Below are 72,089 nucleotides of genomic sequence, written 5' to 3' on the forward strand. Positions count from 1 at the left end.
ATCAGTCCCTTGGCCATTTTAGTCATTAAAATGGCAGCATCTGCATACAGCAGGCCAGGCAGCGGCCGGTCCTTAACCTGAGGGCAGTCTATTTCCTCATCCATTAAAACCTGATCAAGTCTTTTTATTTATAAAGTAAATAGAAAGAGGGTAAAAATACACCCTAGCCGGACACCTTGCAGGGGTTTAAAACTCTCTGGAGAGCAGGAATGTGAAGAGTATCTGACTGCAGCCTCAGTGTTTACATGAAGGTTCATCAGAAAAAAAACTATATTCTGATCAACACCCATATCCACAATGATTCTTTAAAATCTATTGCGGTCAACCCAATCAAAGTCTGAAGTTAAAATTCATAACAGCTAACTAGATAAAGCCTTTAAGGGCCACTGTATATTGATTCAACTTTAGATAAAGAATTAGGCATTGATCAACTGTTGATCTTTCTGGTCGAAAACGAATACTGAAGGTCAGACAGTATGTTAAACTCCTCAGTCCAATGCGTAAATCTATCTAGCAGAACACCCTGTAGCACCTTGATGATTGAATCAAGCAGGGAAATTGGTTTATAGCATAGGAGGCTAACCCTATCCCCTATTTTTAAAGACTGGAATAATGACAGCAGTGGACCAAGAAGAAGGGGACCTTAATTTACCACTGCATTCAAGACATTATTCAAGATGGCACCCAAGTATCCACATCACGCAGGTATAAATCAGACTGGATTCCACTGGGACTTGGGGTTTTACTTCTCGACAAACCCATAATGCTCTTCTTAACTTCTTCCCAGGAAAAAAACAAGTGGGAAACCCCTTCTACATGCAGGGTTATCTCACTTCTCACTGCAGGGGAGCGACCACTGACCCTCGGGTAGGTCGCTCCCCTGCTCACGCAGCGCCTCCAGTCCCTGACTGCCTTCCTCTCCTGTGAGTGTGCTCCCCCCTTCTTGCCCGTGTACCCCGAGTGCTCGTGCTTGTGCTGGTGCTGACTAAAAATCCCTTTTCTCTCCTTGTATCCCGTGCGTGTGCCCCCGAGTGACTGAAATTCCCTTTTCTCTCCTTGTATCCCGTGCGTGTGCCCCAGAGTGACTGAAATTCCCTTTTCTCTCCTTGTATCCTGTGCGTGTGCCCCCGAGTGCCGTGCGCCGTCCTCCCCTCTCAGCCCCTCCTTTTTAGTAGATTTTAGTAGGCTCTTGTTCCCTTTTCGCCGTCTTGCCGCTTTTTCCCTCCGCTCCTACCGCGCTTTTCCCGCCGTTTTTTGCCGCTCTTTTTTGCCGCTCTTTTTTCCTGCTTCCAGCTCCCCTGCCCGCCCACCTCCCGCCTCCCAGCTGACCCCGCCTCCCCACCTACCCCTTAAATGGCGGCCGCTGCGAGGCAGAGGTAGCGACCACTGACCCTCGGGTAGGTCGCTCCCCTGCTCACGCAGCGCCTCCAGTCCCTGACTGCCTTCCTCTCCTGTGAGTGTGCTCCCCCCTTCTTGCCCGTGTACCCCGAGTGCTTGTGCTTGTGCTGGTGCTGACTAAAAATCCCTTTTCTCTCCTTGTATCCCGTGCGTGTGCCCCCGAGTGACTGAAATTCCCTTTTCTCTCCTTGTATCCCGTGCGTGTGCCCCCGAGTGACTGAAATTCCCTTTTCTCTCCTTGTATCCCGTGCGTGTGCCCCCGAGTGCCGTGCGCCGTCCTCCCCTCTCAGCCCCTCCTTTTTAGTAGATTTTAGTAGGCTCTTGTTCCATTTTCGCCGTCTTGCCGCTTTTTCCCGCCGCTCCTACCGCGCTTTTCCCGCCGTTTTTTGCCGCTCTTTTTTGCCGCTCTTTTTTCCTGCTTCCAGCTCCCCTGCCCGCCCACCTCCCGCCTCCCAGCTGACCCCGCCTCCCCACCTACCCCTTAAATGGCGGCCGCTGCGAGGCAGAGGTAGCGACCACTGACCCTTGGGTATGTCGCTCCCCTGCTCACGCAGCGCCTCCAGTCCCTGACTGCCTTCCTCTCCTGTGAGTGTGCTCCCCCCTTCTTGCCCGTGTACCCCGAGTGCTTGTGCTTGTGCTGGTGCTGACTAAAAATCCCTTTTCTCTCCTTGTATCCTGTGCGTGTGCCCCCGAGTGACTGAAATTCCCTTTTCTCTCCTTGTATCCCGTGCGTGTGCCCCCGAGTGACTGAAATTCTCTTTTCTCTCCTTGTATCCCGTGCGTGTGCCCCCGAGTGCCGTGCGCCGTCCTCCCCTCTCAGCCCCTCCTTTTTAGTAGATTTTAGTAGGCTCTTGTTCCATTTTCGCCGTCTTGCCGCTTTTTCCCGCCGCTCCTACCGCGCTTTTCCCGCCGTTTTTTGCCGCTCTTTTTTGCCGCTCTTTTTTCCTGCTTCCAGCTCCCCTGCCCGCCCACCTCCCGCCTCCCAGCTGACCCCGCCTCCCCACCTACCCCTTAAATGGCGGCCGCTGCGAGGCAGAGGTAGCGACCACTGACCCTCGGGTAGGTCGCTCCCCTGCTCACGCAGCGCCTCCAGTCCCTGACTGCCTTCCTCTCCTGTGAGTGTGCTCCCCCCTTCTTGCCCGTGTACCCCGAGTGCTTGTGCTTGTGCTGGTGCTGACTAAAAATCCCTTTTCTCTCCTTGTATCCCGTGCGTGTGCCCCCGAGTGACTGAAATTCCCTTTTCTCTCCTTGTATCCCGTGCGTGTGCCCCCGAATGACTGAAATTCCCTTTTCTCTCCTTGTATCCCGTGCGTGTGCCCCCGAGTGCCGTCCTCCCCTCTCAGCCCCTCCTTTTTAGTAGATTTTAGTAGGCTCTTGTTCCCTTTTCGCCGTCTTGCCGCTTTTTCCCGCCGCTCCTACCGAGCTTTTCCCGCTGTTTTTTGCCGCTCTTTTTTGCCGCTCTTTTTTCCTGCTTCCAGCTCCCCTGCCCGCCCACCTCCCGCCTCCCAGCTGACCCCGCCTCCCCACCTACCCACCTACCCCTTAAATGGCGGCCGCGCCGCTGGCGCGCCGAAGGCGCGCCTAAGGCAAGCCCGTCTGCGCCCGTCCGCGCCTGGACAGCGCCCAGCGCCCGAACCCCTGCCCCCCGCGCCCCCGCTTGACCTATGACTCCACCACCCTCTCCAACCTCAACCCCGGCCGCGCGCCGGGCTGCTACCGCGCCACCCCGAAACGAACCCACGGACCCTTCACCTGCAGCAACTGCCGCTTCACCTGCCTACGGACCCACACCGCCACCACCAAGAACGACGCCCCCGGAAGCAACCTCGAATGCATCCTGGTCAACACCCGCTCCGTCCACAGGCACGCCATCGAACTGTGGAACCTCATCAACTCAACGAACCCAGACATCGCCTTCCTCACCGAGACCTGGAGGAACCCCTCCTCGGCACCCGACATCGCCATAGCCATCCCCGACGGCTACAAAATCATCCGGAGAGACCGCTTCAACCGCACCGGAGGAGGCATCGCCATCGCACACAAAAGCTCCATCAGCATCTCGACCCACACCGACAACTCACTTCCAGACGCCGAACACCTCCACTTCGCGATCCACATCGACCCCAAGACAACCCTAAGAGGCACCCTCATGTACAGACCACCAGGACCCTGCACCAAGTTCAGCGAAGACATCGCAGACTTCGTCAACCCCCACGCACTCTCATCCACCGACTACATCCTCCTAGGAGACCTCAACTTTCACCTGGAGAACCACACCGACAACAACACCACCGCCGTTCTAGACAACCTCGCCAACCTGGGACTGAAACAACTGGTCAACACCCCCACCCACTACGCCGGACACACTCTCGACCCCATCTTCTCCTCAAGCAAACACATCACCTTCAGCCACACCACCGAACTCACATGGTCGGACCACAGCTGCGTCCACTTCAGCTTCAAGAAAACCACCGTGCATCACCACACCCGGCAACCACCAAAAAGACACTGGAACCGAATCACCACAGAACAACTCGCAGCAACGCTCTCCCTGAACCAACCCACCAGCACCAGCAACCCCAACGAGGCCGCCAACAACCTCACCAACTGGATCTCCGACTGCGCCAACCTCCTGGCCCCTCTGAAGACCCAAACCAACACCAACAACCACAAGAAAAACTCCTGGTTCACCACCGAACTCAAAAACTCCAAGAAAGAATGCCGCCTTCGCGAGAAGACATGGCGCCTCAACCCGACAGAGGAAAACCTGACAGCTCTCAAGGACACCACCCGCCAACACCACCAACGCCTCCGCACCGCACGAAAAACAGCCTACCAGAACAGACTTGACAACAACGCCCACAACAGCAAGGAACTATTTGGCATCGTCAAAGAGCTCTCCAACCCGGACGCAGAAACCAACCCCATCCCTCCCTCACAGGACCTCTGCGACTCCCTCGCGACCTTCTTCCACCGTAAGATCGCCGACATCTACAACAGCTTCACGACTACCAACATGAACCCGCCCCCGGAAGCCGCAAACGACATCTCCACCATCCTCGCCTGGAACCCTACCACCACCGAGGAAACCACCCGCGTCATGAACTCGATCCACTCGGGATCACCCTCCGACCCCTGTCCTCACCACATTTACAACAAGGCCGACAACATCATCGCACCCCACCTCCGAGACGTCATCAACGCCTCCCTCACCACCGCTACCTTCCCTGAAAGCTGGAAACACGCAGAACTCAACGCCCTCTTAAAGAAACCTACAGCAGTCCCCACCGAACTCAAAAACTTCCAGCCTATCTCCCTCCTACCGTTCCCCGCCAAAGTGATTGAGAAAATCGTCAACGCTCAACTCACCGCCGCCCTGGAAACCTCCGACTCCCTCGACTCCACTCAGTTCGGATTCAGGGCCAACAACAGCACCGAAACCGCCCTCATCGCAGCCACGGACGACATCCGAGCCCTGACCGACAAGGGTGAAACTGTGGCCCTCATTCTCCTGGATCTCTCTGCAGCCTTCGACACGGTCTGCCACCGCACCCTGATAGACCGCCTCTGCAGCGCCGGCATCAGAGGCAAGGCCCTGGAATGGGTCATCTCCTTCCTCTCCGGAAGGACCCAGAGAGTCCGCCTCCCCCCCTTCAGATCCGCAGCCACGGAGATCATCTGCGGCGTACCCCAAGGATCCTCCCTCAGCCCCACCCTATTCAACGTCTACATGACCCCCCTGGCAAACATCGCACGCAAACACGGACTCGACATCATATCCTACGCCGACGACACCCAGCTCATCTTATCCCTCACCAACAACCCCACATCATCAAGGACCAGACTGCACGACGGCATGAAGGAAGTAGCGACCTGGATGACAGACAGCCGACTGAAACTGAACACAGATAAAACGGAGGTCCTCATCCTCGGCCCTACCCCCTCCACATGGGACGACTCCTGGTGGCCCCCCGCCCTAGGCAGCACTCCCCAACCGACCAACCACGCAGGCAACCTCGGCTTCATCCTGGACTCCTCCCTCTCGATGACCAGACAGGTCAACTCGGTGACCTCAGCGTGCTTCAACACCCTCCGCATGCTCCGCAAGATCTTCCGCTGGATCCCCATCGACACCAGGAAGACCGTCACCCACGCCCTCGTCACCAGCCGCCTGGACTACGGGAACACTCTGTACGCCGGCATCACCACCAAGCTGCAGAGGAAACTTCAACGGATCCAGAACGCCGCAGCACGACTCATCCTGGACATACCTCGCCACCACCACATCTCCAGACACCTGAGAAAACTCCATTGGCTCCCCGTCAACAAGAGGATCACCTTCAGACTCCTCACCCACGCACACAAAGCCCTCTACAACCTCGGACCCAAACTCATCAACTCCCGCGTCTCCTTCTACACTCCTCCGCGCACTCTGCGCTCCACCGGTCAGTCCTTGGCAGCCGTTCCCCGCATCCGCAAAACCACTGCCGGAGGAAAATCCTTCTCTTTTCTGGCAGCGAAGACCTGGAACTCCCTGCCCAGTCACCTTCGCGCCATACCCGAACACCTCCCCTTCAGAAGGCAGCTCAAGACCTGGCTCTTCGAGCACTGACCCCCTCCCCACCAGCGCCTTGAGACCCTTATGGGTGAGTAGCGCGCTTTATAAATGTGATTGATTGATTGATTGATTGATTGACTGTTTCGTAGCCACTATTATAGACCTCACTAAAGTGGAGATCCATCCACCTGTCTCATTATGATACACCATAGCAGGGGTATTGGCTTGTGTAAAAGAGGGAGATTAATGATACCCCAGGACTTTTCACTATTCCGCAAACTTCTTAGGTCGAGCAGATTATCTGATCTCATTTTACCACTGGGTGTTCTCAGGTTTATAATTACAATGTCACAGAGATACCAAAATAGCGACTCTTGGAGTTATCTGAAGAGCACACTTCAGTTGTCTAAGCATGGATGAGCATCCCTTATCAAATCAACTCATTCCTGTGTTAGCCCTAGAGCTCCCAGAGTGAGGGATGGATGCTTTAACTATGTATGCAGTTTTTAAAAAAGCAGCTAAGGTCATGCTAGGGCAGGCTAACCCACTGAACAAATAGCAAGCTCTTGCAGGCGTTCAATAAGAAGAGCTAGATGGAGATGGTTGGGGGGGAACTTCAACCAGCGTAACTGTCTACCCTGACTGGTAGATTTAACATAACCACTAAGGGGCATATCTATACTCCGTTTGCGCCGAAATTGCATCGGTTTTTTTGACGCAATTTCGACGCAAAACTAACTCCATATTTATACTTTGGCGTTAGACGCGTCTAGCGCCAAAGTCCATGGAGTTAGCGTCATTTTTTAGCGTGGACACCTACTTTGCGTTAATTATATGCAAGGTAGGTGTTCCCGTCTAAAAAATCGACTCCGAGTCATGTGCGTGGGATTTATACTCCCGGGCAAAAATCACGCCCGGAAGTGGGCGGGTCAAAAAAACCTGCATTAGCGCCGGATTTTAGCGCCTGGGTCAGGGCAGGCGTTAAGGGACCTGTGGGCTCAGAATGAGCCCAGAGGTGCCCTCCCCTGCCCCCAGGGACACCCCCTGCCACCCTTGCCCACCCCAGGAGGACACCCAAGGATGGAGGGACCCACCCCAGGGACATTAAGGTAAGTTCAGGTAAGTATTTTTTTTTAATTTTTTTGTGGCATAGGGGGGCCTGATTTGTGCCCTCCTACATGCCACTATGCCCAATGACCATGCCCAGGGGACAGAAGTCCCCTGGGCATGGCCATTGGGCAAGGGGGCATGACTCCTGTCTTTGCTAAGACAGGAGTCATTTCAATGGGGGTTGGGCGTCGTAAAAAAAATGGCGCAAATCGGGTTGAGGCGATTTTTTTGCCTCAGCCTGACTTGCACCATTTGTGGACGCCCATACGCCATTTTCCCCCTACGCCGGCGCTGCCTGGTGTACGTCGTTTTTTTTAACGCACACCAGACGGCGCCGGCGGCTAACGCCGGCTAACGTCATTCAATAAATACGGCGCCCGCATGACGCTTCAGAATGGCGTTAGCCGGCGCTAATTTTTTTGGCGCAAAACTGCGTTAGCGCAGTTTTGCGTCAAAAAGTATAAATACGGCCCCTAGCCCTCCACTCCTCTGCTTGGTCACCTTGTGCCAGTTGAATGATATACAATTAGGATTATGGTCACTATGGGGGCTATGATCTAAAGCAACCTCCAAGATATGGGTAAAGGTAAGGGGCGAGACAAAATTAAAATCAAGCACGATCTCTATCTGTGAAGATCAGGACCAACTCAAATCATGTTTAATGCACAACTTTGTCCACTGTAAAGTCCAAGCTGTACTTACTAAGAAGCACGTTTAAGAAATTCTCCTGCGGGCTATAATCAAAGAGCAATCCTCTAGCAGGAGTCAATGGTGAGGTTTATAGGGGGTCCTCACATAGACAATTAAAGTTGCCTGCTAATATAACACCATGGCATTCCTGCCTAGTGCCATCAAGGGACCAGCAGGCATTGGCCACATGCTGTGGCACCACCTCCTCGGCATCGCAGCAGATGGCTTTTGACAACGGCGGTGTCAGGAGTGGATTCCTGAGTGGTGTCTTAAAAGTTTCTGCATCTCTCTCATGTCTTCTGGAGCTAAGGCAGCACAAATAGCTTTAAGGAACCTGGAAGTCTTGAAACACTAGCACGAGTGGCAGGGAGCTCAGAGGAGACCTTGCCCTGGTGAAATGACGATCCTGCTTGGGCGTTCAGAGATGAGTGTTGCGGGCCATGAGGACTCAGGACGGCTGCATTGTGAACTGTTCTGTTAGTGTCAGATGCCTTCATTTTCAAGTCCTGCTGGTTGTTGGATCTGGTAAAAGTTGAACAAGGACTTGAAGATTGAAGACATTGTCCCACTGAGACTTGTAAAAAATTTAAAATAAATGGGGTTTTATCTTGGGTGTAGGAAAGTACCATCTTTCTTGGCATGTTACCCCTATTTTTACCTGTATGTCAGTATGTTTTTGACTGTCTCACTGGGATCCTTCTGGTCAGGACCCCAGTGCTCATAGCTTATGGCCTAATGTGTGTGTGTCTGTGTAGTGCTTGACTGTATCACTGAGGCTCTACTAATCAAAACCTCAGTGCTTATGCTCTTTCTGCTTTTAAATTTGTCACTGTAGGCTAGTGACTTCATTTACCTATTTCAATTGGCACACTGGACCCCCTTATAAGTCCCTAGTATATGGTACCTAAGTACCCAGGGCATTGGGGTTCCAGGAGATCCATATGGGCTGCAGCATTTCTTTTGCCACCCATAGGGAGCTCAGACAAACCCTTGCACAGGCCTGCCATTGCAGCCTGGGTGAAATAACGCACACGTTATTTCACAGCCATTTTCACTGCACTTAAGTAGATTATAAGTCACCTACATGTCTAACCTTCAGTTGCTGAAGGTTAGGTGCAAAGTTACTAAGTGTGAGGGCACCTTTGCACTAGCCAAGGTGCCCCCACATGGTTCAGGGCTATTTCCCAGGACTTTGTGAGTGCGGGGACGTCATTACACGTTTGCACTACATATAGGTCAATACCTATATGTAGTTTCACAATGGAAATTCCGAATCTGGCCATCTAACATGTCTAAGATCATGGAATTGTCCCCCCATTCCAAATGTGGTATTGGGCTGCCAATTCCATGCATCCTGGGTGCTCCACCATGGTCCCACAGAACTGCCAAACAAGCTCTCTGAGGCTTGCATTGCAGCTATAGCTGCTGCCACCTCACAGATAGGGTTCTGCCTTCTTAGGGTCTGAGCAGCTCAGTCCCAGGAAGGCAGAACAAAGCATTTCCTCTGAGGACAGTTTGTTACACCCTCTCCCTTTGGAAATAGGTGTTACATGCTGGGGAGGGGTATCCTTTCCCAGCCTCTGGAAATGCTTTGAAGGACACAGATGGTGCTCTCCTTGCTTAAGGTTCAGGGACCCCATGACCCCTGCTCTGGTATGAAACTGGACAAAGGAAAGGGGAGTGACCAGTCCCCTGTCCATCACCACCCTAGGGGTGGTGCCCAGAGCTCCTCCAGTGTGTTCCAGACTTCAGCCATCTTGCTTTGCAAGGTGTGGGGGTACTCAGGAGGGCTCTGAGTGGCCAGTGCCTGCAGGTGATGTCATAGACCCCTCCTGATAGGTCCATACCTGATAAGGTAGCCAATCCCCCTCTCAGGGCTATTTAGGGTTCCTCCTGTGAGTTCTCTTCAGGTTCTGCTTGCAAGTTTCCTTCATGACTCCTCTGCAACAACTTCAGCATCCTCTGACCTCGGATCAACTGCAGCCTCCTCCAAGAAATGTTGTAACTGCAACAAAGTATCCATAAGAGATACTTTTATTCTGCAACCTCAGCTCCAAGTCAGCAACTGCAACAGTTTCCACAGTGTGCACGCCATGGGGACGCCCTGCCTTCATCCTGCACCAGAAGGACTGAAAAAATATCCCTTGGAGTGACAGAGTCACTCCCCTGCTCCAAGCAGGCACCTTCCAAGACGACGCCCGGTACCCTTGGACTCCTCTCACAGTGACGAGCATGCTCCTAAGGACACAGAGGGTGGACATCATCAACGTAGACTGTCCTGAGGTCCTGATGACTCAATTTGAAGGAGGTAAGACCTTGCCTTCCCTGAGAGCGACTGTACCCCTGTGTACTGCATCTTCTTCACCTCCTGAGGCCTCTGTGCACTATTTACAGCCTGGCCCAGGTCCCCAGCACTCCATCCTGCGACGCTCAACTCACCGAGTTGTTCTCCGGCGGTGTAGGACCTTCTTTTGTTGTGCTGCATGTAGGAGGCTGGCCTGGTTTGTAGTGGGTACCTTGGGTACTTACACCTTACACCAGGTCCAGTTATCCCTTGTTAGTGAATGTAGTAGTGTTCTAGCAGCTTAGGCTGATAGAGGTAGCTATAGCAGAGCAGCTTAGGATGAACTAGGAGACAAGCAAAGCTCATGCAATACCACTTATAGTTACACAGTACTTCTGCACAAGTAAAGACACTATTAAGTGTTACCAAAAATAAAGGTATTTATTTGGGTGACACAGTACCAAAATATCTTAGAGACAATACTCCTTCTGGAGGTAAGTATTATACACAATTTATACAGTAGACACCCAAATTAGACAAGTAAATAGTCATATAACAATGCAAACAGTAGGAAATCTTATAGAATGCTATAAAAAAGTGGATTGTGAATCACAAATTCCCCCCTAGACAAGTGTAGTGTGTGCAGAATTGCTGGGAGAGTAAGAATACAGTAAAGGTAAGTACATTACCTCACCCCAGAGCCCAGAAAAGCAGGAGTAAAGTACTGCAAGTTTCCTTAGGACACAATACACCTTGTTTTTTGGATTTCGCAGCAGCCAACCAAGTCTGCAAAGAACAACTGCTAGATTATTGGATCTGAAGACCTGCAAAGGAAGGGGCCCAAGTCCATAAATCGAAAGAAGTTTGAGTATTATAATTTCTTTATGGAAATGTTTATTAGCAAAACCAGTGGCCCGGCCTTTTATATATATATGGAGAATAGCTTATATGTAAAAACCCTAGCAATTCATTGAAGAAAACAACAATTAAAGTGACAGTATTTGTTAGATATGCAAACAAAAAGTCACTGAAAAAACTAACAGAAAGGAACATTATACTTGGGTGAAAACAACAGTTAAAACACACCTTGTTAAACAAACAAAACAACTGAAATTTACCAGTTAAAGGTATTTCAAACAACTATAACTCTTACCCTAAACTAACTATAACTTATGCCCACACCTCGAATTGCTGATTACCTTCCATATTAAATCACTCATGACATGTTGGGTATCATGTGTGAGTAGGCTCAGTTGAATGGTTAATGGATCGCAGAATATGGAATAGTAACAAAAGCAACGAAAGTAGTCAGTGTTGGAGAAATGTGATAGATGCTGAGTTGGGAGTGTAATTTTTGGGCTGGCTGGGACAGAAATAATGGAGGAAATTGTAGGTGAGTGGATACAAGGCACTGCTCCTTTTCTACTACCAATTGAATGGTAGAGATTGTCAACCATTCCATGTTAATATAATAATTTATTTTCAAAATGGAGATACAATGCTCTGAAAGGATCTCAAACACAATGAAGGAGTGGAAGACAATGGCAAGGAAATATGATATTGGTATCCTGCCATGCTGTTTTTTCATGCCATCATGGAACCATGTATTAGATCCTGTTGGAGTCCTTGATGATCATCTGTGTTCCTGTAATACTGACTGATCAATGAAACCAATATAATGTAAATACTTTGGACTGTGCTCTTTACATTATGAACAACCTTCTGCTAGCATGAGAGAAGTAAAAGAGGGGTGAGGGTAGGTTACGAAAAAAGAGAGAGGGAGAAACTATAAAAGCTACAGTCAGGAGGAAGTCAGCAGTGGAAGCTGAGGGAATATAAATTAAAACACACTAAGCAGGTATGCATAGTTAAAGTGGATACTAAGGTAGATAGGGTGAAGTTAGAAAGCATAGAAAATACCTCAGGGGACTGCAACAGCACTCCCCACATCTTTGTGGTGGTAGGGGGCCCAGAGTTAGGGATCGCAGGACCCCAATGTGGAAATCAAGTACAGGGGTCCGGATCCCCATTCCCTCTTAGAATTTAGAAGGGGGGCCCAAGCACGCTCCCCTCTTTGCATTTCTCTTTTACAATAAAAGGTCCTGTGATCCCTAACTCTGGGTCCCCTACCACCACAAAGATGTGGAGAGTGCCGTTGCATCCCCAGAGGATGGAGCCAGGGATCCACAATCCCCAAATCCGGACTTCAACAGCAGAAGGAGGAAAGTAGAGTGCTGACACACTCCATTAATTGTTGCAGGCCTTCTTCCCTCCCTGTGTCCATGTCCACGGGGAGTGGGTAGCTTCCGCACCAGCTTACACCCAGGCATTAGTAAGAAAAGAGAGAACTCCAGCCCCTGCAACCACATAGAGTAGTGTGAGCCACATGGCAGCCAGCAAGAGGCAGCCAAGTTTGGGCTCCCTGGGCTGCCCCTGACAAAGGAACATGCAAGGTTGCTCTGGTAAAAGCGAGCACTCACTATGAAAAAAAAGAAAAAAAGAATTGCATTCTGCACGCCATGAGACCATGCAGCTTCAGTAAAGAAAATGGCTGGAGCCACCTAATTGTCATGCACCCTCCCAAGGGAGCACCCTATAATGTACTGTGGGGCTTAAGATAGCCTAAGTCATTTCTACTACTTGTGGTGACCCCAGGGCGGCGTTGCCACCTTCAACAACATAAAGAAGAAGGCAGAGAAGCTGCATAAATGCAGCAAAGTCTCCCAGAAGGCCTGATCCTAAGTTTACAGGGTCCCAAAAAGAAAGAGTAACCCAGTATTTTCTTCAAATGTTCAAGCACTCCAAAGCTGGAGCATATGCTTCTCTAAGGGCTAAGTTTATGTTCGCAGTTATTGTTGCTTGAAAGTGTCTAAAAGAATGTATGTATTTTACAGCACCCTCTATGGGTGAAATCTATGGTTGTATGTATACGGTGGCTGGACATTCTTGGCAGAATCGGCAGGACTCGGGTAGTCTCTAGGCTATGGTCCTGTGAACATCTAAATTGGATGAGTGGACCACCAAGGCTGCAGAGTGGTTTTACAACAGAAAACCGAAAGCGGGACCATAAATGCCAAGATCTAAATCAGCCCAGAGTTATTTTTGCTTATTGCATTTACTCCAAAAATTTGGATCTGGTTTGTTGATGTTGAACCTTTGATTTAACCTATATACTTATCTGAATTCAGAATAGTTTGCATGTCCCTTAAGAGGACGAGATGATTATGCCACATCATCAGAGGTATTTCCACCAACTTTATGCATATCAGTAATTTACTGCGCAGTATTGAGTGGTATGTGTGTAATAAATGTACTTTTGCATTTTTTCCAAAAATAAAAGCACAGACTGGGCAATGATTAATTGAGTGCTATTATTGCATGCCAGTGGATGGAGATTACTAATCCACGCCACCTCACTTGAGTAAACCTTAAACTACTTTGCTTTCCTACCCTGAGAGAGTCAATCACTACAATGAGGTGTTTAGTTCCAGTGGAAGGCAAATTTGGAGTCATTGTTTGTGCTGGCCACACGACTAATGGCTTGTTTACTTACATCTTATCTAGCAAACAGTTTTCTACAGTTGACATAGCTCCTTCACTCACTGCATACAGTTTTCCTATTTTTTCACTCTGAAAGCTATAGAAAAAGACAGACTCCCTTCATGTTCTTCACTGTACAGAGATGGGCTAGAAATATGTGTAAGCGGGGTGAGGGAACATTGCCTGCCACCATAACAAAAAAGAATGGTGAAAGAAAGCAACAGACAGGAGGATTGAAGAAATATGGAAAATACAAGGAACTACAAAGGGATAGCGAACATTAAAACAAGATCAGGGGAGGTTGGAAATTGGAAAAGAAAGAAGGCCATAGAACAAACTCTGTGGGAATAGTTCAAATTAAGAAAAAAATTATGAACATGCCATGTCAGCACCAGCAAGAATGGCTTCTGAGTCCAGGCATCTTCTCCAGCCCCATCACCCAGCTTGGCCCAGGATGTGCTGCTGCTACTAGTGGCAGCCTTCCTTCACTTGGCCTGTTTGGCTCTCTTCAGTTATCCTGAAAGTAGGAAAGATAAAAAGAACAATGCATAGTAGTAATCTCAAAAAAGGGCATTCTGGCATTGTATTTTCTGCCTAACCAATCTTACTCCTCCCTTCAAGTTCCACCGTAAAGTTAATTCTCTGTCCTGCACATTGTCTGCTTCCTCCAATGATATGTTTGCTCCCCTCTCTTTATACATTTCTGATATTGATGGATAAAAACAGTCTCCCTCCATGTGTTGCACCTTACAGAGATGGAGACTGCATTAGCAACATAGGGCCTGATTATGACCTTGGCAGATGGGATACTCCGTCACAAATGTGATGGATATCCCACCAGCCGTATTACAAGTTCCAATACATCCTACGGAAATTGTAAAATGGCAGGCAGGATATCTGTCATGTTTCTGATGGAGTATCCCATCCACCAAGGTTGTAATCAGGGCAATAATGTCACAGAGGATGCCGACAGTCCTGATATCAGGCTATCCTAGTAACATCCCTTAAGTTAGCTCAAGCACACACATGGCCCACTCCAGAACAGAATCCCAGCAGTATGGTTCACTTGATGTTCGCTCCTACCCCTTCCAATCCTTTAGTCCTATTCCAACCATGTCAGGCTGGTCACATGCCCTATTACTCTGTGCACTACATGCACAGGTGGAGAAGTGTGGCTCAATGGTTAGAGCGGCAGACCCTGAGGCAGAGATCTGGCTCAAGACCAGGGTTCAAGTCCCGCTTCGGCAGGTCTTGGGCTCAATTCCCCTTGACCAGATAATTCTCGCCTCGGTGCCTAATCTAATTCATGGGTCCCACTCTGCAACTCTGGGCAATAGCTTGCTTAATCTCCACAACGGCCCCAACAGCGCTTGGATGCCTGGGGGTGCTCAGGAGTGGGCGCCTCACAGGGAAAAAGCCAGGAGGGGTTCCATAGCGGTATGAGTACAGCGCCTTGAGACCCTAACGGGTGAGTAGTGCGCTATACAAGTGCTAATTTTTTACAGTTCACTTCGGAACCAAAGGTGTACAAAAAAGCCTACTTTTCCTCTCCTTTGAAAAGAAGACAGTGGATGCAGGCACTTTTGGATCCACAGAAAGTTCATTAATGTATGTGAATTGCATATATCAACATTACAAAAATGCCATGTTCACTGTAAACATGATAAATCATATAAATATAAGCCCTTTTTGCATGCGAGGTCAAGTGCGTCCACAATCTTTGTTGCAAAGAAGTAGTCAAATATATAAATTGCAATGATAGACAGATAGATATGTAAAAAATATAATGTATTTTTGGTTATGTTTTTTATGATATAATGAGATATAATAACTCCATACCAAATATTCACAAACATATGTGCCCATCGATATATATATATATGTATATATATATATAAATAAATACATTTTTGGAATATATCTATATTTTCAAAAATGTCCATTTAATTTAATATATACCAGAGTGTGCATTAATGTATTTATGTGTGTCTGTTGGGCAAGTAGGTACCTAAAATTAATATTAAGACATAAGGTCCAGTCAAGGTCTCAATAAATTACTTCTTGCTTAACCCTTGAGAGCTTGGCCCACGAGCAGTTAAGCTTTACATAGGAGATGTGGTATAAAGCATTTGATATCAGCAAAACAGTAGATAAGTGAAACACAACACAGAATAAAAATGCAACACCAATTTATAAAAATAGTAAATAGTTTTATCTTTAAAACAACACTGACATGAACACAATTCAATGTAGGGAACTGGAGATATGCATTTATAACTATTTAATGTGAAAATGTGCTTTCTAGTGTCTAAATGGAAAAAGCACCTAAAGCGGACATCTTGTCGCGCTTGACCGTGACGAAGTCAAAGTTTGAGGCCGACTACGATGGAGCCCAAGTCGGATACAATGAGCAGGATGCCTCAGTGAAAATGTTACCTTCAGAATTAGAGCCTCATTACTAGACCTGGGCATAGAACTCCGCTCCACTAGCAGAGTTTGCAGAATTAAGGCACTTTGCGCTATGTGGAGTAGCATGGAGTTCTCGAATTCTGCACTCCGATGTGAAGCAGAGTTTGTTCGCAATCAGAAGATTGGGTTAGGCGTTCTCTTGCGAGCGCTACGATACTCCTGAGCCACTAGCGAGCACCCGCAAGACAATGCTTTCTCTCGCTTTGCTTCCAGCTGTGCTGTCAGTCGAAACAGGTCACTCGCAAGAACAAACTCACTTCTGGAGTAGATTTTTTACTTCAGAGCCACTAAAAAATACTTTTTGACTATATTTTCTTCTCCAATGGCCCCTACAATTTGTTTTTCAGATTAAGAAGCCATTTTGTCTTCAAACAGGAACAAAGTGTCAGAGACTCCAAATTTCGGTTCCTGTCCAACAGGCTCCTCCCAGTGCTTTGTCCATGCCCTTGTCACTTTCAACTTGCATTTTGATGTGGAAAGATCATTCGCTTTGTCTCCTGGATATACCTTTGGATTTAAGAACTTTTTTTTTTTAAATCCCACAAGTACGTTCTAGAAACTATTTTGAGTAAGGGTGTTGCTGTTTGTTTGTTTGGGCATGCACTAGTAATTCTTTATACTTATATTTGTTTTTAAAAATGTATATTGGTGGGTGACCCGGAGTTTAAGAATGGGCCTAGTTATTATTTATTTTGCATTTCACTGATTTTTCACCTTTTGTTAAGGAAAATTGTTGTACAGCTCAGTAACCTTTCCACATGTTTGTAACATTTGCAATATTATTTTAGCATGTGGGCTAGATTTCCAAAGGGCCATTAAGCCAGTCGGCGCAGACCAGAACTAGCATTCATCAGTGCATGAAATAAATATTTCGGTGGTATATGTTTTTAAAACTTAATTTAGGGCTGGGATGGCATTAGATTACATTTAAAATGTTTGCTATCCTTTGCTTTTCTTTTTTTGTTGTTGCAAAAAGTGTATATATACATTGGATTAAATTTAAAATGTTGCCTATTGTTTGCATTTTATTTCAAAATCTGTATATTTTGTGGGGTAATAATATTTAATGGCATAGGAGAATGTTGTTTGACCATGTAGCTGACAGCCATTTTGTGCAAGCCACCAGTGTCCCTTTCCCATAGGCTTGCATGTTTTCTTCATTGTTCTCATTGCTCCTTGTTGTTGTTGTTTGACCATGTGGCTGACAGCCATTTGGTGCCTACAGCCAGTGTCCCTTGCCATAGGCTTGTATGTGTTCTTTGTTCTCCATTCTTCCTCCTTGCTGTTGTTGTTTGACCATGTGGCTGGCTGGAAGCCATTTTGTCCATCCAGCCAGCGTCCTTTGCCAAAGGCTTGCATGTGCTATTTGTTTTCCATGCCTCCTTGCTTGTTGTTGTTTTTGTTTGACCATGTGGCTGGCTGGCACCATTTTGTCCATCCAGCCAGTGTCCCTTGCCATAGGTTTGCATGTGTTCTCTGTTCTCCATGCTTCCTCCTTGCTCCTTGATGCTGTTTTGTGACCATGTGGCTGGCTGGCAGCCATTTTGTGCCTACACTGTGCAGTCAGTCTATCTTTGACATAGGCTTACATACAAACGACATTAATTATTGATCATTTGTTTTTTAAGTTTCTATTTTTATTTTCTAGTGTATTTTTTACTTAATATTTTTTAATTGTAACTTTTTATGCCATTCTTATATCATGTTTTTATTTTTTATTAAAATTTTTATAGTTTACATTTTTTATAATTGTTTTATTTTTTATTTTAATTTACATTTTTTAATTTATTTTTTATTTTAATGTTTATATTTTATTTTTATTTTTTAATCTATGTTTTACCTTTTTTATTTGGATTTTTAATTTAAAATGTTGTATTTCTTTTTTCTTTTTATATTTTTTTTAGAATTTTTAATTATTCTTTTCGTTTTGATTTAATCTGCATTTTGCCTTGATCCATCCATCTGATTCATTCCATTAATTCGTCCACCCATCCACCAAAGAAGCACAGCTGCACTACAGCATTCAGTTTCCTAGGTGTAATTCTATTTTCTCCAGGATTCCCTGGCTGTGGAGCATGGCAGACAACAGCATAATTAATTTTGTTAATAATTATTTTATTCTCTTTGGAACACCTTGCACTATAGGTTATTGAAAGGATTATTCCATTTACCTATGCACCTCTCTCTGGCTACCCCAGTTGACTCATAAAATAGATTGATATAAAGCAAGGAGCTAGATCTGCCTGTTGTACTGTCTGATTTAAAATGCCATTTTCTTATGGTGTGGTATGTTGTTTGCCTTCAGAATGTTTGATTAAATACTAGGTATATTACATAAGTAACCAACTGCACTGATTACATTTCTCTGTATTATTTTCAACCTGCTGCAACAAAGCCACATTTCTTTATGTACATATTTTTCTTGCATGGTTGTTTTTAGATGTACAAGAGAAGGGACCCCATATCACCTGCAGTACTGCCAAAGAGAAGGCCTTTAAGTTACTTTGGTTCCCAGGCACCAAACTCTTTTGCTTGTGTATCTTAGTGCCACCGTCAATCTAGAGCTTAAGATGGCACCAAAGAAAGTTGCCCCCAAGAAACTGGCCAGAGAGAAGAAGCAGCTTTCCACCAATGATGTGCCAAAAACAACCTTTTTTGGGAAACGTGTGCCTGCCACACTGGCTTCTGTGGAGGAACCTGGGTGTACTCCTGCATCAACAGCACCACCCCAACCCAAGACCATGTCTGTCATTAAGGCAGCCACTCCATTCATGGCAACACTGACAAGCAGTGATGTTGAATTGGATTTGTCCCTTTCACAAAGTAGTACCCAATTGTTTCAGGAAACAGAGAAAAATGGACAGCAGCTGAAGGCAGATCTTCCTGAAGTTGTTGCAGAAGAGAAGGTGGAGCTTTCTGTGGAGCAAGAACCTCTTCTTCTAGAATCAAGGGCTCCCAGGTCTCCAGCAAGAAAAAGGAAGGGCACTACTCCATCATCTTCTCTAAGCACCAATTCTGATGATGATGATAGTGACATGCAGTGGACCCCTGCAGACTTCGGGAGACGCCAGGAGAGGTAAGGGAAAGAAAAGTTCCCGAAAGCCTTAGAATCATGGAATCATGCTTCATCCTTGCTCCTTGTTGCTGTTGTTTGACTGTGTGGCTGGCTGGCAGCCACTTTGTGCATACACTGTGCAGCCAGAGTGCTGTTGACAAGTGCTTCCATACAAACATTGTTAATTATTGATTATTTGTTTTTTAAGTTTCTATTTTTATTTTTTTCTATTTTATTTTTTAAATTTTTATTTTAATTTAGATTTTTTATGCCATTATAATATCTTTCTTTTAAAATATTTTTTATATTTTCGTTTTTTACAAATATTTTATTTTTTATTTTTTATTTAATTTAAAATTTTTATATTTTTTATTTTTTTAATTTTTGCTAACTTTTTTATTTGATATTTAATCTTAATATTTTAAGAGATTTTTGTTTTTATTTTTAAATGTATTATTTTTTTAAATAACTTTTAATCTTTCTTTTCATTTTTTTTATTTATATATTTTGCCTTGATACATCCAACTGATGAATTTCATTCCTCCATCCATGCATCCACCAAAGAGGCACAGCTGCACTCAAGCATTCAAGGGCATATTTATGAAACATTACGCCCAACTGCACTAGCGCAGTTGTGTGTACTTTTTTTTAACGTGAGCTAGAGACATTCCTTAGCGCCATCCTTGCGCCATATTTATGAAATGATGTAGGATGGTGCTAAGGAATGGTTAGCGTGAAAAAAAGGTGCTAACAGCCGTGACATGCCGCAAGAAAACTTTACACTAATGCTACAAAACATGTCGCAAAAGAGTTAGCGCCATTTTTACACCACATTAGGTCCAAAATAAAACGTACAAGCAGGAAGGAGTGCAATTGCAAGAGAGGATGGAATCATCAGGCCAGGAGAGATCCCAGGGAAACCACAAACACTCAAGTGCCAGCCAGGAGGGCCGCAGGACAGCACAGGTGACCAGGAACCACCAGTAAAGCAGGGTAGGTTGTAGGGGGGATATCTGGAACTCCAATAATGGCAGAAGGGAGAGGAACATAGGACACACTCAATGCATGCTAAAGGATTGCATCGGGACACATAGGCCCTGAATCAAGATGCACCATCCTAACCTAAGCCACACATGTACTGATGCCTTGGTTATGCAATGCACTCCAACATATACACAACGTCAACATAGGCCTCTCAGTATGGCTATACTCCACCATGTAAATAAGCATCACATTGCCTGGTAGGCATATGCAAATAGTGTGGCTGTGCCATTACAACACCCACTGTATATAGTCAAAGCCCCTGTCCCAACACAACGTAGACATCAGAGACTAGGAAGGAAGTCAATACCACCCCGGGGTGGTGTCAGGGTGGGGTCGCTGGACAAAATGCTTCCCTTCCTCAATGTTGCATTGCCTTTTCTCATGTGTGCTGCATCTTGCAGCACACATTGAAATGCCATCTCAGCAAAAATAGCTTGTACATGTGCAGGAAGGGACACCTCCCTCCACAAGAACAAATCTTCACTTCAAGGCAGGCACCTTGTCACCATTCCGCAACAATACCTGTGTTGGTGCAGGGAAGCATAAATCTGTGCAGGTTCAGGGGGGATTGCAGGACTGTACTGTATTCAAGTAAATATGGCACATCACTGTGTATCTAAACTGCTGCAGTGTACTGCAACACATCTAGAAGCTGCCCTGAGCCATACCAAATGAGAAACAAATCTGCCCTAAAGCTTGCAACCTGTGGAACACAAACCAAACTGGGTGAACCCACAACAACTTACACACAGCCATATGCGTCATATGGGAATAGCAACAAGATAAAACACAATCTCACCATTTGACAAGATAGAGGGCTAGGTTAAACAGAAAATGATGGTGCATGCTGTTGTGCAAAATTAGGCAGCATCATGCACCATCATCTACAAAATGCAGGGATGCATCATATACATAAGAATACACCGCACCCCTGTGTACCCACCTGCGCAAGTGGAGATCAGATGTTGTCTACCAATGCAGCCACCCTTGCACCATAGTGCCAGGATGGCTGTGTTGAGGGGGAGAATGTTTCCCGCACAACAACAAACTTAAAGTGTGATTTGCTCTTACTCAGTGTGCAGCAGAATACAGCACACATAGTCAACACCCATTGCACTCCCCTTCCAGGCAAAGTGCTGGGTGTGAAGGGGCCATATATAAAAGGTGGCATCAAGGCACAAACAGTGGCTTCATGCCACCTAGTACATAGGGGGCAGGGCATTTTGCCACCTGAGCCTCATCAAAGTTACACTCAGGTGGCACTTGGGACACCTAAATATACCTCAAAATACCTAGGGGCATAGTTATGAGCATCAAGCCCCACCCGAGCATCACTTTTTGTGATCCTCCGGTGGCGCAATGCCCTATGCCTTATTTACAAGGTGGCGTTAAGCCCCAAGTAAATACGGCCCCTTCATACACAGCCCTTTGCGTGGAAGGGGCTTGCAATGGTTTGTTGCTGTGGGCATGCCACAGCAAAATCCCATTGCTTTTTTACTCTGCCTCAGATTTCCGAGTTTTAAGCAACCTGAGGAGGCACTAAAATCTAATGCCATGCCAGGGGTGGTGTTAACAAGGTGCAACAAGGAGGTATACTTTTATTCTTCCTCGTTATTTGTTTTTTCTATCTGTGTTGCATTCTGCAGCATGCATAGAAGGAGCAAAATGTCAGACATGATTGTCAATGTATGGGAAGGTGTCCCTTCCCTGCAATTAAAATGTCATCTAAAAGTTATGCTTTGGCACTACTGTGTGTGCTGCATTTTGCAGCACACATAGAAGTTCCAAATCACCAGTATTGATTGTGTATGTGCAGGAAGGGACACCTTCCCACACATAAACAATCAAACTTTCAACGCAGTCATCCTTGCATGATGGTGCAAGGATGCCAGTGTTGGCGCAAGGCAGTTCAATTTAGAGGTAGCACAGGGGACAACACAGGGATGCGCTGTATATGAATAAATATGGCGCATCCCTACATTGTGAAAATGATGCAGCGGGGCACTGCCACTTTCAGCGCAGCATTCATTGTGCTCTGTCATTTTCTGTTACTAGTGATCTTTACCCATGTGTGATGCACAATGCTACACATAAATAAAACCACAATTTTGGGTCAGTGACATGTCCCTGAGCCTCCAGTAGCAAATACATGATGTCCAATGTCATCAGCCAATGCAATTGAATATTGATTTTATACTATCTCATTGCAGAGGATGATTGCTTACCTCCTGCCGACCTGCCTGTCCTGAAAGATTTCTGATGGCATGTATGACCAGCTGCCAACCATCAATGTACAGACTCTCCAGGATGTCATAGGACCACTCCATACACCACCTTCAGTTGCAGGGAGGACACACACTATTGAGGGGTTTCCACATGAACTACCCAGCCACCAACATACGCCACCAGCCAGTACTCACACAGCCCTGGACTGGAGGGAGATTCCGACCAGGGAACTACAACCAGACGCTGACTGCCTCGTTGAAGATGCTGAACCAGATCACAGGCCTTTGCTCAGGTATGAGGGCTGATGTCTCCCCAGTGATTCGGAAAGGCAAGCTAGAAGCTTAACATGCTGTGCTCTCAATAGAACAAGCAGAGGGAGAGTAGAAACTGTTAGGCACTATGATAGCTTTGTTCTTATGTTTTACTGGCCAACCAGGTGTGGGTGGGGATGGAGACCATAGCAGGCAGCCTAGAGGGAGTGCAAACATGATTCAGTCCAAATAAAGACAACTCATCTGCCATCAGAGGCACCTACACCCTGCTATGTGGACTCCAGCAGTCTGTGGCAGACATAGCTGCTGTCATGAAGCAGAGGCTTCAACAAATGCCCTCCCTAACTGCCAGCAGCATGCAGGATACCCTGGAGTCCATACAGCGGAAAGTGGCCTCCCTCAGGGAAAACATGGCTGCCTACCACCGTGATGTTGAAGCAGTTCCTCCTTGCTGAAGCGATGCCTCATGTGTTGCCTCAAACAGCAGTTGCAGGGTCCTTTGACTCCACATCTCTTTCCCTGAAGTGTGTGTGCCCCCCTGTACCTCTATAACAGCATCAGCCATGGCACAGGAGGCACCACACACATCAGAAGATGAAGATGTGGAATGAATAACATTCACAAGGAAAAGCACCTGAGCACCAGTCTGTGCCACATGGACAGTTTCTCCCATGTTCTGGGCTTAAGATCACGTCAGTGTTGTGACAGTAAGAAATGTGCCCTCTTCACCTAACCACTGTTAAACTGTCTGGTATGCGCTGTCATTGTCTCTTTCATACCAACTGGCAATTTTTTAAACCCCTCACTAATGCACACTACTCCTAACCATGTCTCATGACATGTCCCTAAACCCTGGACTTCGATTGTGCCACATATGGCTAACGTTTAATCATGAGGTCTGTGAAAGGGATATTGTATAGAAATCACAATTACAATTGCAGCTGTAAATAAAGCTTCTTTTATACATGTAGCATTTCTATGTTTACTGTGCTCCATCTACTCAGCTAAAAGACTGCATTGTATCAATCCATGTCGATGTTTACAGGATATCAGTACATGAGTGCAGGACTGTCAGACACTAAGCCACACACTAGGATCCTAACATGAGAAAGCTGAATGATGATGTTGACTGCTACAACCAACCTAATTTATATGTTATTTGATTTTTAACAGATATCCTTTGAAGTAGACATATGGCATTTATGGATCTGAACCAAATCAATGGCAATTTACCCAGATGGGAGTACCAGTACAACATATTTGTGTGGAACAGGAAAAGCTAACCTTATCAGTGATAGCGACCCGTCAATGTTGTAGGATACAGTTCCAAATTTGCCTGTTGTCAGATCTAACACACTTACCAACAATGAAATTGCAGGACCCCACCAATGACAGGTAAAGGACCATATTTACCTGTCTAAGATAAAGTATATGTACACATTGTGACTGGCTGGAACACTGGATGGCAAATGTATGCACTAGTAGACAGTATGTAGCAGCCATTCTGACAGCTCCTTGGTCATAGGGGATGCACATGGGAAAACTGGGAAATCAAGACTGTAAGCATCCCTAGGTTACTCCCCAACTTGACCAGTGCACTCAGGAGAACCCCCAGATACTCAATCAAATCACACAATTATCAGGCTAAGATTAACAGGATTTATTTTAAACCCATAAACCAAAAGAATACCTAAAACCTACCCTATGCTAAAGTAACCTACACTAACTATACTTAATGAACAACTACACCTAACTAACCCATCCTAAATGTATCTTACACATGTAACACCACACTCTAAACGTTGCCCCCAACCCCCTTAAGAGACAAGATACAAGTAGGACAACATATGACTACATATGACAACACATGTACTAACCTAACCTATGGCCCAAACAAATATATCTTTTTTTGGATTTTTTTTCATTTTTATATTTTTTCTTAATTTTTGTATACACAAATACCCCAACATGACCCCCCCATCCAACCCCCCAACAATATAAAACTGTGGGAAAACCTAACCCCACTATACTTAACATAACCTATGCCTTCCTTACACTAACATAAAATTACCCATCTAAAACTCAATCTAAGACTATGTAAACAGTAAAAAGGAGGGGGAAGAACTGGGAGGTTGTACAACACAAAAAGTTCACTTCCTGCTTTTCATCATCTTCTTCTTGATATATCGCAACATCCTCTGGTACTCTGCTGATTCCTCTTCCAATTTTTTAAGTCTGGGTAGGATCTTGCCCATGTATCTTTTCATGCTGTGTTTGAACTGGCTTGGGACAACTGCAGTAGGTGGCTGAACTGGTATGGAGGGCCAAGGTCCGGGTGTGGCTCCATGCACCCCTGATGACTTTCCACCAGTGTCCTTGTGTAGCTGCTGTGGAGATCCACCATGTGCAAATGCATGCCATTCCCCAGATGCTTTCTCGCTGCGGAACCTCTTTATCATTCTGAGGTATCCGGTCTCAACCTCCATTATGTGGCGGTACCATTTGGTCCTCTTGTGGAAAGCTCGCCTCTGGTCTTTTGTCATATTGCCAGCTGCAATATATGAGGAGAAGCAAGCATCAGTATCATCTTTAGGAGGAGGTTGTACAGACATATTATGTACAGTGCAATTGCAGATAACACATACAGTTTAACACACATTGCTCAACAATAACTTGCTCCTCATTTATGAATATTTCCTACCAGCCATCAACAGTATCATGTACATCACTGGGATGATGGCAATCCATTGTTAACCAACCGGGCTCAGAGCTGATTGAACAAAATTGTTTATGAGCAACATTTGTGTCATCTTACTTGTGAGGATCACGTGCCCCAACAAGTCTGGATTTCCTGTGTCCACGTGCATGCAATCCATCACCTCGACACTCCTGGTGAAACATCAAGGCTTGCCCAGCCATCATAAAAATAAGGTGGGGACCATATGATAGGTGGTCTGGTAACTTCCCTCCTGCTATTCTAAGGTTTGGTAAATCAACATTCATGTGTCCTGGTGTAAGACCTGGCCTGAGTATACATTACAAGGGGAAACACCATTGCCCAAGATGTACCCACATGTACAACTGATGCAATGTTCCCAGAAAGTTTGGCCAAAGCCTAAGCTGCACATCAAAGTGGTCAACACGTTACAGAACTGAAGCCCCCTACCCTGTGCTATGTTGAGCTACATGTGTTAAATGGCACACACATGGTGGCTGCATGGGTGCCCTTAGGCCCACAGTGAGTTTGGCACTGCACTGGGTGCTGCAACAGTATCCTGATACAATGTACATCATTTGCACATGCATGTCAGACATCATCAAAGTACCAGGAACGCACAAAGCATTCACATCATATGCACATGTGATGTGACCTACATCACTAACAAATATCTTGGTGGCAGGACCATGTTGTGAAAACTGCGGTGATCTGGAATGGGAAGAATCATAGGCTTTTCCCACAACCATCTGGAGCTGAGTTGTCTACTAATTCTGTACACTACTGACTGTTGTGCAGCACAATATGGCTCCTTGGAGTACTACCGACTCATTATATCTGAAGGGTACTGAGGCACCTGTGGTGTATGTTTCTCCTAAATACATTCCCTAGAGATCTCTGCAGATAACCCACACCTGTACCGTCTTGTCAGTAAGTGTGAGCTATGTTTGGCACACAGTAGTGACAATGGCATGCTATGTACATAACAGCTGCCCTGAGACCTGTTATGGTAGACATCAATGAGTACAAGCAAGCCATTCTCATTGCACAACATTCCACAATACATGATGCCACCATCCATTCTCCAATGATATCTTATCATTGGTCAGGCAAACCCATATCTAATGGCATTCCACACTTTATACCTGCTCACACACCCTGGATTAGCACACAAGATGAACAAGATAACACTTACTGGATGCATCGGGGTCGTCAAATTGGGCAACCTCTCCTATAGTGTCCACCTGCAAGACATGAATGGAAAACATCGCGTAGTGTCATTTGTACATGTCAGTTAATGGACAACATTGTTCACTGTCAACTTGTTAGGCTGTTTGAGCAAGTCATCCTAGTGGTAGATCAGAGCAACTGACAAGCATTTATGATCAGTCAATCACACAAGTCTCAGATAATGTAGACCCACAGAACTACAAACCATCACTGTCCCTGACACTCCTGTGGTCCTTCTCACTGCACGATTTATACACGGCATTGTCATGCAGGTATCTGTTACCTCTACACCTCCATGACCATATGGAACTGCTTGACACTGTATATAGCATCTGAGGGGCATGTAATGGTTGTTGTAGCGGTTGTCCCATTGTGACACCCACAGCGTTTGAACCTGCCTCAGATGTTGTAGTCATCTACCTCATTGATACAGCAAACTGACAAACTACTGCCCAGGGGTTGTATGGGTATTCCAGGGTGTTGAGGAATGCCATGATACATCCTTCAGTGAAGTAGGTAATATGTGTGTGTCATCACAAGGCACACACAAAATCAATAATGGGAGTTTACTTATGTGAAGATAGTTGTACCTACCTTAAATGTTTGAAATCATGGATATATTGCCAATAGTATGTGGCCAGCTGTAGGAGGCTGGCCTGGTTTGTAGTGGGAACCAAAGGTACTTACACCATATACCAGGTCCAGTTATCCCTTATTAGTGCAAGGTGGTCAATGTCTAGAAGCCAGGCTCTCAAGGGGTAGTGTGGATGTGAAGCTAAGGCCTAACTAGGAGACATGCAAGGCTCATGTAATACCATTATAGTCACACAGTACTCACACATATGAAAGAAAATGCTCAGTGTGAAAAAAATAAAGGAGCTTTATTTTGGTGACACAATGCCAAAAATACCATAGAGAATATGCTCCCTTAGGAGGTAAGTAATACACAAATTCTAAACACTAGTATGCAGAAATGTGCATGCAAACAGTTAGAAAACAGTACAATTAGTGAAAATCACAATAGTTAGAAAAGGGCCTAGGAAGAACACAAACCATATACTAACAAAGTGGCATGCGGAAGTTTGTTTCCCACTTAGGCAAGTGTAGTGTGTAGAGGGGCACTGGGAGTATTAGAAAACACCAAAGGTAAGTAATATAACCCACCCAGAGCCCAGGAATGCAGGAGTAAAGAACAGTAACCTTCCTAGAACACACAAGAACATGAGAAAGAAGATTATGCAAAAACGAGAAGACACAATGGATTCCTGGACCTAGAAACCTTTGGAAGAAGGGAACCAAGTCCAAGAAGCACTGAAGAATCCAGTAGAAACAGGAGCCACTGCTAACCCGGATGAAGGTGCAAAAGAAGAACCACAGGTGAAGAAAGACAGTCAGTACTGCACCCAAGAAGATGGATGCGGGTTCCTGGTTGGTGCAGATGATGTCCCACACCAGATGGATGATTTCAGTCTGGTTTGTGTCACTGGATTCCGCCAACAAGCCTTGGCACACGCAAAGCTTGCAGTTAGCGGAAAGTTGTGCTGCCTGGGGAAAGGAGAGACCTGGTGGACTGTACCCAGAAGAGGGGGTGAGAGGGGGCTCTCATAAACTCAGAGAACCCTCAGAAGACCAGGAACCATGCACAAAGGTCCCACAGCACGGGAGACAAAGAAGGTGCAAAAGGAGGTCCATGCAGCACTACACAAAGGGATCCCACACCACTGGAGAACCACGTAGGAAGCTGTGCATTGCAGAAAGGAGTGCTGGGGGCCGGAGCTGCATGGTGCATGAAGAAGTTCATGGAAGGATACCAACCAGCCTCGGCAACTGCAAAACATGTGGTGGACAGGGGTACTGTCTTGCATGTGGAGGCAAGCTCTTACCTCCACCAAAGTTGGACAGTTGGATGTCTTGAACATCAGGACCACTTCAGTCTATCACCCGTGATGCTGGATCCAGGCACTTCATCAGGAAAGGGGACCCAAGCCACTGGTCGTTGCTGCAGAGGGGTGCCTGCTGAAGCAGGGAAGTGACTCCTTCACTTGAAAGGAGATTCCTTCATTCTTCTGAAGCAGGCTGAAGACTAACTGTCCTGTGAGGATGCATGACTGGGAAACATTTGCAGTTGCTGGCAAGAGCTGAAGGTGCAATGTTGCAGAATTCGTCTTTTCTTCTTTAGTGCAGTTTGTAGGGTTCCTGGAGGGTTCAGATGCAGTTTTGTCAGCACGAAGGTGAAGTAAAGGATGCAGAGAATTCCTGCTGGAGTCTTGCAATCTGAGACTGAAGAACCACCCAAGAGAGAGATCCTAAATAGCCCTGAAATGGAGATTGCTCAGCTACACAGGTAAGCACCTATTAGGGGAAGGCTCAGATGTCACTTGCTGGCACTGGCCACTCAGATGCTCCCACAGTTCCCTGCCACCTTGGAATCTGAGATGGCAAAACCCAGGGACACTCTGGAAGAGCGCTGAGCACCACCCCTGGGGTGGTGATGGACAGGGGTGTTGTCACTCCCCTTTCCTTTGTCCAGTTTCACGCCGGGAGCAGGGGCCATCTGTGCCCATCAAAGCATTTCCAGAGGCTCTGGTAGGCTACCCCTCCCATGCCTGTAACACCTTTTTCAAAGGGGAGAGGGTGTAACACCCCTCTGACAAAGGAAATCCTTTGTTCTGCCTTCCCTGGCTTGAACTGCTCAAGCAACAGGAGGGCAGAAACTTGTCTGTGAGGTGGCAGCAACTGGTGCTGTCTGGAAACCTCAGAAGGCTGTAATGGCATTACTGGAGGTCCTCTTAGGAGCCCCCAGAGTGCCTGGAATCATACAAGCAATGCTTGCAAAAGCCTTGGGGTATGATTCCAACATGTTTTATACCAAACATGGCCTTATTCGAAGTTACCATTGCAAAGCTGGACATAGGTGGTGACCTTTGTTCAGTGCACACATAACATGGCATCCCTGCACTCACGAGGTCCGGGAAAACGGTCCTGGACATTGTGGGGGCACCTCTGCTAGTGCATGGGTCCCCTCACACACAGGTACTCTGCACCCAGCCTTCAGGGCTACAAGGCCGGCAATAAGGGTGACTTATAAGTGACCTGGTGCAGTGTAAATGGCAGTGAAAGGGTGCATGCACCAATTCACACAGGCTGCAATGGATGCATGGGACCAGTATGCCAATTGTGGATGAAATACTGGGTTACCAGTATGCAGTGACAAAATTTAGAGGAGAGCAAGCATAATCACTGGGGTCTTAGTTAGAAGGATCCCAGTAAACACAGTTAAACACACTAACATCAGGCAAAAAATGGGGGTGACATGCGAAAAAGAGGGTACCTTCCTACACCAGCCATTGTTGCCATGGTATCTCATTATTTGTCCAAGGAGGGATAAGAACATGGGCATAGAAATCTGCCTCAACACGGACACACTTGCTCTGTGGTCCAAGGATGCATTTGTTGGTGCAGGATACTGAGTGATGTGCCAGTGATGGAGCAGGTGCAGGGCAGCTCCATACTGTCAGTGAGAAGCGGCAGGCCTGTGGAACTGACTTTGCACGTGTGTGGTAATAGACATAGTATTGGGTGTGTGTGATACACAATAAACTTGAACAAGGAAGTGCTTGTAGTCTGGACCCAGTGCATGGGCAAGCTCCCTTACATGGCCTTGGCCAATGACACAAAGGGGCTGATAGAACAATAGTGGTGCAGCACCAATTGCATCTATACAGTCCATGTGGCCTTCAGTGCACCCCTTACCCCCGCCATGTGTGTGTCTAATGAGAATTAAGGCACAGCATGATGCAGGTAGGGTCCAACAGCATCTGTTTCTGTGTAGGTAAATTATGTACTCAGCATGAGTTTCAACAGATCACCACTTCTGCTGAGTACCAGGGGGCCCATCTCATACATTTATATGCCCCCATTATATGATCTCAGCAGCCATTCAGAGTGCATGAAAAAATTGAGATAATGCATTTCTCATTTTTCTCAGTGGCTTATCCATTTGCCTCCCAAATAGGTTTTGGGAAACCCTTCCATACATGATGCATGGTGCAGGCCTTATTTGGTGATGCTCATTACAAGGTTGCCCTATGCCTGCACGACAACACTTTGTAATGGTAGTGCAGGGAAAATGGTACATCTGCCCTGGATCAGCTTCATTAGTGTACATTTGAATTTCAGGTCTAAGGTGGCACTTGGACTCTTCATACAGGTACCATACAACATGTCCAGATCCACAACCATTACATGCAGCACTCAACCGTATCTGCAACTGTCATGCACATGCAAAAGGAAGGACGCTGTATGGAAATGATGACTTACCAACTGCTCCACCAATCTCTGTGCCAAGATGATCCAGCAGATCCTGCTCCCTTGTAACAAGGTCCGCCCAGTGATGCTTGAGTTGGTGGTCGTTCCTTCCTGTCCCAAAGATCTGTGTTGGGTGGTGAAGCACCTTCCCCACCGTACCCTCCTTGCCTCTCTGGGGTAGCCAAGAATGACACGGCCACCCAGTTGCAGCATAATGGGGATGTAGAGCTGAACCAGCCATATAAAACCCCATAGCTCATCAGCTGACATCCGCACCATCCTTCATTTCCCAGAAATACTGGACTGCAAATGCAGTTCAACCAAATCAAAATATAAATATACCTCACACCTAACCTAAGTACTCCAACTACCCCAACAACTATAGTCCCCCAGATAAACACCCCAGAATACAGAGACAAACACAGTACATTTACAATACAAAATACAAGTTTAAAGACAACAAAACACAACACCTACAGGGCACAGCACAATAAACACTACAAACACTTCAAACACTCCAAAACTCCTACAGCACCAGCTCCACATACCCTCGCACAGTCAGAGACAATAAGACTGTGAAGTGAAAATGAACCATGATTGCAGGCAGGATGTCATGTTTCATCACTTCCTGGGTGTGTGCGTCACGTCTCCAGTCATGTGTCATTTTTTTTACGCATGTTGGTAATGTGCCATTTTTCCCACCTTTTGTGTGAAATTGCCTGTGGATGTGCAATAGAAGTTCAGGGGCTAGGCGCCTTTTAGCTTAGGGGAATTGCATGGCACATGCGCTTGCGTCAAAAATATTGCCATTTGACGGTCATGCGTCAATTTTTCACCATGTTGTGTTAAAAGGAGTGTGATTGTGTAATTGCCGCATAGGGCCCAGGCATAATTTTACTTACGTTGTAGTGTGGAATGGATGCATTTCCATCATTTTTTTGATGCATGACGGAATTGCGTGGATTTTTGCATTATAGTCTTTGAGTGCACCCTGATGCACTTAACATGTCACATGGGCTGTGCTACAATGTTGTATATGTGGTATGGCTACATGTGCGTGAATATCCACTAATGTCATTATGGTGACATTGGTATGTCAAATCCATAGGTTTCTGTCTGAGTCTGCTGCATGTGATTACTCATACCTTGTGCATATGTGCATGTGTAGCTACACTGTGTCCACATACATTTTGGCACATGTGTGCTATGTGTATACATATGTGTATGAATACTAACTTGTGGGTGGACTACATTATGTCTGAGATACATATGTGCTCATACCTGCAACACAATGTATATGATGGCTTATGTCCAACACATGGTAAGGCATCTAACAACCATGACAATTCGTACTCAGAGTATTCAGGGGACTTGGACTGCATTGACATCACATAACTCCTGGCAGTTTGTGTGTGCATGTATGTCCACTCTGTGGTGTGTTGTTGGACTTTACTTCATGTTGTTTTGCTACACATGTGCGATGTGGTTCCCCATACATCTCAGTTGCAGGAGATGTTAGGCAAACATGTGTTAGTGAAGGTTGGTATGTGCTGTGTGTGTGTGAAGACATGTGCTGTGTAAATTCTGTAACATATGGCAACAGTGGTGTGTTCATGGGATGTGAAATCTCACATTACTATCTTCCTGCATAGACACATGTTGGCATTTTATAAATAAATGTGTAGTCACATCAGTGCCACCTAGGTTTCCGTTTGTCGGAACACATGTGAAGGTAATTTCTTCGTCTCTGATCTTGTGATACTTATGCCCTTATTTTTGTGCTAGGTTGCCTTTTGTTCAGAATCCATACACATTACCATGCACAAGCCATTATAATGGTTCATGTGTGCTGTTATATGTGATATATGTGTGATTCCTCCAACTGGGCACTCACATTTGTCAACATCATGTTTGTTATGACTATCACTACAATGGCATACCACTGTGTAGCAGTGGTGTAGTCTGGCATAGATGCCAGCATACTCATCATCACCACTGTGTGACTTTGTATGGCAACACAAACCCATGGTTGCATGTGAAGGGGCAGGTTAATAGTGTTCTGGTTTACTCAGCCCCCTATGCACATGCATCAAACCCCTGGCAATGCCATGCATTAATGTAGCCAGAGCAGTGATGTGTGGGTTTATTGAGCAGGGATCTAGACTCTTCATTATAGTTACTGAGCAGAACTATGCACACTCCCCACAATTGTGGTCATACAGACCGGGATATCAAGCTTTCCTCTGCGGTACTTGATGTCAGCCTTCCCCTCTCATGTACAGAGTTTGGGTGCTTGCACATGTAGGACATGTCTCATTATTTGATGTCTTTAGTTGTTTCCATGGGCAGCTTGTTTAGGGCTTGTATATCTGCTGTGACTTCAATATTGGAAACGTGCCAGGGTACAGATGGTGTTGCCTGTCACTGCCTCATGTCATGGTGGCATGTGCTGGGCAAATACCACGGTATGCTAGTGGCCAACATGACTGGGTTATGTACTGACTTGGCCACCCTCTCTGTACATATGTTGACATGTAGACATTGATGTATTGTATAGTCAGAATTGGTCTATGTGTGTCCCTTCTCCATGTTTTCCCACACTGCTGGTAAGGTATCTATTGTCTCCTACATTGCTCCCATTATTTAGGCTGCTTGCACTTTGTTCACATATTCTACAGCAACATTGTCTGGTCATACCTGGACATGATGCAACATGTGACTTGCATAATTTGTAGATGTACACATCTCCTACTACTGGCTACTTGATAGTTAAAGTTCCATTGATGGTTTTTGCGAGATGTACACATGACATTACACCTGCCACTGTGCTTCTGTTATTTCCAAGTGACCTCCTGTGTGTATTTGCAAGTATCAGTGGGTGTCTCGAAGCTGTCCATCCACATCCTCTATTGAACATGGGTATGCATTTCTTCCAGCATGTCACAACCTAGGTAAGTCTTACCATGACTGGATGATGTTGAGGTGTGAATCATCTCAGTGCTGTACTTTTCATTAGCCAAATGCAACTTATATGGCTAGGTCTAATCCCACTCAGTTTGATGTTGTGCTACCATGCACTTGCTCTATCTTGTGAGTTCCAATGAGTGGTGTGTATTGCTATGTGCTGTGTGATTTTGTTATTCAATCAATCAATTAATCAGTGATATTTATAAAGCGCGCTACTCACCCTGGAGGGTCTCAAGGCGCTAGGGGGTGTGGGTTACTGCTGCTCGAAGAGCCAGGTCTTGAGCTGCCTCCGGAAGGCGAGGTGGTCCTGGGTGGTCCTGAGGTTGGCGGGGAGGGAGTTCCATGTCTTGGCCGCCAGGTAGGAGAAGGATTTCCCACCTGCAGTGTTACGGCGGATGCGAGGGATGGTGGCGAGTGCGAGGCTGGTGGAGCGAAGTTGACAGGTGGGCGTGTAGAAACTGAGGCGACTGTTGAGGTATTCGGGTCCCTTGTTGTGGAGGGCTTTGTGTGCGTGGGTGAGGAGCCTGAAGGTGATCCTTTTGTTGATGGGTAGCCAGTGCAGGTGTCTCAGGTGGGCGGAGATGTAGCTGTGGCGGGGTATGTCGAGGATGAGGCGTGCGGAGGCATTTTGTATTCGCTGAAGACGTTTCTGGAGTTTTGCGGTTGTTCCTGCGTATAGGGTGTTTCCGTAGTCCAGGCGGCTTGTGACAAGGGCGTGGGTCACAGTTTTTCTGGTGTCGGCGGGGATCCAGCGGAAGATCTTTCGGAGCATGCGGAGATTGAGGAAGCAGGAAGACGAGACTGCGTTGACTTGTTTGGTCATGGTGAGAAGCGGGTCCAGGATGAATCCGAGGTTGCGTGCGTGATCTGAGGGGGTTGGTGCGGTGCCCAGGGCCGTGGGCCACCAAGAGTTGTCCCAGGCGGACGGGATGTTTCCGAGGATGAGGACTTCCGTTTTGTCTGAGTTCAGCTTCAGGCGGCTGAGTTTCATCCATTCTGCAACGTCTTTCATTCCATCCTGCAGTTTGGTCTTGGCGGTGGTAGGGTCCTTGGTGAGGGAAAGTATCATCTGGGTGTCGTCGGCGTAGGAGATGATGTTGATGTTGTTTTTGCATGCGTTGTCGACGAGGGGGCTCATGTAGACATTGAAGAGAGTCGGGCTGAGCGAGGAGCCCTGTGGGACGCCGCTGATGATCTCGGTGGGATCCGAGCGGAACGGCGGGGTTAGTCTCTTTGGGAGCGGTTAGAGAGAAAGGAGGCGATCCAGTCCAGGGCCTGTCCTTGGATACCGGTGGAGCGGAGGCGGGATATTAGGGTGCGGTGGCAGACGGTGTCGAAGGCAGCCGAGAGGTCGAGGAGGATGAGGGCGGCTGTTTCTCTGTTGTCCAGCAGAGTTCTGATGTCATCGGTGACTGCGATGAGGGCGGTTTCCGTGCTGTGGTTGGCCCGGAATCCGGACTGATAGTGTTCGCGGGTGGCGATTTTGAGGGCTGACATGTTTTCTACGGTGTGGTCTTTGCGCCAGGTTTTCTCGAGGGTACGGCAGTTTTTTTTGATTCCTTGAGGGTGTCTGTGAACCATTGGGGTTTCCTGGTGTTGGTCTGTCTTGGGAGGCGTCTGAGGGGTGCGAGGTTGTCAGCGCAGTTGGTGATCCATTGTGTGAGGCTGAGGGCTGCGTTGTTGGCATCGGCGGTGATGGTGGGTTGGTTGTGGCTGAGAGTGGAGAGTAGCTGTTCAGTGGAGATTTTGTTCCAAGGTCTGCGTGAGATGGGTTGTGTGCGAAGGTGGAGAGTCTTGCGTTTGAAGGTGAAGTGGACACATTTGTGGTTGGTCCAGTGTATTACGGAGGAGTGGCTGAAGGATAAGTGGTTGCTGGCGGAGAAGATGGGGTCGAGCGTGTGTCCGGCGATGTGGGTGGGGGTGTTCACCAGTTGCTTGAGACCGAGGTTGGCGAGGTTGTCGAGCAGGGTGGAGGTGTTGGTGTCGTTGTTCTGCTCCAGGTGGAAGTTGAGGTCTCTGAGGAGGATGTAGTCTGGCAAGGCTAGGGCGTGCGGGGAGATGAAGTATGTGATGGCTTCGCTGAAGGGGGCGCGTGGTCCAGGGGGCCTGTAGATGAGAGTTCCTCTGAGAGTGGTCCTGGGGTAGGTGTGGATCTGGAAGTGCATGTGTTCGGCGGCGAGGGGGGGTCTTCGGTGGAGGTAGTGACGTTGATGGAGTTCTTGAATATGATGGCGATTCCTCCTCCGACTTGGTTGGTGCGGTCTCTCCTGGCGATCTTGTAGCCGTCGGGGATGGCTATGGCGATGTCGGAGGCCGAGGAGGCATTCATCCAGGTCTCAGTGATGAAGGCGACGTCCGGTGCGGTAGAGTCCAGGATGTCCCATAGCTCAATGGCGTGCTTGTGGACGGATCGTGCGTTGATGAGGATGCACTTGAGGTGGTTATTGGCGCGTGGGCTGGCAGGTGGGGTGCAGTCGCGGTGGAAGGTATGCTTGCAGGTAAGACATGCGAAGGGTCGATGAGTGTGTTTCGGGTTGGCTTGGAAGCAGGTTGTAGAACGACCCGGGTTGAGTGCGTGGAGGGAGGCGGGGTCGTAGCAGCGCTGCGGGGTTTGGGAGTGCTGGGGGCCAGGGGTCGTGGCGCTGGGCGCAGTCCAGGCACAGACGGGTGCAAACGGACTTGCCTTTGGCGCGCCAGCAGCGCGGCCGCGCAGCGCCCGCCATAAGAGGGAGGAGGGGGGGAGGAGGGGTCAGCTGGGGGCAGGAGGCGGGAGAGGGGGCGACGAATGGGAGCGGGGGGGCGGGGCCGCGCGGGCGGCGGCGGGAAAGCAGAGGGTTACGGGGCGGGGGGTCAGAAAGAAGGAAAAGAAGAGAAAGAAGGGAAAGTGTGAGAAAAAAAATGGAAAATCCACAGGGGAAGGAGGTGAAAAAACGAGGAGCAAGGGCAGGGGAAGAGGAAAGGAAAAGTGAAGAAAAATGGACGGGGGAGAGAGCAGAGATGGAAGAAGGAAAATGGACACCAAAGGAAGAGCAGAAAACGAAGGAAAATGGACACCAGAGGAAGAGCAGAAAACGAAGGAAAATGGACACCAGAGGAAGAGCAGAAAACGAAGGAAAATGGACACCAGAGGAAGAGCAGAAAACGAAGGAAAATGGACAGTAAATGGGCAGTGAAGAAAAAACAAAGGAAGATGGGCAGTAAATGGGCAGTGAAGAAAAACGAAGGAAGATGGACAACAGAGGAAGAGCAGAAAACGAAGGAAAATGGACACCAGAGGAAGAGCAGAAAATGAAGGAAAATTGACAGTAAATAGGCAGTGAAGAAAAAATGAAGGAAGATGGGCAATAAATGGGCAGTGAAGAAAAACGAAGGAAGATGGACAACAGAGGAAGAGCAGAAAACAAAGGAAAATGGACACCAAAGGAAGAGCAGAAAACGAAGGAAAATGGGCACCAAAGGAAGAGCAGAAAACGAAGGAAAAATGGACAGAGAGAGCACAGCAGAGGTACGAAGAAAATTTGGAAGAGAGAGAGCTCAGAAGACAGAAGAGAGTAAAGAGGGGCTGGACAGGGGGGAGTGCAGGGAGTACTTACGGTCTGCTAGGAGGTGGCAGGAGCCTGGGCAGGTGGAGCTGCAGCGGTGGGGAGAGCGACCTACCCTAGGGTCAAGGGTCGCTGTCTCTGCCGCGCAGCGCCCGCCATAAGAGGGAGGAGGTGGGGAGGAGGGGTCAGCTGGGGACGGGAGGCTGGGTGACGAATGGGAGCAGGGGGGCGGGCCGCACGGGCGGCGGCGGGAAAGCAGAGGGCAGGGGGCGGGGGGGTCAGAAAGAAGAGAAAGAAGGGAAAGTGTGAGAAAAAAAAGTAAAATCCACAGGGGAAGAAGGCGAAAAAACGAGGAGCAAGGGCAGGGGAAGAGCAGAGCAAAAGCGGAGAAAAATGGACTGGGGAGAGAGCAGAGATGGAAGAAGGAAAATGGACACCAAAGGAAGAGCAGAAAACAAAGGAAAATGGACACCAAAGGAAGAGCAGAAAACAAAGGAAAATGGACACCAGAGGAAGAGCAGAATAAATGGACACCAGAGGAAGAGCAGAAAACAAAGGAAAATGGACACCAGAGGAAGAGCAGAAAACAAAGGAAAATGGACACCAGAGGAAGAGCAGAAAACGAAGGAAAATGGACACCAAAGGAAGAGCAGAAAACAAAGGAAAATGGACACCAGAGGAAGAGCAGAAAACGAAGGAAAATGGACACCAGAGGAAGAGCAGAAAATGAAGGAAAATGGACAGTAAGTGGGCAGTGAAGAAAAAACAAAGGAAGATGGGCAGTAAATGGGCAGTGAAGAAAAACGAAGGAAGATGGACACCAGAGGAAGAGCAGAAAACGAAGGAAAATGGACACCAGAGGAAGAGCAGAAAACAAAGGAAAATGGACAGTAAATGGGCAGTGAAGAAAAAACGAAGGAAGATGGGCAGTAAATGGGCAGTGAAGAAAAACGAAGGAAGATGGACAACAGAGGAAGATTAGAAAACAAAGGAAAATGGACACCAAAGGAAGAGCTGAAAACGAAGGAAAAATGGGCACCAAAGGAAGAGCAGAAAACGAAGGAAAAATGGACAGAGAGAGGACAGCAGATGTACGAAGAAAATTTGGAAGAGAGAGAGCTCAGAAGACAGAGGAGAGTAACAAGGGGCTGGAAAGGGGGGAGCGCAGGGAGTACTTATGGTCTGCTAGGAGGTGGCAGGAGCCTGTGCAGGTGGAGCTGCAGTGGCGGGGAGAGCGACCTACCCTAGGGTCAAGGGTCGCTGTCTCTGCCGCCCAGCGCCCGCCATAAGAGGGAGGAGGGGGGGAGGAGGAGTCAGCTGGGGGCGGGAGGCGGGAGGGGGGTGACGAATGGGAACAGGGGGGGCGGGGCCGCACGTGCGGCGGCGGGAAAGCAGAGGGCGGGGGGTCAGAAAGAAGGGAACGAAGAGAAAGAAGGGAAAGTGTGAGAAAAAAAAGGAAAATCCACAGGGTAAGGAGGCGAAAAAATGAGGAGCGAGGGCAGGGGAAGAGCAGAGGAAAAGCAAAGAAAAATGGACGGGGGAGAGAGCAGAGATGGAAGAAGGAAAATGGACACCAAAGGAAGAGCAGAAAACGAAGGAAAATGGACACCAAAGGAAGAGCAGAAAACGAAGGAAAATGGCACCAGAGGAAGAGCAGAAAACGAAGGAAAATGGACACCAGAGGAAGAGCAGAAAACGAAGGAAAATGGACACACCAGAGGAAGAGCAGAAAACGAAGGAAAATGGACACCAGAGGAAGCGCAGAAAATGAAGGAAAATGGACAGTAAATGGGCAGTGAAGAAAAAACGAAGGAGGATGGTCAGTAAATGGGCAGTGAAGAAAAACGAAGGAAGATGGACACCAGAGGAAGAGCAGAAAACGAAGGAAAATGGACACCAGAGGAAGAGCAGAAAATGAAGGAAAATGGACAGTAAATGGGCAGTGAAGAAAAAACGAAGGAAGATGGGCAGTAAATGGGAAGTGAAGAAAAACGAAGGAAGATGGACAACAGAGGAAGAGCAGAAAATGAAGGAAAATGGGCACCAAAGGAAGAGCAGAAAACGAAGGAAAAATGGACAGAGAGAGGACAGCAGATGTACGAAGAAAATTTGGAAGAGAGAGAGCTCAGAAGACAGAGGAGAGTAACGAGGGGCTGGACAGGGGGGAGCGCAGGGTGTACTTACGGTCTGCTAGGAGGTGGCAGGAGCCTGGGCAGGTGGAGCTGCAGCGGCGGGGAGAGCGACCTACCCTAGGGTCAGAGCATAAAAGGGAAACATGCTGATAAATGTCAAGCATTGATGATACTGGCAAACCCGTTGCTACCTAGGACATGCACCTGTACATCAGTCTTTACATGATATCTGGATTTGCTCTTGGTATGTGTCATGACACCAGATTTGTGTGACAAGTGTGCAGCCCCTGTACATATTGAGTGTAAGACACTCTGCCTACATTCAACCCAAATAAATATTTGGTGGTGCATTGGCCCAATAAATCCCTAAATCCTGACAATGGATCATGTATTTGGATAGTGATTATGCACCCATAGCTGCTTATTGTGTCTGGCAACCCATTGACCTCTCCACAGCCAAGTGTGTGTGCCATACGTGAGGTACTGTCCGCCATGAGTAAGGGTTGTGCCCAATGGCAGTGTCAGGACATTATCACATGAATATACTGTGCAGGCTCAGCATCAGACATTGGGTACAATCCCTGGGCAACTACAGAAGGTCCATAGCTACCACTGATGTCCCACCTTTGATACACATGTACCATGCAGGCAAAACTGCAATCACCATGACTTGTGACAGTGTTCTGTTCCTACATTACATAATATCCATTTGTTAACAGACCCTACCTTATGTGTGCCCCCTTGCGCAGATCCTGTTAGTCATGGTGTTGTTGTGGTGAATGGGCTAGGTATTCGCATCTTGACCACTTGACAGCACAATATGTGTAGTGGTGCATGGATCTAGGCCTTCAGGAGTCACATGCCTGTGAATTGCATGTCACTGATATATGAGATGGAGGCAGTAGACCCTCTTACATCACACATGATGTTGTTACAATACTTGTCACCTTTGTGTTTCTTACCTGCTCACTGAGGTTTGAGTCACATTCCAATGGTGTATGTAGGGGAGTATGAGTAGAATAAGGAGAATGAGGTGCAAGGTATTTTATTTGTGCTATTTACAATGTGATGTTTTTAGTATAGTGACTATGTGTAGAAGTTCTCAACAATGTGGAGTCTCCTGCAAACTCCTGAAGCAGTGTTCTGTTGTTCCCCCTCTAAATTATATGCTCTATCATCTTCCTCTTCCTCATTGGGGACATCAACCTGGTCATCCCACTGTGACACAGATGGTATGGAGGATTGCACATGTCAGAATTATTTTGCAAACGACTGGTGGAGCATACAAGAGGCTTCCTCCTGTCAGGGCCAGGCACCTGAACCTTGAATTGAGGAGCCCAAATGTCCTCTCCACCATATTGTGTTTTTTCCTGCACCCCTCGTTGCAGGCCTGCCCTTCCACCATTGTGGGATTGGCACAATGCTACACATAATTAAAACCACAATCTTGGGTCAGTGACATGTCCCTGAGCCTCCAGTAGCAAATACATGATGTCCAATGTCACCAGCCAATGCAATTGAATATTGATTTTATACTATCTCATTGCAGAGGATGATTGCTTACCTCCTGCCGACCTGCCTGTCCTGAAAGATTTCTGATGACATGGATGACCAGCTGCCAACCATCAATGTACAGACTCTCCAGGATGTCATAGGACCACTCCATACACCACCTTCAGTTGCAGGGAGGACCCACACTATTGAGGGGTCTCCACATGAACTACCCAGTCACCAACATACGCCACCAGCCAGTACTCACACAGCCCTGGACTCTGAGGACCCTGAGATCAGCTTTCAGAGGACAGTGGTAGGAGTCTAGCGGGGGTTGGCCAACCAGGTGTGGGTGGGGATGGAGACCATGGCAGGCAGCCTAGAGGAAGTGCAAACATGATTCAGTCCAAATAAAGACAACTCATCTCCCATCAGAGGCACCTACACCCTGCTATGTGGACTCCAGCAGTCTGTGGCAGACATGGCTGCTGTCATGAAGCAGAGGCTACAACAAATGCCCTCCCTAACTGCCAGCAGCATGCAGGATACCCTGGAGTCCATACAGCGGAAAGTGGCCTCCCTCAGGGAAAACATGGCTGCCTACCACCGTGATGTTGAAGCAGTTCCTCCTTGCTGCAGCGATACCTCATGTGTTGCCACAAATGGCAGTTGCAGGGTCCTTTGACTCCACATCTCTAGCCCTGAAGTGTGTGTGGCCCCCCTGTACCTCAACAACAGCATCAGTCATGGCACAGGAGGTACCACACACATCAAAAGATGAAGATGTGGAATGAATAACATTCACAAGGAAAAGAACCTGAGCACCAGTCTGTGACACATGGACAGTTTCTCCCATGTTCTGGGCTTAAGATCATGTCAGTGTTGTGACAGTAAGAAATGTGCCCTGTTAAACTGTTTGGTATGCACTGTCATTGTCTCTTTCATACCAACTGGAAACATTTTAAACCCCTCACTAATGCACACTACTCCTAACCATGTCTCTTGACATGTCCCTAAACCCTTGTCTCTGATTGTGCCACATATGGCTAACGTTTAATCATGAGGTCTGTGAAATGGATATTGTATAGAAATCACAATTACAATTGCACCTGTAAATAAAGCATCTTGTATACATGTAGCATTTCTATGTTTACTGTGCTCCATCTACTCAGCTAAAAGACTGCATTGTATCAATCCATGTCGATGTTTACAGGATATCAGTACATGAGTGCAGGACTGTCAGACACTAAGCCACACACTAGTTTCCTAACACGAGAAAGCTGAATGATGATGTTGTCTCTTACAACCAACCTACTTTGTATGTTATTTGATTTTTAACCGATATCTTTTGAAGTAGACATATGGCATTTATGGATCTGAACCAAGTCAATGGTAATTTACCCAGATGGGAGTACCAGTACAACATATTTGTGTAGAACAGGAAAAGCTAACCTTATCAGTGATGGCCACCCGTCAATGTTGCAGGATACAGTTCCAAATTTGCCTGTTGTCAGATCAAACACACTTACCAACAATGACATTTCAGGACCCCACCAATGACAGGTGAAGGACCATATTTACCTGTCTAAGATAAAGTATATGTACACATTGTGACTGGCTGGAACACTGGATGGCAAATGTATGCACTGGTAGACAGTTTGTAGCAGCCATTCTGACAGCTCCTTGGTCATAGGGGATGCACATGGGAAAACTGGGAAATCAAGATAGTAAGCATGTCCTAGGCTACTCCCCCAACTTGACCAGTGCACTCATGAGAACCCCCAAACACTCAATCAAATTACACAATTATCAGTCTAAGATGAACAGGATTTATTTTAAACCCATAAACCAAAAGAATACCTAAAACCTACCCTATGCTAAAGTAACCTACACTAACTATACTTAATGAACAACTACACATAACTAACCCACCCTAAATGTATCTTACACAGGTAACACCACACTCTAAACATTGCCCCCCAACACACCTTAAGAGACAAGATACAAGTAGGAGAACATATGACTACATATGACAACACATGTAACACATGTACTAACCTAACCTATGGTCCAAACAAATATATCTTTTTTGGGATTCTTTTTTCATTTTTATATTTTTTCTTAATTTTTTTATACACAAATACCCCAACATGACACCCAACCCCTCAACAATATAAAACTGTGGGAAAACCCAACCCCACTATACTTAACATAACCTATGCCTTCCTTACACTAACATAAAATTACCCATCTAAAACTCAATCTAAGACTATGTAAACATTAAAATGGAGGGGAAGGAACTGGGAGGTTGTACAACACAAAAAGTTCACTTCCTGCTTTTCATCATCTTCTTCTTGATATATTGCAACATCCTCTGGTACTCTGCTGATTCCTCTTCCAATTTATTAAGTCTGGGTAAGATCTTTCCCATGTATTTTTTCATGTTGTGTTTGAACTGGCTTGGGACAACTGCAGCAGGTGGCTGAACTGGTGCTGGGTCATGACTGATGCAGCTGACATGGAGGGCATATATGAGGAGAAACAAGTGTCAGTATCATCTTTAGGAGGAGGTTGTACAGACATATTATGTACAGTGCAATTGCAGATAACACATGCAGTTTAACACACATTGCTCAACAATGAGTTGCTCCTCATTTATGACTATTTCCTACCACCCATCAACAGTATCATGTACATCACTGGGATGATGGCAATCTATTGTTAACTATCCGGGCTCAGAGCTGATTGAACAAAATTGTCCATGAGCAACATTTGTGTCATCTTACTTGTGAGGATCACGTGCCCCAACAAGTCTGGATTTCCTGTGTCGCGTGCATAAGGGGGGCTGTGCATGCAGTCCATCACCTCGACACTCCTGGTGAAACATCAAGGCTTGCCCAGTCATTATGGAAATAAGGTGGGGGCCATATGATAGGGGGTCTGGTAACTTCCCACCTGCTATTCTAAGGTTTGGTAAATCAACATTCATGTGTCCTGGTGTAAGACCTGGCCTGAGTATACATTACAAGGGGGAACGTCATTGCCCAAGATGTACCCACATGTACAACTGATGCAATGTTCCCAGAAAGCTTGGCCAAAGCCTGAGCTGACCATCAAAGTTGTCAACACGTTACAGAACTGAAGGCCCCTACCCTGTGCTATGTTGAGCTACATGTGTTAAATGGCACAAGCATGGTGGCTGCATGGGTGCCCTTAGGCCCACAGTGAGCTTGGCACTGCACTGGGTGCTGCAACAGTATCCTGATACAATGTACATCATTTGCACATGCCTGTCAGACATCATCAAAGTATCAGAAACGCACAAAGCATTCACATCATATGCACATGTGATGTGACCTACATCACTCACAAATATCATGGTGGCAGGACCATGTTGTGAAAACTGCGGTGATCTGGAATGGGAAGAATCATAGGCCCGTATTTATACTCCGTTTGCGCCGAATTTGCGTCGTTTTTTTCGACGCAAATTCGGCGCAAAACTAACGCCATATTTATACTTTGGCGTTAGACGCGTCTAGCGCCAAAGTATGGGCAAAGAGCATCATTTTTTAGCGTGAACGCCATCCTTGCGTTAATGAGATGCAAGGAAGGCGTTCCCGTCTAAAAAAATGACGGCGACGCAAATGCGTCGTATTTATACTCCCGGGCAAAAATCACGCCCGGGAGGTGGCGGGTCAAAAAACCCCGCCTTTGCGCCACTTTTTAACGCCTGGGTCAGGGTAGGCGTTAAGGGGCCTGTGGGCTCAAAGGCCCATATTTATACTTTTTGACGCTAAACTGCGCTAACGCAGTTTAGCGTCAAAAAATTTAGCGCCGTCTAACGCCATTCCGAAGCGCCATGCGGGCGCCGTATTTATGGAATGGCGTTAGCCGGCGCAAGCAGACCGGCGCTGCCTGGTGTGCGTGGAAAAAAACCACGTAGACCAGGCAGCGCCGGCGTAGGGGGAAAATGGCGCTAGGGCGTCTTAAAATGGCGCAAGTCGGGTTGATGCTAAAAAATCGTCTTAACCCGATTTGCACCATTTTTTTCGACGCCCAGACGCCATTTAAATGACTCCTGTCTTAGTAAAGACAGGAGTCATGCCCCCTTGCCCAATGGCCATGCCCAGGGGACTTATGTCCCCTGGGCATGGTCATTGGGCATAGTGGCATGTAGGGGGGCACAAATAAGGCCCCCCTATGCCACCCAAAAAAAATTGAAAAATATAAAAAATTATACTTACGTGAACTTACCTGAATGTCCCTGGGGTGGGTCCCTCCATCCTTGGGTGTCCTCCTGGGGTGGGCAGGGGTGGCAGGGGGGGTCCCTGGGGGCAGGGGAGGGCACCTGTGGGCTCATTTTGAGCCCACAGGCCCCTTAATGCCTGCCCTGACCCAGGCGTTAAAAAGTGGCGCAAATGCGGGGTTTTTTGACCCGCCACCTCCCGGGCGTGATTTTTGCCCGGGAGTATAAATACGACGCATTTGCGTCGCCGTCATTTTTTTAGACGGGAACGCCTTCCTTGCATCTCATTAACGCAAGGAAGGCGTTCACGCTAAAAAATGACGCTCTTTGCCCATACTTTGGCGCTAGACGCGTCTAACGCCAAAGTATAAATATGGCGTTAGTTTTGCGCCGAATTTGCGTCGATAAAAACGACGCTAATTCGGCGCAAACGGAGTATAAATACGGGCCAAAATGAGCCCACAGGTGCCCTCCCCTGCCCCCAGGGACCCCCCCTGCCACCCCTGCCCACCCCAGGAGGACACCCAAGGATGGAGGGACCCACCCCAGGGACATTCAGGTAAGTTCACGTAAGTATAATTTTTTATATTTTTCAATTTTTTTGGGGTGGCATAGGGGGGACTTATTTGTGCCCCCCTACATGCCACTATGCCCAATGACCATGCCCAGGGGACATAAGTCCCCTGGGCATGGCCATTGGGCAAGGGGGCATGACTCCTGTCTTTACTAAGACAGGAGTCATTTAAATGGCGTCTGGGCGTCGAAAAAATGGCGCAAATCAGGTTAAGACGATTTTTTTGCGTCAACCCGACTTGCGCCATTTTAAGACGCCCTAGCGCCATTTTCCCCCTACGCCGGCGCTGCCTGGTCTACGTGTTTTTTTTTCCACGCACACCAGGCAGCGCCGGTCTGCTTGCGCCGGCTAACGCCATTCCATAAATACGGCGCCCGCATGGCGCTTCGGAATGGCGTTAGACGGCGCAAAATTTTTTTACGCTAAACTGCGTTAGCGCAGTTTAGCGTCAAAAAGTATAAATATGGGCCATAGGCTTTTCCCACAACCATCAGGAGCTGAGTTGTCTACTAATTCTGTACACTACTGACTGTTGTGCAGCACAATATGGCTCCTTGGAGTACTACCGACTCATTATATCTGAAGGGTACTGAGGCACCTGTGGTGTATGTTTCTCCTAAATACGTTCCCTAGAGATCTCTGCAGATAACCCACACCTGTACTGTCATGTCAGTAAGTGTAAGCTATGTGTGGCACACAGTAGTGACAATGGCATGCTATGTACATAACAGCTGCCCTGAGACCTGTTATGGTAGACATCATTGAGTAAGCGGCCAGCCATTACAATTCTATGCCAGCACACGTTGCCCCTTAAACTACAAGCAAGCCATTCTCATTGCACAACATTCCATTCTCCAATGATATTATATCATTGGTCAGGCAAACCCATATTTCATGGCATTCCACACTTTATACTGACTCACACGCCCTGGATTAGCACACAAGATGCACAAGATAACACTTACTGGATGCATCGGGGTCTTCAAATTAGGCAACCTCTCCTATAGAGTAGGGCGCAGGTCCACCTGCAAGACATGAATGGAAAACATCGCTTAGTGTAATTTGTACATGTCAGTTAATGGACAACATTGTTCACTGTCAACTTGGTAAGCTGTGTGAGCAACTCATCCTAGTGGTAGATCAGAGCAACTGACAAGCATTTATGATCAGTCAATCACACAAGTCTCAGATAATGTAGACCCACGGACCTACAAACCATCATTGTCCCTGACACTCCTGTGGTGCTTCTCACTGCACCATTTATACATGGCATTGTCACGCAGGTATCTGTTACCTCTACACCTCCATGACCATATGGAACTGCTTGACACTGTATATAGTATCTGAGGGGCATGCAATGGTTGTTGTAGTGGCTGTCCCATTGTGACACCCACAGCGTTTGAACCTGCATCAGATGTTGTAGTCATCTACCTCATTGATACAGCAAACTGACAAACTACTGCCCAGGGGTTGTGTGGGTATTCCAGGATGTTGAGGAATGCCAAGATACATCCTTCAGTGAAGTTGGTAAAATGTGTGTGTCATCACAAGGCACACACACAATCAATAATGGGAGTTTACGTATGTGAAGATAGTTGTACCTATCTTAAATGATTGAAATCATGGATGTATTGCCAATGTCAACACCAGGACAGTCTACGGGCATCTAGAATGCAAAAACCCAACACTCGCAAGACAAAGTAAGTTATGCAATGTGATGTTATGTTATTGTTTAACCTTTTGCATTGCAGAATTCCATCCAAAAGATTCATTTTTAAGGTGCTTATAAATACTGTACATTTACAATGTATTGCTGCAGACATTCAGAGTGTGTTAGGGTGTGGTCCCTTTCCAGGGCCTTCTGGAGACTTTCCCTGCAACATGCCTGGGCGTGGTTCTAGGCTGGGCCAAGACTCTAAAAAAGAGAGTCAGCCCAACTTCCAGTGCTCACTATTCAGAGGTCCTGGTGCAGAGCAGCAGCTTCTTCCTGAGCTCTTGTCCCGGCGGCCTATTTAGATTTTCCAGTCTTCTGCACTCATCTCTCATTGGTGATCACTGTTTCCAGGCGGTAAGACGGTGTTTGGACATTTCCCAACACCGTAATTGAGAATCTTCATATTCTTGATTGTAATTCTTAAATGAATAACAGATTACTTGTGCGCTGTCATTTTTTGACATTTGTATGGTGGTTTGCAAATAGGGAGGACGCGCAATTTATTCCATAAAGATTTGACTTCGTTATTACATTATTGTTCATTGCGCGCTGATATTTCTTGACATATACATGATGTTTTACGAGCTGGCAAGACGTGCAACTCGTTTCATGAGCCTTTAACTTTGTTGTTCATTGTGCACTACCTTTTCTTGACATTTACATGGTGACATTCGAATCGGCGAAACGCACGATTCACTTCTCGTGTGTAATTCATGCTGTTCATTGTGCGCTACCATTTTCTGGCATTTACATAGTGGCATTTGAATCGGCAACACGCACGATTCTTTCCTTGAGTGTTTTTTCATGTTATTCATTGTGCGCTACCATTTCTTGGCTTTTGTATGGTGGCATTTGAATCGACAAGACGCGCAATTCTTTCCACGTGTATAAATAATGTAAGTTACTGTGCGCTACCATTCTAAGACATTTTCTTGGTAGCATTTCAAGTTGACACGTCGCATGATTTATTCCTTGAATCTACGTTGTGTGATTTCATTGTGCACAAACCTTTATGGTGTTTACTACTCATATAAAAATCTGCAATGTGCGCAATTTACTTCCCAATATTTTTTCTGAGATGAACACAACAATACCAGAGTTCTAGATGTAATGCTGTGTGTTCCTGATATGTATTCCTAAAAGGCGATTCATATGGTTGTTTAGAAATTGCTCAGAGTGTTTCCTGATTCTCATGCTAAAGAAAGTACTTGAATCTGAAATTCCTATTTAACTTTTCCTGTTTCCTCCTCAGGTATTGGGTCATCTAAAGTCTAGTCAGTTTTAGGATTATCCTAGGGTTGGTCATGTTTTTCGGAAAAGACGAAGCTTAGAGTTGTAGCATGTTACTGATTTCATGAGATGTAATTTTGATGTTGCGTTTTAACCGTTTGCTTCCTACAGGTCTCCTTCCCAGCTGTTCCCGTCCTAATCCCCTTTTCCCCACTTGGACTCTCTTAGACTCTGTGATAAATCTAATCAGAGTATTGGAGCTGTCTTGGGGTGGAAGTGTTGGGAACGTGCACGGACCCCGAGGATCTGGTGACTCTGACAGAATAGTGAGCCCACAAATTATTATCCTCCTGGTTTGTGTATGTTCTCAGCATGGCCACACTGGACGAGCTAGTCAAGGCTATCACCCAGCTCCAGTCAGAAGTGGTATCATCAAAGGATTTGACAAATAGTCTAGCTGAGAGGGTGAGTCAGTTACAGAATAAGGTTGAGAAGAAAGAACAAAGTCCCACAGGTGTGTCTTGGCCAGGTACTTCTTCTCAGACTTCTGGAGGTAGTCCGACTAACATTTCCCTCAATATTCCTTCAGCCATTCCTTTAGCTCCCCCAGAACGCTTCTCAGGTGATCCCTTGAAAGCGCAATCTTTTCTGGTTCAAGTGGAACTTCACTTCACCTGCAGACCACATACTTTCCCCGATGCCCAGTCTAAAGTAGCTTTCTTGTTGTCATATCTGTCTGGAGATGCAGCTACCTGGGCTATTCATCTTGTGCGTAAAAATAGTCCCATGTTGTACAACTGGAAAATTTTTGTTCGTGAATTTGAGAGAGTTTTCGATCGTAGAATAGTAACACAGTCAGCAGATCGTGAATTATTAGACTTACGCCAAGGGAATCAGGACTTAGGGGGTTATTCCAACTTTGGAGGAAGTGGTAATCCGTCCCAAAAGTGACGGTAAGGTGACGGATATACCACCAGCCGTATTACGAGTCCATTATATCCTATGGAACTCGTAATACGGCTGGTGGTAAATCTGTCACATTTGGGACGGATTACCACCTCCTCCAAAGTTGGAATAACCCCCTTAGTGTCATATTTAGCCAACTTTAATCGGCTGGTCGCTGAGACATCCTGGCCTGAAGAAAAACAAGCGGCCTTGTTTTACAGGGGACTCAAAGAGGAGCTAAAAGATATCTCAGCGCAAATCGACCCACAACCTGCAAACTGTCAAGATTTAATAAACCTTGTCTTGAGGCTTGATCATCGTTTGAATGAACGAAAAGGAACGCGTAAAAAGACTGAAAAACATTCTTGGCATGCTCATGATAACAAAGACTCAAGAACTCCGAGAGAAAGAACGCCGGAACCGATGGAAATTGGAACCATCAGGAGACCTTTGACCAAAGACAAAAAGGACCTACGCAGAAAAAATGGGCAATGTCTCTATTGTGGGCTGAAAGGTCATTTCGCCAAAGATTGTCCAATCAAAACAAAGAGCAAGCAAGGCCCAGTTCAGAAAGTTGCAACCAATGCATCAGTCGAGTCGGAAAATCTAAAGCACCCAAGTTGCAGACAAGGGTTGCTTTTGGGTGTCACCGTGGATCCTTCACAATCCAAACATCTAAAATTGGGAATAAGAGTTCAGGTCAAGAAAAAGACCTATTTCAAGAAGGCTCTAGTTGACTCTGGGGCTACCGTAATCTTTGTTGACGCCCAATTGGTTCGTGCATGGGGGATCTCATGTTTTGAAAAGAAGACTCCAGAAACCATCCAGGCAGTTGATGGAAAACTCATGACTGGAGGTCCGATAACTCTTCAGCCTGTCCCCTTGACAATAATTTGTGAAGGTAAAAATCAAAGAAAGAAACATAAAGAAGAACTCATCCTTGACTTGATCCATGCTCCCCAGTATGGGATCATCCTTGGCTTGCCATGGTTAACTCATCACAATCCAGAGATTAATTGGGCTGAACAAAAGATCGTGTTCTCATCAGTGCTATGTAAAGAACATTGGGCCTCATTATGACCCTGGCGGGCGGCGGAGGCCGCCCGCCAGGATTCCGCCCTCCATTATACCGCTCCGCGGTCAGAAGACCGCGGAGGGTATTATGAGTTTTTCCCTGGGCTGGCGGGCGGTCTCCAAAAGACCGCCCGCCAGCCCAGGGAAAAACTCCCTTCCCATGAGGATGCCGGCTCGTAATCGAGCCGGCGGAGTGGGAAGGTGCGACGGGTGCTACTGCACCCGTCGCGTATTTCACTGTCTGCTATGCAGACAGTGAAATACTAGCGGGCCCTCTTACGGGGGCCCCTGCAGTGCCCATGCCATTGGCATGGGCACTGCAGGGGCCCCCAGGGGCCCCACGACAATCCCTACCGCCATCCTGTTCCTGGCGGGCGAGCCGCCAGGAACAGGATGGCGGTAGGGATTGTCAGAATCCCCTCGGCGGCGCAGCGAGCTGCGCCGCCTTGGAGGATTCTTACGGGCAGTGGAAAACCGGCGGGAGACCACCGGTTTTCGCGTTCTGACCGCGGCCAAAGCGCCGCGGTCAGAATGCCCAAGGGGGCACCGCCGGCCTGTCGGCGGTGCTCCCGCCCCCGTTGGCCCTGGCGGTAGAGAACCGCCAGGGTCAGAATGAGGGCCATTGTCTCCAAAGGACTCAAGAATCGGAAGTTTGCCATTCTTACATAGCTACCTCCGCAGAGAAAGAAGTTCAGTTGCCCAAACAGTATTCGTCTTATGAAGATGTATTTGATGAGAAGGAAGCAGAGAACTTACCTCCTCATAGATCTTATGACTGTCAAATTGATCTAGTCCCAGGGGGAATACTTCCCAACTGTCGTGTGTATGCCCTGTCAGAACATGAAAATCAACATTTACGAAAATACTTGGATAAATTCTTAGAGAATGGTTTCATCCCCCCCTCTAAGTCTCCCACAGCTTCTCCTTTGTTTTTTGTTCCAAAAGCGAACGGAGAGCTTCGAACTTGTATCGACTATAGGGGCTTGAATAAAATCACCATCAAGATCAAATATCCTTTGCCTCTAATTCCGGTCTTACAGGAACAAGTAAAGAAAGCAAAAATCTACACGAAGCTTGATCTTCGAGGTGCTTACCATTTGGTCAGAATGAGAGAGGGTGACGAATGGAAAACGGCATTCAAAACGAGATATGGCCTTTTTGAATACACTGTCATGCCTTTTGGTCTGTGCAATGCTCCAGCAGCATTTCAATTTTTCTTAAATGATGTTCTTAGAGAGTACCTCGATATCTTTGCCATAGTTTACATTGATGAGTGCTCAATCGTACTTTATTTCGCCTAAAAAGCCATAAAAGTGAACAATTTGACACGTTATCATAGTTCGACAACATATCAGTTTGTAGAAAGGAAGAATAAAATAAATACGACATTATACATTTAAAAACCCTAAATGAATTTTAAAATCAACTAATTTTAAGAAAATACAATACAAACATTATTATTCTTAAAATCTTAAAATCCTGTCATATTGAATATAAAAGGTTAATGGCTCAATGTCTTATTCCAGTCAGATCAAAAAGCAAGTTATTATAATAAATAACTATGACCAATATGTTAAAACCATACAATTATAACAATTCTCTAGTTCTTATGGCCCATGCACTTTGCAAATATCTTGCAACTGAAAAAACTATTTTATCATTTGTATCAGTTATCATTAGGCGCAATGCTATATTCAATTCCCTTATCCCCAATAATCTGCATAATGGGGCAATCCACTTCTTCCTCGGGGCCACATATCTAGGGCAAAAGAACATAAAATGCGCGAGTGACTCTGTGTTTTTTTTACAAAAATGGCAAAATATTGAATTCCGGTCCTCCGCTCTCCATCTCGCAGTGAATGACTTGAGCGGGAGGATCCCTAACTTAAACTTGATATAGAGCGCTTTAGTATAGGGAGGATTAACATTGTCCATATAGGCATCAAATTTGGGAGTACATTTATGATCTAGAAACTGCAGGGTCCGACTACCTTTATTAATATACCATGTTTGGACCAGAATATTCTCCCAATAGCACCTATTTATGCGCTCTTTTACTTCCTTGGTCAGATTCTGAGGAGCACTCCACACCTCTTCCATGTTAAGAAATTTACACATATCTCTAATGTGTCTAAGCCAAGGGATCTTTAATACACAATCACCTACTAAAACCTCTTCTAATGCTGTCTGTAGAGTTGACAAATGCTCAGAAGTCCAAAGCCGAACCCAATACTTGAGTGGTCTTAATGCAATAACATTATGTATCTCATTTATAGCTAAGTCAAATCTAAGGGGGATGACAGGGATGCTCATTGGTAGTCGTAAAAAGTTTCTTAAAAAGCGATTTTCTACTACAGTCAAACACCTAGAATTTGTGTGTCCCCAAAGCTCAGCGCCATAGATTGAAGCTGCAACTGCCCCTGCTTTATAAACAGTAATAGCAGGCGATATCTCCCCTTCTGAAATATTGGCAATTTTCCTCCCTATCACTGTTGACCTCTGCCTAAGGGCCTTCAAACTCTTTCCAATTTGCGCCAACCATCCTTGATCATCACTTAATCTAATCCCCAAATAATCAAATTGACTAACTCTCTCCACTAATTTACCTGCTATACTCATTTTCCCCCTAAAAGATTTGTGCGGATTAAAAGCCATGAACTTTGATTTGGTTGGGTTTATTTCAAGTCCTCTTTTAATGCAGAATTGGTAAAAAGCATCCAATTCATTTTGCAAGCCCATAGGTGATCTCGAGATTAATAAAGTGTCTTCGGCGAACATTAAAATGGGAACAGAAGATCCAGCTAGCTTTGGGGCATCATGGTTACAGTTTAGTAGTTGGTCCGCCGCACCATTAATGTAGAGGTTAAACAATGTTGGGGCCAAGATGCACCCTTGTCTCACCCCCCTATTAACTGGTATAGCTTGTGTTAAGTCACCACTTTGGGACCAACGTACTTTAGCATACGTCCCCTCATGTAAGTACCTTATCAAGCCTAGTAGTTCGCCATCAAGTTGATAGCTCTCCAACACATTCCACAATAGGTCCCTTGGGACCATATCAAAAGCAGCTTTTAGGTCGATAAAGGCTACATACAGGTGACTTTTCTTTAGTGACAAGTATTTCCAACAAAGGAGATTGAATCTAAATACCTGGTCTATTGTACTCATTCCTTTTCTAAAGCCTACCTGAAAGTCGGAAAGAATATGGGATTCGTCTATCCATACCTGTAATCTATTCAGCACCTGCTTGCTAAATATTTTTTGCCTAACATCAAGCAGGCTGATCGGCCTATAGTTAGTAGGTTCTTCCCTTGGCCCTTTCTTATAGATGGGGACTATTATTGCTCCTTGCCACGAGGGGGGAAGTCCCCCCCCCTCAATATCTCATTGCTAAGTGCATTAAGATACAGGGACCAAGTTGTAGGTCTGGACAGAAATAGATCTCCAGGAATGCCGTCCAACCCAGGGGCCTTCCCTTTGCGTACAGATTGGAGAGCCAGAGTAGTTTCTTTCAAAGTGAAAAGGTTCAGGGCAAATTTAGGTGATGGAAGACCCCCCAAAGTTGATGAATTTAATGAATTAGGTAAGAATTGTTGGGTTTTAATAGAGAGATAGTTGCACTGCTGGTATGAGGTTTCCTATATACATTTTTAAAATGTGTCACCCAAATTTCTGGCTGGATTCCAGGGTGATTCTCCATACCTTGTGAGTTACCTTTACCTGCCACTAATTTCCAGAATAATTTGGAGTCTTTCCCATGAAGTGCCTCTACCAAGCTATTCCAGTATTTGGTTTCCCACTCTTTTTTTGCATTTTTTAGTACAACTTTGTACGCAATCCTACATTCTCTTATCTCTCTGGACTTCCCTGCCTTCAGTGCTCCCAATAGATGTGATTTGGCCTGACGGCAGGAGTTGGAAAACCGGCTTATCGTTCTTGTCCCATTCTGTGTCCTCCTCCTTACTACCTGAAACTGCGATTTTAACCAGTTTGTCAAGACACTGTGCAAGTTGATCAAGTCCACCAATATAATGTTTGCATGCTTCAGTGGGGATAATGTTTTTGCAACTATTTGATAGATTAATATTTGGAACTTAACATCACCCTCCACCCATTCCCATTTCACATTTTTAAAATCATTTGTCTTTTCTAGAACATAACCTTTGGCCCATGGTGTCATAGTTTTACAGGTGAATAGAGTAGAAAAAAAGGTGCTGCTCAGAGCGTAATGATCATTGTCATTACGAGGGAGAATGACCATATCTATGAGCGATTTCCAAAGAATATCATCTACCAATACATAATCAAGGTGACTAGAGTATGATCCTCTCCTATATGTGGGTGACGCTGGAGTATCTGACCTGGTGTTCCCATTTACTATTCTTAGCCCCTTTAATGCTATTAGGTCTTCTAATACTTCTACCGTTCCCCCTTCTTTCTTATTTATAACCCTGACCGGCCCAGATTTGTCCCATGTTACTGCACACTGAATTCCTTTTTGTTGGATATCATCAATACAATTTAAAGACATATTAAAATCTCCTGCAATGATTAGGCCCTGCTCACCCGATAGCGAATTAGGAAAGTCAGTTAGAATATTGATCAGTACTGTCTTGGTCCTATGAGTGCCAGGCCTGACATATAATGTTTACGATTACTATACTAAAGGACCCTCTAGCAGTACTAAGTTCAACCTCCACAGCTAGCAAATCCCTTGAAGGGGTTACTAGCTCCCTAACTTTAGGAAACAAGTCATGTTTTAACCAAATTATCAACCCCCCCGCTGCCCTTCCAGACAGTGAAGGAAGCGCGGTCTTCTGGAAGGTCCAATAACCTTCTCTATTGATCACAGATGAAGCCCATGTTTCCTGAAGTAAAATAATATGGTGTTGATCTATAAAACTACACCAGTCAGGGCTAATTGTTTTCTGGAGCAGCCCTGCCACATTCCAGGATAAGAGCCTAAACGGTGGATCAAGTTTGTCTCCTTTATCTATTTGTTTCTCTCCATTATTACTTAGGCAAAGCGTGGGGCCATGCACGGTCCCCTCTGCTGGAGCACTACAATGTACTTTTGGCTCCACTCTCCATGTGTACAATGTCTGGTTGCTTGCTGTAGTGAAGTCTGGGCTGGATCTATCCTCTCTCCCACCCTTTTTCATAAGGGCTTCACGTCAATCTATATCCGAAGTTGGACTGCACTTTGAATTCCTTTGGGGCCTTCTGGAAGTGTCTGTATACAGAGTTGTTGGAGTATTATGTCTCTCTAGGGGAAAATGATTTTCCAATGATTGAGGGATTTTTTGGGTAAGTGACACTTGTGACGAAACGCCAGGTCTCATTCTTATGTCTAATGACAGAAGGCCCTTAACTAAGGTCTGACTCCTCAGTTTAAACCCTATGAGATCTGTTGGCAATCCTGCTCTTGAATATCTTTGTGCAGTGACTATATCGTCCCTTATGATGGATCTACATTTCTTTGTCTCCCTTATCCAGTGGATTACTTTGTTTATAAGGGAATCCCCTGGCTCATTATACCCGTTGCTTAGCTTAGGAACATTTGTCATGTATATATCATGTCCACTATGACTAATTTGAGGGGGGGGAACATTACTCCAAGGGTCTGTTGATCTTTTCTCCAAAAGTTGAAGTCTATGTTTCTCACGGTTTGCATCTCTATTCCTGGTTTTCTCCCAGTTATTGGAAATGTCCACACCTGAAGGAGTACTTGGGCCCGCATGTGAATTCTGAATTACCATTTCGGTCCTTTTCCCCCTTAGCAATTCTGTCATGGATGGTTCGGCTAGGTGGGTTTTCTTCGCCGGGGGATTAAAGGCAGATTTAGGTGTTGATTTCCTTATGTCCCAAACTATAGCCGAGATGCCATCCAACTTCTCATATATCATATGGCTAAAGGATTTAAGATATTCTTTGAGACTCAATATTTCTGCTCTTATTTGTACTAGTTGCTGTTCCGCTGAATTTCCCCTCTGAGTGGGTGCAGATGTTAACGTCTCCTTGGTCTCCCTTAGGATACTCCTCTCATGGTCACAAGGCACCAATGACGCGAGAGGTGAAAAGCGATTAGTACAATTTAGTAGAGGGGATACAGCACCCAATTGGGGGGGCGAACACAAAATAGAACTCTCTGTTGAATGATTGAGATTTCCTGACCTATTGAGTTCTAGATTAGGCACCTGTAAATTAGGTGCCTGTGGTACTCTACCCACAGGGGCAAAGAAAGATTTTATATCCTTTGTAGTATTGTTATCACCTTTTTTATGAGATTTTGAAGGTTTGGTAACTAACAAACTTTCCACTTCCTCTATGAGTACGTCAATTTGGGACAGTGTACAGTTTTCAGCAGAGTGCCGAGGTACTTTCTTTGCCCCTCCCTGCTCAGTGGGATTGCCACTAGCTTTCCTCTTCCCCATCCTAGTTGGAGTTAAAAGTTTTCCCAAGTTCAATGTCCCAAAAATGTGCGGGGAAGAAAGGAAAGGTGCGATTGCTACGGTGATATATGAAAATTTAACCTAGCCTGATAACAATAATTAAAAGCTGGTAATTTGGGTCCTCAACCTAAAGCCGAGTCCATTCACTACAGAACAAGGAATAAAGTGCCAAACAGTACCTTCGGGCATCCAAACTCCCATGTGATGCCTATCCAGGATCCTTTAGGGGGATGTCAGGGGGGAGGCCCAGCCCTGCCTCTTCCTGGCAATGACGGGCAAGGACGGGCCCGCCCTTGGCCCGGGCTTCGCCCAGGTGCGTCCCGCGAGCGGGAGCGCTAAAGTGAGATTTGAAGGGCTCCGTGCCCTAGTGCAGCCCCTCCTTCTCCTGGGCCAAGGTGTCAGCTGGTCTCTTATCAGCGCGTCCCGCGAGCGAGCGGGAGCGCTAAAGTGAAATTTAAAGGGCTCCGTGCCCTAGTGCAGCCCCTCCTCCTCCTGGGCCAAGGTGTCAGCTGGTCTCTTATCAGCGCGTCCCGCGAGCGAGCGGGAGCGCTAAAGTGAAATTTAAAGGGCTCCGTGCCCTAGTGCAGCCCCTCCTCCTCCACATTGTCATTGATGACATTTTGATCTACTCAGACAATGAGAATGAACATGTTCAACATGACAAGAAAGTTTTGGCAGCCCTTCGTAAACACCATTTATATTGCAAGCTAACCAAGTGTGAGTTTCATGTTACCACAGTTGAGTTTTTAGGGGTTATCCTTACCCCTCAAGGTATGGTGATGGCAGAAAGGAAAGTAAAAGCCGTATCTGAATGGCCCATCCCGAAGACTGTTCGTGATGTACAATGTTTCCTGGGCTGTGCAAATTTTTACCGGAGGTTCATCAATCATTTCTCCCAGACAGTGGCTCCAATTACTAAGTTATTAAGAAAGAAAGAAAAATGTATATGGTCCCCAGAAGCAGACCAAGCCTTCTCAACTTTGAAAGAAGCTTTCTCCACTACCCCAGTCTTGACTCATCCAGATGCGGATCGACCTTTCATAGTGGAAGCTGATGCTTCAGATGTGGCGATAGGAGCAGTCTTGTCACAACGAAACAAAGACACTGGTCAGCTTCATCCTGTAGCTTACATGTCTCGGAAGTTGAACAAAGCCGAACAGAACTATGTCATTGCTGAAAAAGAGCTTCTGGCGATTCGTGACGCCTTTAAAGAATGGAGACATCATTTGTTGGGAGCTAAATATACTGTCACAGTATATACTGATCATCGCAATCTTCAATTCATGAGTTCTGCCAGACTTTTGACTCCTCTGCAATTACGCTGGATGCTGTTTTTTGCTGAGTTTGATTTTGTGGTATCCTTCCGGCCTGGTAAAGATAATCACAAAGCTGACGCCTTGTCCCGCCAAGAGTCTACCACGTTGCCTGCAGTTCAAACCTCCAGAGCTATCATTGCTCCTGACAAGGTCCTATGTATCATAAAAACAGAAGATTTCTTTGAAGACATCCGCAATTCATTCACTGTTGAAAAATGGCAGACGTGGGCCCAAACAGATCCGAAAAGATCAATCAAGCAAGGATTACCCTTTTACGATGCTAGTTTGTTCGTGCCCACTACCAAACTTCGCAAGATAGTGTTTCATTGGTTGCATGTTATACCTACAGCAGGTCACCCTGGTACTCCTAAAACTCTTGAATTAATCCAACGCTATTTTTGGTGGCCTACCTTAACAAAGGATGTAAAAACAATGGTAAACAACTGTGAAGTCTGTGCTCACACTAAAACAAGTCATTCAAAACCGAAAGGGTTGTTACACCCACTCCCAACTCCAAGTCGTCCGTGGGAATACATCTCTTTAGATTTTATTACAGGTCTGCCAGTGGTTCAACAGCATTCAGTAATTCTGGTGGTAGTAGATAGTCTCACGAAATATGGACATTTCATTGCCTGTAAGAAATTACCCACCTCTAGTGAACTGGCAACTATCTTACTGAATAGAGTGGTTCGTTATCATGGACTGCCAAAAGTTATCCTCTCCGATGGGGGATCGCAATTTGCCTCCAACTTCTGGAAGACATGGTGTAAAACACTCCAAGTGACATCTACCATATCTACTAGCCACCCATCCTCAAACAGATGGCCAAACGGAGAGACTAAATCAGACTTTGAAGCAATACCTACGTGCTTACGCTGAAAAAGCACTTAATTCATGGACATCAATGCTCTGGTTAGCTGAGTTAGCCTACAACAACTCCTTCCACACTTCTACTGGCGTTACACCCTTCTTTGGTTTGTTTGGCTATCATCCTGACACCTTGCCCATCACAATTCATCAAGAAAGCTCTCTCACTCCAGCTGTGTCAGAAATCATTCAACATTTGCATCAAACTCAGAAATCGATTCAACAACATTTAGAAAAAGCCAAACAAAAATACAAAAAGCATTATGACAAGAAACATTGTGAGGGACCGCAGTATCAACCTGGTGACAAAGTGTGGCTTTCCACAAAACATATAGACTTCAAGACGAAGCACATGTTCAACCCCAAATTTATAGGTCCTTACACTGTTCTTCAGCAAATCAATCCTGTGACCTATAAACTACAATTGCCAAAATCATTACGGATTCATCCAGTGTTCCACACTTCCCTCTTAAAAAAGGCAGTCCAAAAGGTCTGCCCTCATCCAGCTCCTGTTCTAGTACAGGGGGAAGAAGAATATGAAGTCAAGAAAGTGTTGGACTCTAAACTGAGAGGGCGTAACCTATGGTACTTAATCTCATGGAAAGGTTATGGCCCTGAAAGTAATTCATGGGTTTCCGCATCTGATGTTCATGCTCCAGTACTTGTGAGGCGCTTTCATTGTCTCAATCCAGATAAACCAGGCCCTAGAGCGCGCCTGGGAGAGGGGAGTAATGTCAACACCAGGACAGTGCGCGCTCTACGGGCATCTAGAATGCAAAAACCCAACACTCGCAAGACAAAGTAAGTTATGCAATGTGATGATATGTTATTGTTTAACCTTTTGCATTGCAGAATTCCATCCAAAAGATTCATTTTTAAGGTGCTTATAAATACTGTACATTTGCAATGTATTGCTGCAGACATTCAGAGTGTGTTAGGGTGTGGTCCCTTTCCAGGGCCTTCTGGAGACTTTTCCTGCAACATGCCTGGCTGTGGTTCTAGGCTGGGCCAAGACTCTATAAAAGAGTGTCAGCCCAACTTCCAGTGCTCACTATTCAGAGGTCCGGGTGCAGAGCAGCAGCTTCTTCCTGAGTTCCTGTCCCGGCGGCCTATTTGGATTTTCCAGTCTTCTGCACTCATCTCTCATTGGTGATCACTGTTTCCAGGCGGTAAGACGGTGTTTGGACATTTCCCAACACCGTAATTGAGAATCTTCATATTCTTGATTTTAATTCTTAAATGAATAACAGATTACTTGTGCGCTGTCATTTTTTGACATTTGTATGGTGGTTTGCAAATATGGAGGACGCGCAATTTATTCCATAAAGATTTGACTTCGTTATTACATTATTGTTCATTGCGCGCTGATATTTCTTGACATTTACATGATGTTTTACGAGTTGGCAAGCCGTGCAACTCGTTTCATGAGCATTTAACTTTGTTGTTCATTGTGCTCTACCTTTTCTTGACATTTACATGGTGGCATTCGAATCGGCGAAACGCACGATTCACTTCTCGTGTGTAATTCATGCTGTTCATTGTGCGCTACCATTTTCTGGCATTTACATGGTGGCATTCGAATCGGCAACACGCGTGATTCTTTCCTTAAGTGTTTTTTCATGTTATTCATTGTGCGCTACCATTTCTTGGCTTTTGTATGGTGGCATTTGAATCGGCAAGACGCACCATTCTTTCCTCGTGTATAAATAATGTAAGTTACTGTGCGCTACCATTCTAAGACATTTTCTTGGTAGCATTTCAAGTTGACACATCGCGTGATTTATTCCTTGAATCTACGTTGTGTGATTTCATGGTGCACAAACCTTTATGGTGTTTACTACTCATATAAAAATCTGCAATGTGCGCAATTTACTTACCAATGTTTTTTCTGAGATGAACACAACAATACCAGAGTTCTAGATGTAATGCTGTGTGTTCCTGATATCTATTCCTGAAAGGCGATTCATATGGTTGTTTAGAAATTGCTCAGAGTGTTTCCTGATTCTCATGCTAAAGAAAGTACTTGAATCTGAAATTCCTATTTAACTTTTCCTGTTTCCTCCTCAGGTATTCGGTCATCTAAAGCCTAGTCAGTTTTAGGATTATTCTAGGGTTGTTCATGTTTTTTGGAAAAGACGAAGCTTAGAGTTGTAGCATGGTACTGATTTCATGAGATGTAATTTTGATGTTGTGTTTTAACCGTTTGCTTGCTACAGGTCTCCTTCCCAGCTGTTCCCGTCCTAATCCCCTTTTCCCCATTGGACTCTCTTAGACTCTGTGATAAATCTAATCAGAGTATTGGAGCTGTCTTGTGGTGGAAGTGTTGGGAACGTGCACGGATCCCGAGGATCTGGTGACTCTGACAGCCAATAGTATGTGGCCAGCTGTAGGAGGCTGGCCTGGTTTGTAGTGGGAATCAAAGGTACTTACACCATATACCAGGTCCAGTTATCCCTTTGTAGTGCAAGGTAGTCAGTGTCTAGAAGCCAGGCTCTCAAGGGGTAGTGTGGATGAGCAACCAAGGCCTAAGTAGGAGACATGCAAAGCTCATGCAATACCATTATAGTCACACAGTACCCACATATATGAAAGAAAATGCTCAGTGTGAAAAAAATAAAGTAGCTTTATTTTGGTGACACAATGCCAAAAATACCATAGAGAATATGCTCCCTTAGGAGGTAAGTAATACACAAATTACATTAGTATGCAGAAATGTGCATACAAACAGTTAGAAAACGGTGCAATTAGTGAAAATCACAATAGTTAGAAATGGGCCTACGGGGAACACAAACCATATACTCAGAAAGTGGCATGCAGAAGTTCGTTTCCCACTTAGGCAAGTGTAGTGTTGTAGAGGGGCACGGGAAATATTAGAAAACACCAAAGGTAAGTAATATAACCCACCCCAGAGCCCAGGAAAGCAGGAGTAAATAACAGTAACCTTCCTAGGACACACAAGAACATGAGAAAGAAGATTATGCAAAAACTAGAAGACACCAACGATGGATTCCTGGACCTAGAAACCTTTGGAAGAAGGGAACCAAGTCCAAGAAGCACTGAAGAGTCCAGGGAGAACAGGAGCCACTGCTAACCCGGATGACGGTGCAAAAGAAGAACTACAGGTGAAAAAAGACAGTCAGTACTGCACCCAAGAAGATGGATGCAGGTTCCTCGTTGGTGCAGATGATGTCCCACACCAGATGGATGATTGCAGTCTGGTTTGTGTCACTGAATTCCGCCAACAAGCCTTGGCACACGCAAAGCTTGCGGTTAGCGGAAAGTGGTGCTGCCTGGGGAAAGGAGAGACCTGGTGGACTCTACCCAGAAGAGGGGGTGAGAGGGGGTGAGAGGGGGCTCTCATAAACTCAGAGAACCCTCAGAAGACCAGGAACCCTGCACAAAAGTCCCACAGCACGGGAGACAAAGAAGGTGCAAAAGGAGGTCCATGCAGCACTACACAAAGGGATCCCACACCGCTGGAGAACCACATAGGAGGCTGCGCATTGCAGAAAGGAGTGCTGGGGGCCGGAGCTGCATGGTGCATGAAGAAGTTCATGGAAGGATACCAACCAGCCTCGGCAAAATATGTGGTGGACAGGGGTACTGTCTTGCATGAGGAGGCAAGCTCTTACCTCCACCAAAGTTGGACAGTTGGACGTCAGGACCATCAGGACCACTTCAGTCTATCACCCGTGATGCTGGATCCAGTCACTTCATCAGGAAAGGGGACCCAAGCCACTGGTCGTTGCTGCAGAGGCGTGCCTGCTGAAACAGGGAAGTGACTCCTTCACTTGAAAGGAGATTCCTTCATTCTTCTGGAGCAGGCTGAAGACTGGCTGTCCTCTGAGGATGCACGACTGGGAAACAATTGCAGTTGCTGGCAAGAGCTGAAGGTGCAATGTTGCAGAAGTCGTCTTTGCTTCTTTAGTGTAGTTTGTAGGGTTCCTGGAGGGTCCAGATGCAGTTTTGTCAGCAAGAAGGTGAAGTAAAGGATGCAGAGGATTCCTGCTGGAGTCTTGCAATCTGAGACTGAAGAACCACCCAAGAGAGAGATAGTAAATAGCCCCGAAATGGAGATTGCTCAGCTATACAGGTAAGCACCTATGTAGGGGAGGGCTCTGATGTCATTTGCTGGCACTGGCCACTCAGGTGCTGCCACAGTTCCCTGCCACCTTTGAATCTGAGATGGCAAAACCCAGGGACACTCTGGAGGAGCGCTGAGCACCACCCCTGGGGAGGTGATGGACAGGGGAGTTGTCACTCCCCTTTCCTTTGTCCAGTTTCACGCTGGGAGCAGGGACCATCTCTGCCCTTCAAAGCATTTCCAGAGGCTCTGGTAGGCTACCCCTCCCATGCTTGTAACAACTATTTCAAAGGGGAGAGGGTGTAATACCCCTCTCCCAAAGGAAATCCTTTGTTCTGCCTTCCCTGGCTTGAACTGCTCAAGCAACAGGAGGGCAGAAACTTGTCTGTGAGGTGGCAGCAACTAGTGCTGTCTGGAAACCTCAGAAGGATGTAATGGCATTACTGGAGGTCCTCTTAGGAGCCCCCAGAGTGCCTGGAATCATAAAACAATGCTTGCAAAAGCCTTGAGGTATGATTCCGACATGTTATATACCAAACATGGCCATATTCGAAGTTACCATTGTAAAGCTGGACATAGGTCGTGACCTTTGTCCAGTGCACACGTAACATTGCATCCCTGCACTCATGAGGTCTGGGAAAACGGTCCTGGACATTGTGGGGGCACCTCTGCTAGTGCATGGGTCCCCTCACACAGAGGTACTCTGCACCCAGCCTTCAGGGCTAGAAGGCCGGCAATAGGGGTGACTTATAAGTGACGTGGTGCAGTGTATGTGGCAGTGAAAGGGTGCATGCACCAATTCACACAGGCTGCAATGGATGCATGGGCTCCCTGTGGGTGTCATAAGAAATGCTGCAGCTGATAGGGATCCCCTGGAAACCCAGTACCATATACTAGGGACTTATAAGGGGGGCCAGTATGCCAATTGTGGATGAAATACTGGGTTACCAGTATGCAGTGACAAAATTTAGAGGAGATCAAGCATAATCACTGGGGTCTTGGTTAGAAGGATACCACTGAACACAGTCACACTAACATCAGGCCGAAAATGGGGGTGACATGCAAAAAAGAGGGTACTTTCCTACACCAGCCATTGTTGCCATGGTAGCACATTATTTGTCCAAGGAGGGATAAGAACATGGGCATAGAAATCTGCCTCAACACGGACACACTTGCTCTGTGGTCCAAGGATGCATTTGTTGGTGCAGGTTACTGAGTGATGTGCCAGTGATGGAGCAGGTGCAGGGCAGCTCCATACTGTCAGTGAGAAGCGGCAGGCCTGTGGAACTGACTTTGCACGTGTGTGGTAATAGACATAGTATAGGGTGTATGTGATACACAATAAACTGGAACAAGGAAGTGCTAGTAGTCTGGACCCAGTGCATGGGCAAGCTCCCTTACATGGCCTCGGCCAATGACACAAAGGGGCTGATTGAACAATAGTGGTGCAGCACCAATTGCATCTATACAGTCCATGTGGCCTTCAGTACACCCCTTGCCCACGCCATGTGTTTGTCTAATGAGAATTAAGGCACAGCATGATGAAGGTAGGGTCGTACAGCATCTGTTTCTGTGTAGGTAAATGATGTCCTCAGCATGAGTTTCAAAAGATCACCTCAACTTCTGCTGAGTACAAGGGGGCCCATCTCAGACATTTATATACCCCCATTATATGATCTCAGCAGCCATCCAGAGTGCATGAAAAATTTAGATAATTGATTTCTCATTTTTCTCATTGGCTTATACATTTGCCTCCCAAATAGGGTTTGGGAAACCCTTCCATACATGATGCATGGTGCAGGCCTTATTTGGTGATGCTCATTACAGAGTTGCCTAATCATGCATGACAACACTTTGCAGTGGTAGTGAAGGAAAAAGGGTACATCTGCTCTCGATCAGCTTCATAAGTGTACATTTGAATTTCAGGTCAAAGGTGGCACTGGGACTCTTCATACAGGTACCATACAACATGTCCATATCCACAACCATTACATGCAGCACTCAACCGTATCTGCAACTGTCATGCAAATTCAAAAGGAAGGACGCTGTATTGAAATGAAGACTTACCAACTGCTCCACCAATCTCTGTGCCCAGATGATCCAGCAGATCCTGCTCCCTTGTAACAAGGTCAGCCCAGTGATGCTTGAGTTGGTGGTCGTTCCTTCCTGTCCCAAAGATCTGTGTTGGGTGGTGAAGCACCTTGCTCCACCGTACCCTTCTTGCCTCTCTGGGGTAGCCAAGAATGACACGGCCACCCAGTTGCAGCATAATGGGGATGTAGAGCTGAACCAGCCATATAAAACCCCATAGCTCATCAGCTGACATCCGCACCATCCTTAATTTCCCAGAAATACTGGACTGCAAATGCAGTTCAACCAAATCAAAATATAAATATACCTCACACCTAACCTAAGTACTCCAACTACCCCAACAACTATAGTCCCCCAGATAAACACCCCAGAATACAGAGACAAACAAAGTACATTTACAATACAAAATACAAGTTTAAAGACAACACAACACAACACCTATAGGGCACAGCACAATAAACACTACAAACACTTCAAACACTCCAAAACTCCTACAGCACCAGCTCCACACACCCTCACACAGTCAGAGACAATAAGACTGTGAAGTGAACGTGAACTCACTGTACCATGATTGCAGACAGGATGTCATGTTTTATCACTTCCTGGATGTGTGTGTCATGTCTCCAGTCATGTGTCATTTTTATTTTACGCATGTTGGTAATGTGCCGTTTTTCCCACCTTTTGTGTGAAATTGCCTGTGGATGTGCAATAGACGTTCAGGGGCTCGGCGTCTTTTAGCTTAGGGGAATGGTATGGCACATGCGTATGCGTAAAAAATATTGCCATACGACGGTCATGCGTCAATTTTTCACCATGCTGTGTTAAAAAGTGTGTGATCGTGTAATTGCCGCATAGGGCACAGGCATAATTTTACTTACGTTGCAGTGTGGAATTGATGCATTTCCATAATTTTTTTGATGCATGACGGAATTGCGTGGATTTTTTCATTATAGTCTTTGAGTGCATCCTGATGCACTTAACATGTCACATGGGCTGTGCTGCAATGTTGTATATGTGGTGTGGCTACATGTGCGTGAATATCCACTAATGTCATTATGGTGACATTGGTATGTCAAATCCATAAGTTTCTCTATGAGTCTGCTGCATGCGATTACTCATACCTTGTGCATATGTGCATGTGTAGCTACACTGTGTCCACATACATGTTGGCACATGTGTGCTATGTCTATACATATGTGTATGAATACTAATTTGTGGGTGGACTACATTATGTCTGAGATACATATGTCCTCACACTTTCAACACAATGTATATGATGGCTTATGTCCAACACATGGTAAGGCATCTGACAACCATGCCAGTTTGTACTCAGAGTATTCAGGGGACTTGGACTGCATTGAAATCACATAACCCCTGGCAGTTTGTGTGTGCATGTGTGTCCACTCTGTGGTGTGTTGTTGGACTTTACTTCATGTTGTTTTGCTACACATGTGCGATGTGGTTCCCCATACATCTCATTTGCAGGAGATGTTAGACAAACATGTGTTAGTGAAGGTTGGTATGTGCTGTGTGTGTGTGAAGACATGTGCTGTGTAAATTCTGTAACATATTACAACAGTGATGTGTTCATGAGATGTGAAATCTCACATTACTATCTTCCTGCATAGACACATGTTGGCATTTTATAATAAATGTGTAGTCACATCAGTTTGTCAGAACACATGTGAAGGTTATTTCTTCGTCACTGATCTTGTGATACCTATGCCCTTATTTTTGTGCTAGGTTGCCTTTTGTTCAGAATCCATACACATTACCATGCATGAGCCATTATAATCGTTCATGTGTGCTGTTATATGTGGTATATGTGTGCATGCCTCCAACTTGGCACTCACATTTGTCAACATCATGTTTGTTATGACTGTCGCTACAATGGCATACCACTGTGTAACAGTTCCATTGATGGTTTTCGTGAGATGTACACATGACATTACACCTGCCACTGTGCTTCTGTTATTTGAAAGTTACCTCCTGTGTGTATTTGCAAGTATCTGTGGGTGTCTCGAAGCTGTCCATCCACATCCTCTATTGAACATGGGTATGCATATCTTCCAGCATTTCACAACCTAGGTAAGTCTTACCATGACTGAATGATGTTGAGGTGTGAATCATATCAGTGTTGTACTTTTCATTAGCCAAATGCAACATATATGGCTAGGTCTAATCCAACTCAGTGTGATGTTGTGCTACCATGCACTTGCTCTATCTTGTGATTTCCAATGAGTGGTGTGTATTGCTATGTGCTGGGTGATTTTGTTATACAGAGCATAAAAGGGAAACATGCTGATAAATGTCAAGCATTGCTGATACTGGCAAACCCGTTGCTACCTAGGACATACACCTGTATATCAGTCTTTACATGTTATCTGGATTTGCTCTTAGTATGTGTCATGACACCAGATTTGTGTGACAAGTGTGCAGCCCCTGTACATAGTGAGTGTAAAACACTCGGCCGCCCGCCAAGGTCCCGCCGACAAATGACCGCACCGCGGTCAAAAGACCGCAGCGGCCATTCATACATTTCCGCTGGGCCGGCGGGCGCTCTCCAAAAGAGCGCCCGCCGGCCCAGCGGAAATGCCCCTGCAACGAGGATGCCGGCTCCGAATGGAGCCGGCGGAGATGCAGGGGTGCGACGGGTGCAGTGGCACCCGTCGCGTATTTCAGTGTCTGCATAGCAGACACTGAAATACTTTGTGGGGCCCTCTTACGGGGGCCCCTGCAGTGCCCATGTCATTGGCATGGGCACTGCAGGGGCCCCCAGGGGCCCCGCGGCACCCCCTACCGCCATCCTGTTCCTGGCGGGAGACCCGCCAGGAACAGGATGGCGGTAGGGGGTGTCAGAATCCCCATGGCGGCGGAGCGTGCTCCGCCGCCATGGAGGATTCTGCAGGGCAGCGGGAAACCGGCGGAAGACCGCCGGTTTCCAGCATCTGACCGCGGCCGAACCGCCGCGGTCAGAATGCCCTGCGGGGCACCGCCGGTCTGTCGGCGGTGCTCCCGCCGACCCTGGCCCCGGCGGTCAGAGACCGCCGGGGTCAGAATGACCCCCTCTGCCTACATTCAACCCAAATAAATATTTGGTGGTGCACTGGACCAATAAATCCCTAGATCCTGACAATGGGTCATGTGTTTGGATAGGGATTATGCACCCATAGCTGCTTATTGTGTCTGGCAACCCATTGCGCTCTCCACAGCCAAGTGTGTGTGCCATACGTGAGGTACAGTCCACCATGTGTAAGGGTTGTGCCCAATGGCAGTGTCAGGACATTATTACATGGATATACTGAGCAGGCTCAGCATCAGACATTGGGTACAATCCCTGGGCAAGTACTGAAGGTCCATAGCTACCAATGATGTCCCAACTTTGATACACATGTACCATGCAGGCAAAACTGCAATCACCATGACTTGTGACAGTGTTGTGTTCCTACATTACTTAATATCCATTTGTTAACAGACCCTACCATATGTGTGCCCCCTTGCATAGATCCTGTTAGTCATGGTGCTGTTGTGGTGAATGGGCTAGGTATTAGCATCTTGAGCACTTGACAGCACAATATGTGTAGTGGTGCATGGATCTAGGCCTTCAGGAGTCACATGCCTGTGAATTGCATGTCACTGATATATGAGATGGAGGCAGTAGACCCTCTTACATCACACATAATGTTGTTACCATACGTGTCACCTTTGTGTTTCTTACCTGCTCACTGAGGTTTGAGTCACATTCCAATGGTGTATGTAGGGGAGTATGAGTAGAACAAGGAGAATGAGGTGCGAGGTATTTTATTTGTGCTATTTACAATGTGATGTTTTTAGTATAGTGCCTATGTGTAGAAGTTCTCAACAATGTGGAGTATCCTGCAAACTCCTGCAGCAGTGTTCTGTTGTTCCCCCTCCAAATGATATGCTCTATCATCTTCCTCATTGGGGACATCAACCTGGTCATCCCACGGTGACACCGATGGTATGGAGGATTGCACATGTCGGAATTATTTTGCAAACGAGTGGTGGAGCATACAAGAGGCTTTCTCCTGTCAGGGCCAGGCACCTGAACCTTGAATTCAGGAGCCCAAATGTCCTCTCCACCATATTGTGTGTTTTCCTGCAGTCCTCGTTGCAGGCCTGCTCTTCCACCATTGTGGGATTGGCAAATGGAGTCGTCACCCAAGGCAGCATGCCATACCCTTGATCAGCTGCAAAGAAAAGAGAGAAGATGTGTTGGTAAAGCTAGATAGTGGTTTTAAACATACCATGGCATTTGTTAGTATTAGCTACAGTGGTGACTCAGACTTGCTTGTGGTATATTGTATGTTCCTGTTCTTGTAAAATGGTTTCATTGGACTGTGTTAATGGACATGACAATCTTAGGTAGTTGCTGAAGGGCCTGGGAATTTTAATGTTGATCCCGAAATAATGGTTATAATTTAGGAAATGTGTTGTGTAGTCCATATTTGAAGCAGTGTCCTATTGTTAGATGGAACCTACACCCTCTTTGCTCCACAATGGTGTCAGATGTTGAACATTATAGCTGCCCTACAAAGCTAGACTGTGCCGTCCATGTTACCATGTGGCACTATGTGACTCTTTGTGGCAGATGATGCTTGTGTCAGCCATCAAGAGTATGAGCGTGTGTTTCACACATTAGTAGGATGATGTAATTTGGTCCACTAGTATCTCCTAGCATCCTATACATGATTTGTCACAGACACTTTCTACACATGCACAGTGTGAGCTTTGGGAGGGCACACAGCTCTTTTTCACATGAGTCCCTTAGTCTGGTGCATTTTAGGTCAGGTATGTTGTCTATATTCGTACAGAGTCATGCTGTGGCATCCATGATTGACACCGTTTTTTAAAACAAATTATGCACCATGGTGGACTGGTTCTGGTATACAGAACAGGCACAGTGGTGTTAGGGTCACTAGGGGCGCATGTGAGGTAGCACTGAAGTAGGTGCTGCCCCATTTCTCATGATTCTGCGCCATGGTCTTTAATATACTTTTGTATTCAGATGAGTGCAACACAATGCAGCAGACAGGTGTATGTGCACACTACAGGTTATGGTACCACTTGGGTGGCATTAGAATTAGGGTCTGCCAGAGGCTTGCACACCATGATTTGAGTAGGACTGTGCCTATGTGTGACTTTCTCAAAATGACCATGGCCTATGCCATTGACATGTCTGGGCACTTCTTTGCTTGGTGTAATGTGTTTGTGAGATCTGTATTTAGTTGTCAACCTGTAGACACGTATAGTGGTTTGTAAGCAGCTTCTGTATGCAAAGGGGGACTTGGCTCCACCTGCCCTCATGTGGTGTGTCAGTCAGGGTGTGTGTGAATCTGGGTGTATGTGTTTATGCGGTGCAAAGTATTCGATGTAGTGTGTCATGTTGCATATGTAACATTGCCTGTACATCTTTGTACCTCTGCCCATGTCTATTTAGTGTTGTGTTTGTCTTGTTTGTCCTAGATGGTTGGTGTGTTGTCTGTTATGATTGGTATGGTGGCTTACCTATGAGTAGACCATTGCCGTATTGGCCATCCTGGAGCTGCTTGTTGATGGTGCAATGGCGAAATACAAATGCATCATGGAGGCTGCTAGGATATTTAGCAAGGATGTTGGTGAAGATCCCACGCTGGTCCACGTTGACCTGCACATTGACTGAAAGTGTGTGCTTGCAGTTCCTAAATAAGTGTTCCGTTGCGGCAGGTGCCACCAGTTGCACATGGGTGCAGCCCATTGCACCCAGCACATGTGGAAACCCAGCAATTTGAAAGAAGTCTTGCTTGGTCTCCTGCTGCAGATGCTGGGTGTTTGTGAAGCAGATGTGGTGGGGTGTGAGGTTTCTGAGAGCATCCAGGACCTTCGGTAGAAGGACCGAGAAGGATGTCTGGGAGATGCCACCCACTTGTGCACCTGTTATCTGAAATGATTCAGACGCCAGCATATAGAGGACAGCAAGGAGTTTGGTCATGGCTGGAATGTTAGTGGGAGTTTTCACCCTTGCTGTGATGTGTGACACATTATGGTGCAGCAGGCGTACAATGGACTCCCGGTTCAGTCTGTACATCTGGATCCCATCTTGTTCCCTGAGTACAAGGATGGTTGTGCACTGTCTGAAGATCCTCTCTTATCTTCTGTGATACCTTTGTGGCAGCTGTGGTGGTGTTTGAGGTTGCTGTGGTCGTGGTGGAGGGACCTGCTGTCTTTACTGACGTCTGCAGCATGTGCCAAACTGGAGCAGTTCCACTTCCATGTTGTCATAGAGGTTTCAAAAGCTCCTTTTGTGTGTTTTCCTTGAGTGGTGGTGTGTGGGCCTCTTTTTAACACCTCATCTGAACAGGTGTTAAAACTTGATGCTAATTAGACTTAGTGCCATTTTTTAGGTCAGCTTCCTTAGTTTGCATAATTTTTGTGTCAGTAGGTACATATGGCGCTACAGTGCT

The sequence above is a fragment of the Pleurodeles waltl genome, chromosome 1_1 (assembly GCF_031143425.1).
Source record: "Pleurodeles waltl isolate 20211129_DDA chromosome 1_1, aPleWal1.hap1.20221129, whole genome shotgun sequence".
Lineage (NCBI taxonomy): Eukaryota > Metazoa > Chordata > Amphibia > Caudata > Salamandridae > Pleurodeles > Pleurodeles waltl.